Source organism: Trichechus manatus, unplaced genomic scaffold, assembly GCF_000243295.1.
Source record: "Trichechus manatus latirostris isolate Lorelei unplaced genomic scaffold, TriManLat1.0 scaffold00021, whole genome shotgun sequence".
Classification (NCBI taxonomy): domain Eukaryota; kingdom Metazoa; phylum Chordata; class Mammalia; order Sirenia; family Trichechidae; genus Trichechus; species Trichechus manatus.
Genome location: NW_004443957.1, coordinates 17113568 through 17185102, shown reverse-complemented (window position 1 = coordinate 17185102; position 71535 = coordinate 17113568). Strand labels below are relative to the sequence as shown.

Sequence of the window (71535 nt, the reverse complement as noted above, 5' to 3'; positions counted from 1 at the left end):
GAGGGAACTTTTTAGGGTGATGGAAATATCTTGATTGTGGAAGTAGTTACTTTTGTCAGAATTCATGTTTTTTAAAGGAGTGACTTACCTCAATAAACCGGAAAAGAAAATGAACAGAGTGCGGGGAACCCTCTCATTCTAGATGTTAAGTGGCACAATCTGAAGTGGGTGAATGTAATTATAGTAAAAAGTGTAAATGGAATTTAAACAACTGTCATTAAATGTTTTTGCCTCTTAAATTTTTCATTCTAACCACATAAATGTGTCTACTGATTGGGATCACCATTAAGAATTTTCAGTAATCCATATGTCGCTTTCAAACATATTCCTCCAGCATGGTAGGTAGCTCTTTGGCCAGGGTGGTCCATGTAATATATATATAACAGAAGTATCCAGAAAAAAAATGCTAAGAATTCTGAGCCCAAAAGACACATCTTCAGAAAGTCATATCATACAGTAAAAATAGAGATAGCAATGTGTAAGGCATGATTGTCTCTCCCTAGGCCTTCTTTTCAGATTCAGATTTCACTTATCTATATGAATATCCCTAGCACCACTTATTCATCATGTCTCAACCAGGATCATTTCTCCCTCTCCATAATTTTCTACTTCTCTTCCCCTCCAAAAACTGCTCTGCCTTCTTCTAGTTCTTATTTTAGAGGTAATGTAACCAACACTTACATAGTCTCTCAGACTGGAAACGTAGGTGTCATCTTTGATTCTTCTAATTCCTTCACTGCTCACATCCAGTACTTTGCTATCTTCTATCTACTTGAATTTCAGTACCTCTCTCATTTAAAAAAAAAAATTGCCGTCAAGTTGAGTCCAACTCATAGGAACCCTATAGGACAGAGTAGAGCTGCCCGTAGGGTTTCTTTACGGAAGCAGACTGCCACATCTTTCTCCTGTGGAGCAGGTGGGTTCAGACAGCTGACCTTTCAGTTAGCAGTCAAGCACTTAACCACTGCACCACCATTTTTTGTTTTGGGTCTTTTGAGTGTGTCTCTGCCATAGTACATATTCATTCTTTTGTGTTAGAATTGCCTGTATAAATATTGGCCTCCTGTTTTATAGTAAGTTCCCAAGAGCAGAAACCTTGTCTATATCCTTGACAGAACTGTGGAGTATATGCTCAATAAAATGGCCATTGAATCAAGCTCCTTATCTTTCTTTCTTTCCGTTTTTTCTTAACCTTTTGTTGTTGCATAATATATCACACTACCAAAGAGTACATAAACTGTATAATAAGAATTTAAAATATAGCATTAAAAAAATGTACCTACCACCTAGCTTGAGAAGTGGAACATCACCAATATCTTTGAAGTCCCCTGTGTGTGCCTATCCAGTCACATAGCCTTCCTGCCCATTCCCCAGAAAGTACCACTATCCCAGATTTTGTATTAATTGTTGTCTTTATAGGGTCACTATGAGTTAGAATCAACTCAACAGCAGTGGGTTTATAGGTTAACTACATATTTGTATCTCTGAACAATGGTGTTTAGTTTTGTCCATTTTTTTATGTTGTATAAATGGAATCATGGTGTATGTATTCTTCTGACTTCCTGTTTTCTTTTAACATTATGTTTTGGAGATAAACCTGTATTGCAGTGTGAAACTGTAGTTTACTGGTTTTCGGTACTGTATAGGATTGCACTGCATAAGTAAACAGTATTTTATTTTTCTATGTTACTGTCAATGGGCATTTGAGTTGCACAGCTGTGGGCTATTGCAAATAGTGCTGCTTTGTACATTCTTGCAAATATCTCCTGGAGAATGTATGCAAAAGTTTCTATAGAGTATATAACTAGGAGCAGAATTGCTGGGTTGGAGAGTATGTTTAGCTTTAACATGTAATGCCAACTGTTGTCCAGAGTGGTACCAGTGAAACTCCATAGTCTAGAGGAGAGCTTCCTTCTCTAGTCCTTATCAGTGCTTGGTGTTGTCTAAGGTTTTCGTTTTCACCAGTCTAGTGGGTATGACATGATATCTCCTGCTTTTAATTTTCGTTTCCCTGATTACTAAATGTAATTGCTCACCTTTTTCTGTGTTTGTTGGCCATTTATGTTTCCTCTTCTATAAAATGCCTGTTTTTGCCTTTAGCCCAGTTGTCTCAGCGTCATCTAATTAATGGTTATTTGTTTCTTCACTGATCTGCAATGCCAGCTTTGTTATAAATCAAATTTCCAGATAGGTACAAAAAATGGATGACTGTCTCTTCTATCCTTTTGATCTGTTTGTCCATCCTGGAGGCAGTACCATGCCATCTTTATAATAAGTCTTGGTATCTATAGGTCTTTTTTTTTCCCCTCCCTAAGCCTGGGACTTATCAGTGACACTCAGTAGTGCCATTTATTATTTTAAGAAAAAAAAAAAAGGCTTAGTGGAGGGATGGTTCTATTACTAGGGCATTTTTTTGTTTGTTTGTTTTAATTAGCAAATTTTAAAGTTCAGTTAGTTATCCATTTACCGCCCCCCACTGACAAAACCAAATTTTTTCTGTGACATTTACAATATTTTTAGCTTTTTGACATAGCCTATAAGCCTGTCATTATTTGAAAATACAGATCAAAGTAAAACAGATACATAAACACTATTTTTTGTTCTTTCCGTTTATCCCATCCTTTACGAATAGAGTCAAAAAGCCTCACAATTTAAAAAAAAAAAATTTTTTTTTATTTGTTTCTTTCTACATCTGATCTTCCTAGCACTTGAAAATCCCCTGTAACGGCACAGCTCTCATTATGAGGCCTGGTCATCCTTTAGCCACTGTAATGTTTCCCATTGTTCAGAATTCCTGATTGCTCTGCACTTTCTTGCTGAAGTACAGTAGTTTCCCTTTGTCTCACAGTACACTTGTTCTCATATTTGTCTCATATTTTCCTTTCAGCCGCTGCGTGTGAGTTTTTGGACATTGTAGAGCTGCTGCTGCAATCTGGCGCTGACCCCATGCTCCGTGACCAGGACGGCTGCCTGCCAGAAGAGGTGACAGGCTGCAAGGCGGTGTCTTTGATGCTGCAACAGCACACAGCCAGCAAGGCTTAGTCAAAAGACAAGAAAGCCACAGTCTATACAGCATAGGGCTTCAGTGATGAGAGAAAACTGCCAAAATAATACTCCTTTTGATATGCACTGGCTAATAAAATCAGGACATTCTGAGAAACTAGGATTTTGAAGCCTCAGCAATTCATTGTACTTGTATACATTCTGGGGAGTAGAGTTTTGGTGATGAACATATGTACTGTGCATAACACGATCCAATTCTGCTGAGCATGCTCTGAAATTTATCACTGCTCTGGGGGGAGGGGAAAGGAGAAGACAGGTCGTATTTCACAATATTAAACATGGCTGCGCTTTTAAAAAAAATATACAGAAGCAAAAGGTGACCGACAGCACTGCACTAGCAATTAGGGAAAGTTTCATGAAGTCCCAATGTGGTAGAGGTCAAATGTCCTTATGGTATTTTGTACAGCTGGTCTGAATAGGTAGCTAAAATGTCTGTTCTTTTGACAGACAGAATTGGGAGGATAGGAAAGAAGAGGGATGTTAGGGAAAAGAAAACAAGAGAAAAAATTTTATCACATAAGGGGATATAGAAGTCAGAAGAACAATCAGATTTACTGAAAACCTCAAAACCTTGGACATTTTAGAATATGATTGAGCAACTCACTTTAGGAATGAAACATGGATTCTGGAGAATTCACTGGTTAGGTCAGGATTCCTTAAACTCACCTCCACATAACAGGAGAGGGATTTCCCCAGGGCCCTTTTAATTGACTGTAATGTCCCTGTCATTTATGGCAGCAGTCTTTGTAAATGATCTTAGGCCTGAACTGGTAGGCGTATTTGGATCTAATGTGAAATTATCCATAATACCCCAATACTAAGGAGCTGCGGTGGTGCAGTGGTTAAGTGCTCAGCTACTAACAAAAAGGTCAGTGGTTCAAACCCACCAGTCGCTCCACAGGAGAAAAATGTAGCAATCTGAAACCCAATAGGGACCTTCTAACTCTGCCCTATAGGTTCCCTATGAGTTGGAATTGACTGAACGGCAACGGGTTTTTTACAGGCCCCAATACTTATGTGTTATTGTTAAAATTATTTCTGGATACCAGAGGAGCTTTTTTTATTAAAGGCATAGACAAATATACCACAGTTTTTATTTAAAAGATAGACAAGTATGCCCCTGTAGGACTGGCTTCCTGCATTTGCTTCTTTAAGCCTCAAGAACTCTATCTGGGGAATTCCTTGATATTTCTAACCCTATAAGGAATGTAGGTAATTGCCATAGGAAGAAAATGAATTAAGAAATGAGTTGAGATGCAAAAGTGACCATTTAAAAGATGATAATTTTTCTAACAGATGTCACTATTAAGATAACAAGTAACAAACTTGCTTAGTGCAGCCTTCAGCAATGGACAAGATCTTCATTAGCTGGAGCTGACCTGTCCTGATGGAACAAGCTTCTCCAGAGTAGAATTGAGGCCTATTAGTGCTGCCTGTTTTGTGATTTTTCTAACCTGAGTTTTTATTTTCTGAGGTAAACCAAAGCCATTCACCAAGACTATTCTTTTTTCTTTTTTTTAAGACTTTGTTTTTGAAATCATTTTTTTAAGTATCTGTGGAAGTGATGTGCGTGTTAGTAAGTACTAAAATGTTACTATAGTTCTACTAGAAATCTCTCTTTAGTGTGTGTTGTTTCACCACAATCTTAGTTACATTGCAACTACTATTTAGCTGACTCTCTCATGTTCCACATTGATTGGATGTGTTTAAGAAACATAATAGGCTAATTACACTAAAAGTGACCAAGATATCACATACAGTTTTTGACTGGAAATTACTTTGTGCATTTCTAAAAATAATAGCAAATCAAAAATGTTTGTTTTCATATTTACAGGGTAGTTATCTGAGCAAGAAGCTGTCAGTGAACTTTTTTCATCTCTCTTTTGCAATTTGACCTTGATATTTCTTAGACAAACTTTTAATTACCTGTTTTGCCACATCTAAACTATATAGATTTTTTTAAGCAAAGAATAGCTTTTTTAAATTAATTTTACTTGAAAGATTTTGAATTTACACTATGACTAAAAACAGTCATCACCTTAATTATCATTTTCAAGTACTTCTAAAATCCATTTCCAAAATTTCTATTCTTTTGCCATTCATACCTGAATTTTTTAAAACCTTGCTATCAAAAAACATGGATCATCTTCTTGTGCCTTAAGGGGAAGATTTTATCCAGAATGTCAGAGAAAACTAGACCTTGGTTTGCTTTCATTCCTCTTAAATTATTGAACTAATATGCTAGTGCATCACACTCAGCTAGATCATGAGTTCCGTTGCCAAGAGCTGCAGTAGATCCTACCAAGCAAAGAGCACCAATTTGCTTAAGCAGAAAGCCGGCTAACTTCCCCAGATCCTACCAAGCAAAGAGCACAAATTTGCTTAAGCAGAAAGCCAGCTAACTTCCCCAGATACATGGTGAACCATGTTCTCCTATAGCTCAGCAGGTTAAAACAGTACATACTTTAGTGTAAGTTTGGTTCTGCTATGCATAATTTTTTTTCCTGGACAGATTAGTAATGTTGCAAGTGAATTAGTATTAGAAAATTATCACAGAAAACCTTTTTCTCAAGGTTTATTTCTGGTCATAGTCAATCAGAATTTCAAAATACTTGTCACTTTTTTTTTTTTTTTTAAATGTTTCCTGGGACTGGAATTCAACTTACCTCACCCTTGGTTCAAACTCTCTCATTTGACATATGTAACGCATGTGAGCATTTGTGACTTGAGTCACCACCTGTTCTCTAAGTGGAAGCCAGTTGGTTAGCGTAGTCATAAAGTGACTAACTGACGACATTTGTCAGACTTATATGTAGTTATTTTTTTCTACTTTACTATTTGCATTTTCTAGACTGTTTACATAATGCTTTCCCCACTCTTACCTCATTCTCAAGTCCACATTTATTTTATTTTCTTGTCCAGATGGCCACTTCTGTAGATGTGTGCACACATAAAAACATACCTAGCCCTGTTTTCCCATCTCCTTAAAAAAAGAAAGAAAAAAAATTAGTTGCTTTTTCTTTTTTTCTTCCTTTTCTTTCCTGAAGATATTGTGATCAGAACAACGCTAGTGACTCTCTCTGTATTTAATATTTATTCACAATTGTTTACTTTGCCCTTCACCCACTAAACTAAGAGGATTTGATTGCCTTCACAGCGGTCTTGATATACACTAGTAAAAAGTGAGGAATGGAAAGAAAATCATGTAAACAAACGTTAAAGCAGAGGCAAAAGAAAACTATCTGAATCACTTATCTTCAGAACTCTTGCTTGAGTCTGTCTTCTAACTCAGTGTTAACTCTTGGGGAATTCCACATTACTTTGAAAAATTATGAACCTCTTCCCCAGGAACACAGTGTTGTGCATGGAATTTGAAGAGTTCACAGATGTCCTGAATCTCATCCATTAAGAACCTCTTTTTCTGGTTCCTTATCGCAGTATTTTAAGAGTGAGAAACCTTTTGTTGACTGACCCAATTTTTACAGTTTTAAGTGCTTCTGCCAGATGATATATGGGTATCCCCATGCATATTTGAAAGAATGAGAGAAGCACCTTTTTTAATTATTGGCCAAAATTTTAATGATATGCATAGATCGTTGTTTTATCACTAATCACCACATTGGGAAACTTCTAAAGAAACCAAGAAGTTGGGCCTCTGAACTATTTGATCTCTGGTTCTGTTGATGGGCAGAAATTAGCCCACATGTTCAACTCTGTGTGACTAATGATGCCTTATTATATGTCCTTAGCTTTTTTGACTTTTCAGAGTGCTTTCATAGACATTATTTATCATCCCTCCATAGTAAGTGCAAGTGTTATTAAGGCCACCTAAACAAGGAATCTGAGACACAAATATAAATTGCCCAAGGTCACAAACAGAGTTCATGGCAGAGCCACAACTAGGACCAAGTCTACTGAATCCCAGTGCTTTCTATTAGACAACAAAACTTCTTGAAGTTTCCAACCTCTTCCTCCATTCAATCCACAGATACTTGAGAGCTTGCTAAATGATAGGCACTGTTCTAGACCACTGTCAATCCCTTTTCCCATTACCATGGATAATTTATAATTAATTACATGTTGTTATCTCAAGATACTGCATGAGATATCTTGAAAAGTCTTACAGAAATTCATGAATTACCAATCAGAAACTAAATCTTTTAATATAACTGTGTCTTTAATAAAGATGAAAGAAGTCACCCAACTGGCCACATATTGTTATTGCTTATGCTTGTCAGGTAGGAGTGTAACAACCAAAGTATAATATCTAGAATCAAGTCTATTAAATCTTTTTTAAATGTTTCAGCATTTTCTAGCTAAAAGGTTGCTATAAACCAGTGAACCTCTCTATTAAATAGGTAGTTCTTAGCTTCTTGGCAGGTTTAACTACTTGGCTCTGGGTTATTACTGCATGTACAGTACAGCACCTCTGAGGATTAATGAACAAAGTATGTAACTGTGGCAGAGCTGAGCTCAGGTTGCAGAAAGTTTTAGTGCCGGGGCAAATATATGCTTCAGTTGACCACGGAGACTTTTAAGTGTTTCTTTTTTTAAGTTGAAACATGAAAGCTTCTACAAAATTTCAAGCCCCCGGTAAAATCTCCTTCATAAATAAATGTTTATCACAGGAGAAGTGGGTAACCAATCAGCCACAATTTAGTAATGAAAATATTCATTTTAAAAAATTGATGAGTAAATTTCAAATCCCAACTCCTAAGGTGATTTTGGTCAAACATTTTAATAATAGTTATAGTACTAAATTTTATCAATTGTGAAATACACATTTTTTTCACATTTTAACATCTCCAGAATTGAGTGTCTTTAACAAGTAATGCCATGTCATAGTTTAATTCGCAGCATTTTTTCTTAGTAATACATAAAATAATGTGTCTTACAAGCAGTAGTGTTTCATCTTCAATGAAGTAACAGTAATAACACCTTACTTTTGTACAGGTCTTTACACACACAGCATCTTAATTGAACCAAAATAATTATAAACATAGAATTGATATTTGTCTGTATCTTACAAATGAGGAAATTGAAGCTCAGAACCATTAGGAAAATTATCCAGGGTCATACAAATGAAACAGTAAAAGTGCTCATTTTTATATAGGTTGTATTACATATAAGGCACTTCAAGGTACATGATCTTATTTATTCAGAATCAGGGTGATTATCCAAGCCTTGTGATACCAAGTCCAAAAGCTTTCCCTGTACCATGTCACCAGCATAAACTAAAGCTAAAACAAAAGGACCACATCCAAAGGTGGATAATCAGATAGCCTCTTCATGGATTTTGTATGAACACATTGGTCTTTCTCCTTGTAACACAGAAAATCTTCAGTGCAGTCTTTCACGATCATGAGATTTGTAAAATTATTATCATTATTAGAGCTTTACCTTAAGTGTCTTTAATTATTTCAGTATCCATTCACAGTTCCTTCACCACAGAGATTTGAGGTCAAAGTATAGTGATTATCTGACTCGGGGGGTGGGGAGGAATGCTTCCTTATCATACTTACACTTAATATTTATTATGCGCCAAATATAAACTTTTAAAAGATATATTAATTGGCATTAGGCTAAGGATTGAGTAGAAAAAGTTATTCAACATTATCTTTACTAACTTATCCTTGAAATACTCTTGTCACGCTCCTCCCTGAAAAGTCGAACGTAGCACCGTGATTCTTGTGTGGATCAACATAGTTATTAGTAGTTTGTGGCTTTTTATTTCATAATTAATATTTTTACTTTTATACACAAATTCTCCAACATTTTCTTTCTTTTTTTATATCACTTTTTCTTGGCACAATTATAAAATAAATGCTGTTCTTTTACATTTTTTTACCCTCCTTTTGTGACGCAGGTACTGGAACTATCTTCTGAGGGGCATGTACTGTCCTCAGCAGTGCCAAGCCTCCTGGCCTTAAAAGCCACATGCTGACTTATACTCAGGACAGAATCTTCCGTGCTGAAATTCTTCCTACATGTGTTAGAAAGAGCGAATATGAGTGAGCACTAGAACACAGAGGTTAAGAACCAGATGGGAACCATATGAGGAGCTGCCCACGAGGCATGCATGTGCCTCATGCTGGAACTTGAAGCCTCAGGGTGGGTTTCTCTCTTAAGTGCGAAAATGACCATTTGAACCTAAAACTACTGAGTACAGTGGCTGAATATGTGGGACTGTGAGGCATTTAGGAATAGCAAGGTGACTTTCAATGGGCTACCCTAATCAGCAGCAGCAAATTCATCATCCACACTGCAGCTAGGATTTATTTTTCGTCTCACTTGTGTAGCAATCCTGGTTTCCATTATCACATTTAGAAGGTGAGTTCAGTCGATGGACGCTTTGTGTAATAAAAAGCTCTTTTAAAGTAAACGCGCACACGCACGTACACACACACACACACACACACACACACACACACACACACACAGGATAAAAAATGGCACTGCCAGTGCCTGTGGCTTTCACGGAGTACATTTGCAGAGCCCAAAGCTTAGTCCTGGATATGTTTATAGCACTTTAGCTCTGTTTGTGAGTTTGGAACCCTTCCAAAAAAAGAAGAGAAAGACATATATTATTGTTTATAATCTGCTTTATTCCTCCAAACCTTGACTGAACAGACTTGTGGATTGCTGTTTAAATCCCTTAGTGCCTTTAACTACCGATACAGAAAGTGGTTAATGTGAATTCTAAACAAAGCTTGGCATCCACTCCAGGAAATCACTTTAATTGAGAAGCATTAAATGTTAAAATGATTTCAGAAATAAATAAATAAAGCCTGCACACATATTGAGTGTAAACATCCCGGTCCACCAGTAATATAGTTTCTTGGTTATCATATTTCTCCAGCCTGGGTGAGCTTTAAGCCCTGCAGTTGACAGGTGTTTTAAAAATTCCTTTCGGTTCCCGAGGTCATTGTCTGCAGGCAGCCACCCATCAGCTGGCCAGGGAGCAGGCAACCGTCAAGGACTGCACTTTAGAGGACAGGAGGGAGCTGTCAACTTCATAGATGTTTGTTTGAATAATAAACTAGTCCCAGGTGACTAAAATATGAGATTTAACCCCAGAGTCCTTGCCTGGGCTTCCCATTGCTGTGCAAAAGCCATCTGTTGAAACCTATTTACAATTTTAATGGCCCTTTTCTAAACTGCTTATTTCCAACTCCAAATGCATGCCAAACCACTTTTTTTCATCTATAGTTTATCTTTCAGGAAGCACAATTCCCAGACTTTCCTAAATCCCCAAACCCCTCCCAACCTGGTCCAGGGTTGGCAAGCAAGAAAGAGAATGATAAAATCTTAAATTAAAAAAAAAAAAAAACAAAAAACCTCTCCCACAAGCTTGAGAGACAGCCCAGCCTCTAACAGCCTGCAAAAGTTCTGGCCAACTCAGGGGTCTGCTGAACAATCTTTAGTATGAATAAGTCACCTGGCCATCTTTTTCTCCTAGGAGCCCCATCCACGGTGCTATTGGTGACCATATCAACATTTTGAGACGGGAAGATGTGCATCCTGTCAGGGACAGCCTGTGACTTGTTCATTTAATTACAAAATAACATAACAGTTTATGTATAACACCTAAATTCAGTTTTTGTGTTTAGTAACAGCTGATAAGGTCAAAGGAAAAATCTCCAAAAGGAAAGGGTTCTAAAGGAAAATTCTGAAATCATACTGGACAAATGAGAGAGAAAAAATGAACGATAAGGTTATAAAGAGATGTTATATGCAAAAGCCCAGAGCCACTTTCTCAGAAAGGATGTGATATACTCTTCTAGGACAGGAGCTGATCATTTAAAAGATCTTTATTTGATAGTTTGGATGGTTTATTTTTATTGCTCCTTTTAGAAGTATGATAATAACATTTTCCCTCTTCCGAATGATTTGGACCTATTTTATAAACATTGATTTTTTTTTTCCCCTCTCAACTCATGGTACTTTTCCAGCAACGGTGGCTAAACAATCTTTACTTCCCTGCTCAGCCATGATCCAAATAAGCATCCAGACGGAATGTGATCGTTCACTGCGCTGGCACAAGGACTTAATGAAGAAAGGCTCCAGGAATTCTCAGTGGTAAACTTGGAATAGCATTCTCCTAAGGAGGTGGCAAAGAGATTAAACAATGTTCTTTTTAGACTCTAAAGGACAATTTTTAAAATTTGTCTCAAATAGCAGATCTCAGGAACTATCTTCTGGTGGATCACCATGCAAAGATCACCTCTCATGATTTTACTTCTAGTCTAGTAATCAGTTAAAAGGTACACACACTGACTTTCCTTTGTTCTCTTTTTTTTCTTTTCTGGTTTTAGCTGAGTAGAATCCTGGGACCAAGGAGTAAGAAGGGTAGCAAAGCAATGGAAACACTGACTGTTGAGCCTCCATTTGTTCTCTGAAGTTTGGATCTTATTTCGTTCTTTCTGGCCAATGATTTCTTTTTTTATTCTTCTTTAAGCGGCTGTCCTTTCGGAAAGTCTATGTCAGAAAGGGAAAAAAAAAAAAAGAAAAAAAAAACCAGCCAGATCCTGTCCTTTCTTTGTGAGCCGAGAACACATTTTATAATTCCAAAAAATTACTAGGTTAGCTTTGTGATAGAAGCTGTGTACATTTAAAGCATAAAGTGGAAACAATCCAATGAATTGTCAGCCTGATATACTCAAAACTATTGATAATGGATTGAAAGCAGAAACTCAAGATAGGCAGGCTGGGGATCAGGGGTTTGAGAATGGAAGACAAATTAGGCTACCTAAAGATGGCCCCATTATGACTACCTTAAGAATACTCGGATGAGTAACACATTTAGGCCCTTCCTAGCCATTTTGTGGGTCTCCCTAACAGCCACCCAAGGGACTAGACTAGCAAAGGAAGAAAAAAGTCCTTATGTAAGATCTCCTGTACCCCCTGCCAACACTCCCACTCCTATTTGATGCTCTCGTCTTCTCATCTCTTCCTCAGTATATAACACAGTAAGGTGTTTCGTCTTTCTCAGCCTTATACAGTACCACAGGAGTGACTTTGTGCAAGGACCATAAATCCCTGTCCTCAATAGCAGAGCTTTGAGTCTACACCAGAAGGCCTTTAAGCCCTCTGAGAATCTCAGTGGGCATCCTGCCTGGAAACAGTAATCTTCCTATTTAATGGTGGATTATGGGCACAAAGTAGGTATAGGACTTAGGTAGAGTCACAGCAACCTGGTGTCTAAGAACTCAGAGGCCCAGAGCCCAGCCTTCTGTATTGTGCCTAAGTAAGTTGTTGTGTGTGGTGATTTTGTTTGTTTGTTTCCGTAAGTTATCTCTGCCCAGGAAAAAAGGAGATAATAAAGAAGAAGCATGCCACATACAAAGTGAGATGGCGGAGAAGTTGGCACTGCCAACTTCTAAGAAGTCTCAGAATACTTTACCAGATACTCCAGCATAACTAATAGCTAAACATTGTGTGATGAATGAGTTTTCTCTGCCCATTCTCCTTAGCCAGACTATCTGCACTGTCCAATAGAACTTCCTGCAATGATGGAAATGTGTATCTGTGCTGTCCAAACATGGTAGCCAATAACCACATTGAGCACTTGAAATGTAGTTAATGTGACTGAGGAACTACACTTTTAGTTTCATTTTAATTAATTTAAATTTAAATAACCATGCATGGCTAGTAGCTACCATATTGGATAGTGCAGCTCGCTTTGGATCTTCTCTTGAATCAGATAAAAATAAGCACTAATGGAAGAAGTACTCTCTAGTTTTTCCAAGATGGGATACTAGCACTAAAGAAATGCCGAGGTTTGTTTGTTTGTTTTAAGTTTTTGTTTTAAATGAAAGAATCTCTTGCTCTTTCCATTCCAGCTAAACACCACGTCCTGCACGCTAAGAATGCCTCCTACAGAGAAAAAACCTGGATGGATATTTTCCCAGAAAAGCTTGTCCAGGAGCCCTGCTGACTCTGATGAGGTCTTTCTACCCCTCTGCCCACCTCCCACTCAAATACATACATTCTTCTCTAGGGAGAGAAGTTTTAAGTGTGAAGGACTTTAAATATGCAGCAGGACAAACAATAACTAAAAATTAGGTGGTCAGCAGGTTTTCTCTGTCCATTCCCTCAGTCTGGGAGCAGAGGACTGGGCCACAGAAAATTTCCGCTAGGAATACCAGAGAACTTCCTCTAATCAACCCTTTATTGAGTAGTTCTGGTTATTTCATGTTGTCCATTGTCCTGGCATTCAGAGCTGTGTTTTTGGTTTCCTTCTGGTGATGAAAGGATCCATTGTCAGCACAGCCTTTTATTCTCTTTATGTCAAGAGAAAAAAACTCTCAGAGAACCAAATTAAAAACAAGACACATCTGCTTCTAAAGAATTCCATATTTATTTTACATAGTTTTACCATACACATCTCATGCCAACACACAGAAGGCATATACAAACAAACTCACCAGCTTCTGTTTTCCAAAGTCACATGGCAATAAATAAGGATGAGTGGGTCTTTTTTTTTCTTTTTCTTTTTTTCCAGGAAACGAGACTTCATTTCTTTTTAACTGTACAACATTTACACTGTGAAGGGTGAGGGCAACAATCCAGAGCTTAGGGGTTCTGGGGCTTTGAGGTCTGAATGCAGGCTCATAGCAACTTTGCATCCGGGGTCCTGCAGCTCCGAACCTACTTGTTTGGCTGAACACGGTCCTCAAGTGGGAAAGTACAGCGTGATGCCTGCCTGTCGGTGGGCAGCAGAAGAGAGTGGGGGGGTGTCCTTCCTCTGTCCACCTGTGCTCTGCCTCTCTAAGCAAAGGAATGCTTGGCGCACCTCCCAAACCTGCAGCTGTCTCCTCACCAGAGCTAGCAGCATGAAACTGTGTGCTTTCAGTGTGGTCCTACCAAGCCGAGTGTGGATGAGATGACTTTGCTGAGCTCTCTTTTTGGCTCCAGTCACTGTGTTGGAGCAGTTGGAGCAACTATTGCAAAAAGGGCCAATTGGCCAATCCAAGAAAGAGAGAGCCAGTGATGTGCTTTTTATTTAGCTTTCAGCATGCCCAGAGCCCTTCAGCAGCAGGCAATAAAACAAAACTCATTTCCGCTTAATTGAATTGTTCTTCATCTCACGGTTTCCAATTTTTAAAGTGCAGTGTTTAAAAATGAGCCGCCTCAGTCCTACCAGACCCTGCTGGCTGAGGAGGTATGGTCATTATTTCCACGGTCATAACCAGGTTGTTGGTCAGGGTGTGTGGGAAAGGGGTGTGGAGTGTAGGTGCCAGAGCGTAGACTGTCTACAATATACGGCTTTTGCTGATCTGAAACCTCAAACCACCTCCTGCAAGGAGGCCAAAAAAACCCACTGCCGTCGAGTCGATTCCGACTCATAGCGAGCCCACAGGGTTTCCAAGATTGTAAATCTCTACAGAAGCAGAACTGCCACATCTTTCTCCCCAGGAGCCACTGCCAACCTTTCAGTTAGCAGTTGATCACATTAACCACTGTGCCACCAGACCTCCACCTACAAGGAGACAGTTATTTCAAAGGTAACCAGCTTGCACTTCACAGATGGTAAGGCCTTTTGTTCTACAGATTCCTTAGACTTCCTTGCAAAGTGAACTTAATTATGAAGCTCTAACAGTCCCCAATTACCTGATTAGACTTCATGTTTTCATGGGGGATGAGGGGATTTTAAGGACTACACTGCCCAATTCTTTTCTTATGCCTTAATTTCGCTCCCTTTCCCTGATGTTTCACTGTATTAATTTTCAGGAACAATGTTAAAGTGAGTAGTAGTTTTTCATTTTACACTATATTCATAACTCTCTGATGAGGCAAGAAAGAGAAAGCACAAAGACTGAAAGGAACTTGCCTAAGGTTGCCCAGCAAGTCCTGGAGAGGCCAGGAACCACGCTGCCCAACAATGTGGTTTATCCATTGGGCCAGCTGGGCCTTTAGACTCAGTATTTCCCTGATTTTATTAATTTTCAGCAAGTATAGATTCCTTCACAGCCCCCGTTTCCATTTTTGCTTATATCAGCTACCACTAGAAACTTGGGTTCTTTTTTATTAATTTGTTCCTGGATTCAGAAGCTTCCTATTCTAAAGTCTGTCAGGCAGGCACTGCAGATAATGGTTGCTAGTTAATTGCTCTCTTGGATGCAAAGAAAAGTCCAAATATTGTAAATGCTTCTAGAAGGTCTCCGTTTATTTTTTAAATTCATCCATGTCATGTTAAGGGGGAAACAGCTACCATGTAGCACCTTATGCCTCAGTAATGGGCTAGTGAGCAATAGAGTAGTGCCGTTAAGAGAATCTAAAAGTAATGTTCTGTTCTCCATCTCCAAACCACAGAGAGCCAAGAAGCGGTCTTGGCATGCAGTGGTCATTAGTGGCACTGGCCATCCATACGCTAACCCCACTTGCAGGGAGATACATTTAAAATCTGGGACCCATTGTGGCTGTGCTTCTAAATGGGGTACTAGTGTTTGCTTTGCTGCTTTTAGGGGAGGTGGCTCAGGGGAACTTAAAGCTCTCTTGGCTTTCTGACCAGTGCTCTTTCCGGAGCTTTCCAGCCAAAAGCAAAGAAGCTGCTACCAACATTAACATCAACTACACTGAATGAGGAAGGCCTCCCATTCTTCCACCATTGATTTGGGTGTAAGTCATGATTAGCTCTCATACCAAAAAAAAAAAAAAAAACAACTGGTCAACTTCATAAGCTGTGTTAATTGATTCTAAAAAGCAGTGCTACACAGAGGAGCTGCCCCTTTTAAAGAGCCTGCTCTCCTCATACTAACCAAAAATATGACCTGCTTCTATAATCCCATGAGATACTAAGCCAAATAATAAGCCTAGGTGGGACAGCTTTTCAACTGGTTCATTGCCCAGCATAGCCTTTCTCCCATGCGTTGGGAGCAACCTGCTAAGAATGATGTATTTAAGACGATGTCCTCCAAAAAGACAGTTGCATTTTCCTTTCCTCCAGATGGCTTGTTACCTTGCATTTGTGTCTCCCTCACCACCTCCAAGTGTTCACATTACTGGGGAATTTCCAATAGCACAGAATCGGATAGGCTTAACACACCGCTATTTGTAAACATGGAATCTCAAGAGTCTACATTTGCAGACTCCTCAAACAAAAATGACTACAGTTGCAGCACACCGAAAAATAAGAATACACTATAAAATTGATCAAAAAAAAAGATGGTCTGAAGGTTCATCCCAGGAATTTATTGACTGTCTTAAAGAAACTTAACTGAGTTTAGTCCTGGAAAGGAGTTTACAAAGGGTGCGGCAGCCAAAGGAGAACAGATACTTCTTCCTTTAGTCTGCCTACCATATGCCTAAATCTTTGCAGTTCTCAAAAGGTGATGAACCATTCACTGAAGAGAGTGTCCTTGGGGTCTTTGCCTCCATCATTTCATGTGAAAAAAGGGCAAAGCCTTCCCTTCCTTTCATACTCTGCTGATCTTGTTTAAGAGGATAGGAGGTTGGAAGAAGCAAACCACAGTTTCCTAAGGGGACCACGATAAATTCCACCTGGCTAAATTCCAGTGTGCCCGTGGAGACCTTCCTGACCGATAGCTGTGTGGTGCATAAATGCAAGCTGCGGCACCAATCACGTTGGTGTTTCCCATAGAGGTGCAGTCTCTTGCAGGGTGGCGCTGGCAAAGCAGGGGTTGGCCTTGCCCTTGCCTCAGGCTTCGTGATGTTAGTGATGTGCTATTATACACTGCAAGTTTCTGCACTGCCAGCGGCTGGAGAGCTCTGCCTTTCTGAGCACAGGACCAGAGTCCAGGGCATGGAACGAGTCCAGCCAGCAACCCTGAGAGATGCAGCCCAAGGACCACTAAGAACACTTTAGACAACTTTAGGGCTGCTCCCTAAGTTATTCCTCCCAGCCAAGGATGGGCCAAAAAGTATCTTTCATACCTGGAAGAGACCAAGACTACCCTTCAGTTGAGCCAGCTAGCACAGCAGAGAAAGCTTTCATTGGAGAGGAAGTGGGGAGGGAGACCTCGCTGCAGGTGAGGGTGGCCTTGCAATCTCATCTAAACCAGCTCCCTCAAAACAGACTCTCAAATATCATTTCACCCTAGAAGGATGGGGAACTCTGGCAGACTGGCATCTGCCAATATGGCTAAACAGACTCTGTGTTTGGAATCCAAATGTGTCTACAAATGTCTTCACTGATTGTCATTCTGTTCTCTCCGTATTTTAGCGTTCATCATTTTGTAACCCACAGCCTGTCTTGTGGAATAAATGGTATGAGCAAATTAAAAAGGCACATTGTGCACAGAGGGGACGCACCAGATGGTCACTGTAATGGTATCTAGGGCCACTTAGCCCAGCGTTGGAGTCATCTGCAATGAAAACCGCTTCTTGCCATCAGGGATTCAGTGACACGTATGGGATTTCTTAAACACCAGAACTGACAAATACTCTCTGGTTTGTACTCCAGGATAGGGAAGAAGTCACATTTTCAGTAAAAAAAAAAAAAAACGGGGGGGAGGGGGAGGCATGTTTTTAATATCAAATTGTGGCCATCAGAGTTTTCACTGACCTTTAATAACTGATTTTTTATTCTGAAAATTAGAGTTCAATGGGGTGGTTTAGAAACCACTTTTATACTCAAGGGACATTGTGCCACGTGGACCTCAGGAATCTGTTCTGGTGAGCAGTGGTTTGTGAGGCATTGTGTGAATGCACCCATCAGAGCAGAGTTCCCAGAGGCCAAGGTGGCTGTCCCAGTCACCTCGTGCCACCAAAGCTCCGAGCAGCCAAAGCCTCTAAGCGGGGCAGGAGGGGAGAGAGCCAACAAGCCAGCATTCCCTAGAGCTCTAGGCTACACATCCCTGTGCTGTGTTCTGAGAGGAGGCTGCTCTCCCACCACTTCCCCAAGAAAACAGCACCCTAGAATGGTCTCAGAGCCTTCTAGGAATCAGTAGAGGACTTCCATTGAAAATAATGGAAGTTCACATTGATGCACTTTCGATCCTTAGAAGTCAAGTTTCTTTTGATCCTTGAAGATATTCTCTCAAGCCAGAAGGACAGGTAGGTTGGGGAGGAGAGGTGTTTAAAAAGGAGGATGATCCATTTCATCGAGCCAAGAGGCTGGGCTGGTTGGAAAGTCGGGATAGCCTACACTGCTTCCTGTGGAGATGTCAGAAGTGGGTCCCCCAGCCATGGCTCTCAGCGTCTGGCTCACTCCCTGCCCTGCATGCGCAATGATGCCCAAGTTATTGTCCACTGTGTAATCCAGCCCATTGAGCAAAGGAGCATGGGATGGCAGGGACGATATGGAGGATGGAGACTGGGGGATTCCATAGGGGCTCCCATCCCTCAAGTCCTGATAGGATTGTCCTGTCCCGTCCATGGAGAAGCTCCCATTCATTAACTGTCCGCCTGTAATGTCCCCCACGTTGCCATAAATCCTATTGGTGCGGCCAAGTTCTGAGAGAATCTGATCCTCTGTGGACAAAAGAATGGAGATTTATTGTCAGCCGCCAGGACCCCAGTGGTCCCCTGCTCTTCACAACCTAGGAACACAAACACCAGGAGAGAAGCCCAAGGACATCAGCTGCCTCACTGCTAAGCATGGGTCAGACACCAACATGATGGGCCAACATTAGAGACTGACCCATGTCAAGGGGAAACAGAAGAGACACCTGTTGAGACTCTAAAATCCGAGGTCCCCGAAAGCGGGACAAATGTGTGGTGAGCTGGTTTGTCCTGTGTGGTGCAAGTACCTGAGATACTATGGCTATACCGAGGAGTATGACTGAGGTTTTGTGGGTCACATGTTATCCACATCACAACTGGACACTGTACTGAGAACATTTATTCTGAAAGCTTTAAAGCTTAGAAAAGCACTTGGTTTAGTTGGTGGAGAAACAAGCAGCCCATATCGTAAGTGCAGCTGAGGACCACTGTTAGACCTGTGGACAAAATCCTTCCGGTCTACCTGGAAAAGAGGTTCAAGATCAAAGGACTTGGTTTCTGTCTGTATCAAATAAGCTCTTCAATGGGGACAAAATACTGCTTGATTATAGCAAATGAACCTTCTTGTTTCTTGAAGAATTTTAGTAAGGGGAATCTAATAGAATCTTTGCCTCTTGAAAGAATTAATTTCTCCAACAGCGGTGAGCCATTTGTTGTTGTTGTGTGCCTTCAGTGGATTTTGACTTATAGCGACCCCATGTGACAAAGTAGAACTGCCCCATAGTGTCGTTTTCTAGGCTGTAATCTTTACAGGGGCAGATCACCAGGTCTTTCTCTTGCGGAGTGGCTGGTGGGTTCCAACCACCAACCTTTCGGTTAGCAGCGAAGGGCTTAACCATGGTGCCACCAGAGCCATTTAGTCCTCGATAGTAAGGGATTCTATAATTTCCCAGAGAGACCAATGATTCATCAACCAGGGGACCCACCTGCACCTAACAGAAATGAGCTACAAAAAAAGACATAACAATCCTGTATGTCTCAGACATAGATTTCAGCAGCTCAGATGAGATTATTAAGTGGCTTTCCCAAACCCTGCCAGGAGGCCTAGAAGGTGAACATAAGGCCATGGAGCTCTCCCCAGGTTCCCACAGAGAAGACCTCTAAGCTGAGCTACAAGCCTCTCAGAGCACTGTGCTCCTGGCAGGCAGAGTCTTCCACCATCTGCCCCACAGGTTTCTTCTATTGCCACTTGCTCTATGCATCAGTTCCTGTATACATCTTTCCCAGACTAGACCCCTGCACCCCATCCCTTCTGATGACCTGCCCCTAAGGCCTGCCCCCATGCACCTATGAAAATGAAAACAAGAAAAAGGGGGAGCTCATGCCCTTTAAAGGGAGTGGAAGATGAAGGCTCAGCTCCACTGTCAAATGGTCAGTATTTGGCCTTTTTCCTATGCCATCCCCTCTGACCAGGGTGCTGGACTCCATGTGGGGATAACTGTGCCTTCCATGTGTAAAGGTGTGCTAGCTTTCCCCAAGCACATCCACAGTCGATTGTCTTTACTGGGCCCCACAGCAACAGTGTGAGATGAGCAGGAAGGTAGTTAGTCCCCATTTACAGATGAGGAAACGGAGGCTCAAAAGAAATGAACTGATCTGATGGAGCCACAACCAGAAACCAGGTTTCTGACCCCCACCTCAACTACTCTTTCCTCCCACAGAGAAGACCTTCCACATTTGAGGATTCAATGTTCTCCGTTCTGGCTACTTGCAAACAACCGGAGAACCGACAACATGCAGTGATTTGCAATTTTGCTGATGCACAAATTTGAATATAGCGCATGCTGCAAAGCTTGTGTGCAGGGGAAAGGATGAGTGAGTGGTGGGGGAAGGGATTTCAGAAATGAGGCCAGTTTCCCATCACACGTGCCCTCACAGTATTGATTTCCCAGGAAAAGGGCCCATTGAGCGTGTCCTCCCCACTACCAGGGCAGGAGGAAGGGGTGACTCTAGAGGACAGGAGAGGGGCCAGGGGCACACGGCTGAGACACAGCTATCTGTTCACAGCTGCACGGGGGTCTGGTGAGAGAGTACCCGGTCAGCAGGAAAGGAGGGGAGGCCTTGGGGCCCACAGGACAGGACCTGGCCAGGTCCCGGGGAACCCAGCTTCCACATCTCAGCAGCAGGGCTTTCTCATTCTCTACTCCTTGTCCCATCTTAAAGGGCCACTAACCTTTTCCCCCACCCTTTACTACAAGTCCCGGGAAAATCCTGTGTTTGAAAGGGATTTGCCAAGGCCTCACAAGATCCCTCCTGGGTGCCAAGGATTACTGTTTGCCAGGGGACTGTCCTAAGGCCTCCGCCTTGCCCCTCCAGCCCTGCTCACCTCGGAAGCTCAGCTCACTGTCACTAACCCCACAGTCCTCTGCAGAGCTCTCCTTCTCCTGCTTGCTGCCTCCCCGGCTCCTCTTGACACTCTTGTAGAACTGCCCCCAGCGATGCCGCCCTGCATCCTTCTTCAGCCGTTTCTCCTTGGCCCTTCTGTTCTGAAACCAAACCTGCCACACAAGCACAAGGGACACATTCAGGGGCTATCCACCCAGGGTCCAGAGCCCTCTGGACCCTCAATTCAGATGTCTGACAGCGCGCTGAAGCCTCAGTAGAGAGCAGGACCAGAGAGTAATGTGCCCACTGCTCCCTCTGTCAGGGCCACAGAGCCCTGTCTCCAATTGTGCCAAATTCCCTGGGGTCATGGCCCTGAGCCCAGCTCCCCAAGGGACCAGGGTCACCACTGACGAGTTGGTGCCTCCTTCACACAGAAGGCACAGGGTCAGCTCAGGACATCTGCCACCCCGGCCCCAGGCCTGTCAGCAGTAGGGATGGGCCACAACCCCACATGGAAAAGGAGCCCTGGGCAGGGGGAGCTGGTGTCTCACCTGCACAACCCTCATGTCCAGCCCTGTCTCCGAAGACAGCTGCTCCCTCACGTGCCTGGCGGGCTTGGGGGAGTTCTTGTAAGCGTTCTTCAATGTCTCCAGCTGCTTCGCTGTGATGGTGGTCCTGGGCCGCTTAGCTCCAGCCTCTGAGTCATCTGTAATGAAAATCATGTCTTACTCGCTTTAGCGTATCCCTCCCTCCTTCCTTTCCTCAGGTATCTTGCCTGCTATGTGCCGGGCAGTGGGATGCATGGTGATTGTCAGAACGCAGTGGTGCCAAACCTCATGGAGCTAACTCCTACACCAGAAGGGCTTCCTAGCCTCTTTCTTCGCTTAGCTACCTGCCGCTCCCCAACCCCCTCCAGTCCAGCTGCTCAGAGACCATACATCAGACTAAATGTATGCAGTTCTGAATGTATGTGTTTCCCTCCCTCCTGTCAGACATCTCTGGGCAGAGCTCTAAATGTGTTATCAGCCTTGGCAAACTTAGGCCAAGGTGAACAAGCCAGCAAGCTGCCCCTGCCCCTCCCTATCAGGAGCCTCCGTTTCCCCAGGTCCGGCCCACAGCCACATTGCCTTTGTCACGGCTTCCCTCATCCTACAACCAGGGCCGAGCCTATGCATTCAAGGCTAAGCAATATTTATAAACAATACATCAGAACCCACTAGTGGATTTCTAAGTCAATTTAGTGGATTAAAACTAATAAATGAAGTAAGATGGATAGGATAGGATAGAATTAAAATAGAACAGAATAGGAATAGGGCAAGTATTGTTTCTTGAAACTTAGTTTGTTTTCCTGTATGAATATATGTACTGAGTCAAAACGTAAAGTGAGTTTCTTACTGTGGATCATAGTTTCTAAAAAAAATTCTTAAAACACTGGTCTAAAGAGTGTTCAGGGCAATCCACTGACTGATCTACGCAAAGTCTTCTATAATTTCTGAGCAGATGAGCCTAAGTTCCTGTTATTTTTCAAAGGCCATTTGTTCTCCATCAGAGTCAGGAATGAGATGGGCAATGGGTGTTCAGGCTTCCTCTCCTGCACTTATACCTACTTGCCCTCTCGCAGTGCTGGAGTCAGCAAAGAGCGAAGTCAACCACAGGGCCTCTGGGTCTCTCAGCGGCTCGCCTTTTTCGGTTCTCTGTGCTCCCTGCATTCCTATGCTCCTCCCTTTCTTTTCTCCTTTCTTTCCATTCAAGAAAACAACAATGACAACAGCTAATGTTTATTAAGCTCTTACTTTGTGCTGTGTATTGATCTAAGAGCTTTAACATGTATTCGATCCTCCTGACAATTCTAAAAGGTATTTCTTGGAGTCAGAAGACCTGGGTTCAAGACTGGCATTGCCACACTCCTGTTGAGTGGAGTGACTTGGGCAAATGGCTTCACCCTCTGAAAGCTGGGGGACGATACCGCCTGCCCTGCATGTGGCAGCATGTCCTAGATATTGAGAACAGGTGGCCCAGCCCACACCACTTCCTGCACACAGTACAATGCGGCTGATGCCCCCCCACCCCACCTCTCCTCCTTGGGTTATTTTTTTCTCAGAAGAAACAGCATCATCTCTGCATTCAGTCCCATCCTCAACCCCCTGTCACTCAGCTTCCTCCCTGGAGTCCCAAACCTGAAGAGGGGAGTCAGCAGAGACTACACTACTTAGATTCTAATTCCAAAGGACAGAGGAACCCTCCAAAAATACCTACTTTAAATTCTATTATAAGGAATTCATCCCTTCATCCTATATTTATAGATTTAACAGCATGATTATGTTTGATGCAACTTTGAATTATGCAAACATGAAATAGTGCAATTAAAAAATATGTTTATAGTCTTACTTTTTTCATAAAATTTGAAATAATGAGACCACCAAAAATTTTTAATTCATCAAGAATCACTTAATTTCAAGACTGGAGAAACCCCAAGAGTATGGCCCCCAGACACCCTTTTAGCTCAGTGATGAAGTCACTCTGCAGGTTCACCGTTTAGCCAAAGATTAGACAGGCCCATAGGACAAAACGAGACTAAAGGGGCACAACAGCCCAGGAGAAAGGACTAGAAGGCAGGAGGGGACAGGAAAGTTGGGAATAGGGAACCCAAGGTCGAAAAGGGAGAGTACTGACATGTCATGGGGTCGTTAACCAATGTCATAGAACAATATATGTACTAACTGTTTAACGAGAAGCTAGTTCTATAAACCTTCATCTAAAGTACAATTAAAAAAAAAAAAAAGCATCATTTAATTTCAAAGTAGGTTGACCTAGTAAATTAGAAACTGTTTTCCCAGTGCCCCTGGGATATACCGCCTCATCTTCTGTTGGTGTCACGTTGGTTCCACACTGCTGTATACGTGCACAGGGCTTTCTTTTTGTGATTATGGTGAGTATTATGCTGTTATTTTAACATCCGCTGTTACTATAATTTAAAAATCTTTTTGTATCCTATAACAATGTCATCCAAGTATTCATTAAGTATGGTGGCAGTGCTCGTGCTGAAAAATGTACCCAAAAATCAATAACCTTGGTACGGAAGTTAAATGTGATACAACACTCTGAAGAAGGCCAAGCAAGACCATGATATACCGGGCTGTTAATTTAGGAGAGAACATTCTGCAAGGTATTAGAGATAATGCTGAGAAAATAAAAAGTAGCATTAAGGCAAAGATACATTTTACTGGTTATGGATTTATGTGCTCCCAGAATACCCCCCCCCCTTTTACTTTAATTCCTATGGGAAAATTAGTCTACAGCTGTTAATTTTGAATTATGCAGGGTCCCCTAGAAGTTGTCCCTGGCATAAAATGCAATCTCATTATACTGAAAATGCAAATACCTTGGGAGACCTAACAAATTAACAAAAACATTCACACTAGGGTGCAAATCGCTGCTCTTGGTTCCATTGTTTAGCTCAAGGGAGAGTACTAACCAGTTAGCTTCTAATTCAGTCTCATGGCGGGCCACCCCACGTGTGTCAGGGTAGAACTATGCTCCATAGGGTTTTCAGTGGCTGATTTTTCAGAAGTAGATTACCAGGCCTTTCTTTTGAGGTGCCTCTGGGTGGACTCAAACTTCTAACCTTTTGGTTAGTAGCTGAGCCTGCTAACCATTTGCACCACCCAGGGACTCCCAAAGAGGAATAAAAGCAACTTTGACAGAGAGAGCCAAATGCTCCACTGCAGACGAAGTTCCTGTACTATACTACGATCACTCTGATCGCAGAGAAAGGAACAGCCCTTCCCTCATTGGCATACGGGGGGGAGAGAGGGAAGGGGGAACCTCAGCTACTTTAAAACCTAAAGCAGCCCAACCTCCTGGTTTGCATTTCTCTCCCATTTCACAAACATGCTATACTCTGACACACATGGGGTAGCCATGAGTCAGTCAACTCCACAGCAACTGCTTTTTGGTTTTTGTTATTTGTTTTATCCCATTTAGACCGAAGGAAACAGCCCAATGTGGCAGGAGATAGTATCCGCCCAATCTAGCTGTGAAGCCGAGGTTCAGCCAGTTATACAACTAGCCAGTGGGGTCCCCAAGTTAGTAAGTGCCCAGCAGGTATGCCCACCTAAGCCTCTGATGCCAAATCCTGTCTTGCCATTGCCCTACAGAGGTCTGCTATGGTACAAATACTCCTCGGTAAAAATATTAGCCCGACAGTGTAACTCCTGTCTCCCCAGCTCGGTTCTGACCAGCCTACATTTGTTTTCCCCTCCCCTGAACCCCCACAGCACCAGTGGGTGCAGGAACACTCAGGGTCTAACTGAGGGCTCTGAGCACGAGAGCCTGGGGCCACCGCCTGGGGAGAGAGGCCATACATTCTTACTATTCCTGGTGAAGGGCATCCAAGTTTCAAAGCCTTCTTGGTATCTGAGTCCATCTGTTTTGATGGTTTATCCCTGACAAGACACCCTAATCTTCTGTGACATCATTATTGACTCAAAAGCAACAGCCTGGTAGGAGTTTTAAGTAACCAGAGTAGGTTAATACATTAAGGCAAAGATCCTTGGGAGGTGGGCGTGGGGAGGCCCTGGATCCCTGGAGGAAGTAGACCAAAAGCCTCTGTTCATTCCTAAAAGCCAGAGCAGTGGGTGTGCTGGGAGAAGAGGTCCTCAAAGGGAGAGGAAGCCCCTGAAGGGGCACCCCTCCTGCCAAAGCCAAGCTCAGGGCTCCAGCTGGCCCACCTCCTCCGCCTCCTCATCACCACAAACCGCTTATTTCAAACTGCGTTTATTAAGCGAAAAACTAATTTGTAGTAATCAAGTCTATAAAACATACAAGGAGCTCTGGTGGTGCAGTGGTTAAGGCACTCGACTGCTAACCGAAAGGTCAGCAATTTGAACTCACTTGCCCCTATGCGGGAGAGGGATGTGGCAGTATGCTGTCTTAAAGATTACAGCCTCGGAAGCTCTATGGGGCAGTTCTACTCTGTCCTGTCGGGTCAGTATGAGTCCAAATCAACTCCATGGCAATGGGAAGTAATATATGCATGTGGGCCCAGGAAAGATCTGGAAGGATATACATGAAATTGCCACTGCTTTGATTTTTTCATAAGGCCTAGAGCTGCTTTCCACAGTAACACCCTGAGTTGATAAAATTCTAATTAAATGCAAACCAAAAAAAAACAAACCCATTGCTGTCCAGTCGGTTCCCACTCATAGCAACCCTCTAGGGCAGAGTAGAACTACCTCATAGGGTTTCCAAGGCTGTAATCTTTACAGAAACAGACTGCCACATCGTTTTTCTGCAGAGCTGGCTGGTGGGTTGGAACTGCTGACCTTTCGGTTAGCAGCTGAGCTCTTTAACCACTATGCCACCATTTAATTAAAAAAAAAAATTTGCCATCAAGTCAATTCCAACTCATAGTGACCCTATAGGACAGAGTAGAACTGCCCCATAGGGTTTCCAGGGAGCGGCTGGTGGATTCAAACTGCCGACCAGGGCCACTTAATCAAAAGAAAAGGACCTTGTTATTTCCTGAGTTCACAAATCTGTGATTCCCAGGTTGAGTTTAGCCACATCCCAAATTCAGAGGCAGGGTGGAGGGTACAAACACTCCCATCCCCCACCACCCCACCCCTGCCGCCCTGCAGGGCTTGGAACTCCTCAGGTGTGGGTGAGAAGCAAGAGGTGGGAGCAAATGGAGGAGGGGAGTCAGCTTGGCCCTTGCTGAGGGGAGTGTCACTAGGGGAGTGCAGGGGTGCAGAGCGCATCCCCTGACACTTTCAGAGGGGGTGACACCAAAATGAGCCTAGGGTCCACGTCAGAGGCAGTGCTGGGGGAGAGGAGAGGCCACCAAGGCAGTGGCATCACTAGGGCTGGTGTCACCCAGTGCGGTAACTTGTCATCACCACCACCACCACCCTCACCCACCATTCAGGGTGCGGGCAGCTGGGCCGAAGGGCCAACCATTGGGCAGAGAGAAGGGCTTGGCCAATGGGAGACAGGAGGAGCTGCTGGGGAGCCGGTGAGCAGGGCCAGGAGGGGCTGGCCGAGGGCAAGGCCCTGGGCCCTACAAGAGGGGGAGTGCTCAGCCCACCAGGGGGGATTTGCAGGCCGGCCCACCCATGGGGGGTGATGCCCACCCTAGTGACACCATTGACTTGAAAACCCCAAAAGCATAGCATTGGAGGGCAAGATCAGGCTGCCCAGGTTAGGGCAAGTTTTCCCAGATGTGGCTGCTAAATGTTGAGGCATGAGTTCAGCCTCAGCTGGAGCTGTGAGCGTCTGCTGCAGACCACAGAAATGACCTCTGAGGTGGTTGGGGTGACAATTGGCAGTGGGCAGTGGGTGAGGGAGTTATTTTACTGAGTTGGAGTCTCCCTGAATGTGAACAAACTGTCTCCCTCTTCTTTCTCCCAAGAGTGACTGAGCACCTGCTCTGTCGCTGTGGGCGTCAGGTGACACAACAAGTCAGCATCCCCAAGTTTCTATCCTCTAGAAGCTCACAGTCTGAGAGGAAACAAAACACAGTGAACTGAAATACAAGATGATCCATTCTAGGGTGACTTAGGCCAATGCTGGAGCTGGCGCTGACTCCAGCCTCTGAGGCACGGGATGCTGAGGTAAATGTGCACCCCAAGACACAAGACTGAGCACCGCAAGTGTCCACTATGGACAGAGCACTCTCCTAGCAGCCCCTCTGGACTCCCAGCCCCACCCTAGGCAAGGCGTCCATCAGGATGATGAAGACAAGGTCACTGCTGCTCCTGAGTCTACTCTCTAGTGTGGGAGACAGGCGCACGCTAACCATAATTTGATCAACGCTTCAAAAAAGCCAGTCAGGGCTAAAGGACTAGGGAATGTTCGAAATTAACTCTCCTGTAGAGATCTGGGACAACTTCTCGGAGGAGGCCGCGTTTGAGCAGGGCTTTGACGGACAGACAGGTGGGACTCAGAGAGGCGTACCAGAGGGTACCACAGACCCGGGACACCACAGACCGGGGCACAGCCGGAACCAAGGCAGGGGGTGTGGCCATGCAGGGCAGCACCGGTTACCATTCTGCTTGGCTGTTTCGTAGTCCTCCTTGCACACCAGCCTCCCATCCTCCATGAGGTAGAACTCGTCCCCCGTGGCCAGCTGCCGGTTACAGATGATGCAGGCGAAGCAGTGCAGGTGGTAGACAAAGTCCTGGGCTTTGCGGACCACCTGGGTGGGGGGAATGCCCTGCTGGCAGGCTGTGCATTTTGTGCCGAAGCGCCTGTCAGGAGAGCAGAGAAGGATTAGGGCACAGAGTGGTGCCTGGCTTCCCCCACTCACCCCAGCCCCTCTCCCACCCACCACTTGGTAGAGTCCTTGTGCATCAACCCCCAGCCTCCCAGAGCCTCCCATGGTCCTCCTTTACCTCCAGATAGTTACATTGCTTTGTGTTCCAGACTCCTCAACCACAAAATGAAGGGTCTGGATCAGAACTCAAGTCTCCAAGGCCTCTTCCAAGGCGGACATCCCAGGGCTCCAAAATACCCGAATTACAGCCCATCAATTAACCCAGGCAGCAGGAGGAGTTTCTAAGTCCCTCCACAAGCAGCTATTTCACCCTCAGCCCCCAGTTTCCTCGCCTTCACAGTGAGGCCAAGAGGACAGGCCTCACAGGACCTCTGTGTGTTCCCGCAGGCTGGTGTGTGTAAAGCATCCAGCAGAACACCTCTCACGGCTCCCCACTGAGGATGCGGCTTGCCGAGTCTACACTGGAGTGCCTGAGAAATGCGCTTCGTGCTCTGTCCGAGGGCTCCCCTCTCCTGCCCCCACCCCAAGACCTCCCCTCCCCTCCCCTCCATGTGGCCCACATGAAATCGCCCTGTGCCAGCCCTCATCCCCTTCCTGGGCACATCCCCCCAGATGTGTGGGCTGGGCTGGGCCCAGGAATCTGCATTCTCAAGCCCCTGTGACACACTGGGGCGGGGCATCTGCAGACCTCAGTGTGAAAAATGCGGCTTCAGACCTCTCCCTGGGCCACACCGAGGGAAGAGGAAGCCATCCACTGCCGCCCTGTGCTGAGGTTGGGACTGGAAAGGGAGGAGAAATAGACACATTTAAAATATAGTCCACTGGAGTCATTGAAGCCCCTGCTCCCCATTCTGGGCCTAGAGATCAGCAAAGACACACCAGTCGTCACAGAAGGCTACAAGGAAATCACTGGGCCAGTGTGGACGAGGGCAGGGACGGGGGTGCTTGGCTGCAGGTGAGCCTTCCCCGCTTCAGGAGGGAGCGGGAGGGGGTGGCAAAGAAGGGGCAGAGTTTAAAACAGCAATCAACCTAATTATTCATGACATTTCACACAGCAGAACTTTATCTTCTTCAGGATGAAAGACTTTGCCTAATGGATCTGGGGAAGGTTTGATTTTAATGGTCCTTTTAACTAATGCTTATAGGCAGCCTGATATCCCCTGAAAGGACAGTACATATTTCATCCACATTAATACCAAATAAATTAATTATGGTCATGGCTATCATGATGAATCCCAGATTAATGCAGAATGATGGGTCTCTTCTGCCGTAATGATACCTGCTGAGGGCCCTGCAGAGGTCTGGAGCAGGCGTGGCCAGCTGTGGCTTCCGAAGCAACCCCTCGTCACATGTCGCAGAGAAGTGGGGGGTCTCTAAGTCTAGGTAGCCAACCCCAAAAGGGCTAGGAGTGTGGTGCAGGGGATTGCTCTTCTGGGATGAGATACAAGAAGGTCGTTAGGTATGAAGGGCTGGCTGATACATTTGGCTTGGAGCAGCCCAGACTTCTGGATTCCTGGAATGCCTCCTAGTTTTGGGGGGCAAGTATGTGGGACGGGTTTCTATAGAACAGAATTCTCAGCCTGAGGCCCAGTATGGGCTGGGAGAGATCTATAAACCATCCCCACCCCCAGAATTGTTCAAAACCGGGCATCAGGAAGGGGACCTAGGCTTTCAGCAAATTTTCAGAGGAGTCCAGGACCCAGAAAAGTAGAGTTAAAAGTATTGGTGGAATAAATAAATCAGTGAATAAAGACCATGCTTTTAGAGGATGTGGACAGAGATGGCTAAACCTGAGGATGGAGAACAAAGTATACAGTCAACTCTGGAAGATTCCATACAGGTAAGAACCAACCTTCATGACTGCTGTCCAACCACATCCCGTATATGAAGAGGAAAGGCAGGCAGGCAACCAGCTTGTGTGCGTGTGTGTGTGTGTGTGTGTGTGTGTGTGTGTGTGTGTGTGTGTGTGTGTGTGTTTGGGTAACAAAGAGAAAGGAAGCCTGTGTATGTTACTAGAGTGGCTTTTCAAAACACCTGTACTTTTTATATCGAATCTAGGCCAATTCACAAAGCAGGTGTTAAAAATGAAACAATGCTTTCTTCATGCATTGCAAACCTTCCCAAATAAACCACCAAAAATCAAGAGACTTTGTCCAAACCCTCTGCTGCAGATGTTGTGCTGATGCTGGAGCAGAAGCAGCCCCAGAGAACTGCCCATGTTCCCCAACAGGAAGTCCTACATAAGAGGGAGGAGATGGGGGGCAAGGGGGGTTGAGGGGGGCTCCAGAAAAGAGCAAGGACCACTCAGCAGCCTCTCCCATGGAAGGGCCACATCTCTCTCACCACTAAAAAGCAGACAGTGGCTTTCAGTAACCAGAACCCAGTTGACACCAGAGCACCAGAGACATGAAAGATAACGGGAGTATAAATTTAATCTACATTCCGACAGTGATTCATGCGTGAGGGTGGCAAGTGCACAAGAAAAATGAAAAATAAATGGACTTTCCTACCAGCGTTTTTTAGCAATTGAAGCAATTTTCCTGATTGTGGGATTTATACCGATGGTAAGTGGAAGTTGTTCCTCATTACCTATCTCCCCCGGGACACAGCCAGCGGGGACTCTCACCAAGGGAGCCGGTCCACTCCCTCAGCCCACAGGGCTCCCCCCAGCATGGCCCAGCCCTGCAGGGTGCCCACCACCCCCACCCCACCCTATCAGAGCCAGTGGACCCCCAATAACACGCTGTCCTTTGGAGTGTGTATGTGTTGAAGACACTGTCTTGAGTTTCCAGATCTTCGACCATCCAGAGTCACAGAGGAGAAAGCTGCATGACTTGTCCTGTGACAGGCAATAATGAGACACACGGCCATGGTTAAAATTCCCTGGTCCAAAACAAGGTGAAATTGTGGATTGGGCTGCTACACAGAGAACCAGGTGTCTAGCTGACCCGACCAAAATTAGAAGGATGCTGAGAATGGGGAGGAAGGATTGAACACCAGCCAAGGGATTTTCTAGGCAATTAAAAAAAAACCAAATGCACTGCCATCAAGTCGATTCTGACTCATAGTGATGCTATAGGACAGCGCAGAACTGCCCCATATGGTTTCCAAGGCTGTAAATCTTTACCAGAGCAGACTGCCACATCTTTCTCCCACAGAGCAACTGGTGGGTTCAAACCATGGACCTTCCAGTTAGCAGCTGAGCGCTTTAACCATTGCAGAACCAGGCTCCCTTTCTAGGCAGTACCTATCGCTGAGCACCTACTGTGTGCAGGGCCTTGCTCACTCAGGGGCAAACCCCGCAGGTCTCACTCTCCAGAAAAACAAGGCCTCTGTTCTGTGCTGCCTGGCCAGCCCTCTGGGAAAGCAGCTGGAACTAACCCAAAATGACAAAGAAAATGCAAGGAAGGACTTGGAGCTGATGGCTTATGTTATTTTTCTCGTCTGATCAGCACCACTGGCGATTTTCTCTTATCCCTGCCCAGCACATAGTAGGCAAGCCAAAAGACACACTGAATACATGACTGACTGACCGACTGACTGAATGAATGAATGAACAAATAAATGAATGAACAAACTGCTCCTTAAAACTTGTGCCTGAAGCAGTCGGGGAGAGTTGGCACTCAGCATGACAACTGCAGCTCCTAGGAGAGAACTGGACCCGGCTGAGAGGAGGCCCTGGCTCACTGAAAACACACAACTCCCCATCCCCAGAGCTGTCTCAGTCACGTTGCTCACACAGATACTTCCTGAGTGCTTAGCCTGCAAGGTGAGTATAATACCTTTTAACAGGTGAGAAACCGAGGCTTAGAGAGGTGAGGGGCGAGCCTCAGATCACACAGGCAACAAGTGGGGACCAGAGTTTGAACTCAGGGCTTCTGACCACACAGCTGGCGCACAGGGCTGCAAAAGTCAGCCAACACCCCCTGAGAAGCTCGCCTTGGAGTGCCTACCCTGGAGCTTAGGTAGAGGGACGCTGACCCCTCAGTGTCCCCAGCTGTGTGGACTATGGGGCTCCTAACTCTGAGCCGCTAGGGGCTACCAGCCTGCGGTGCAAGGGCCGCCCTAGGAGTCCTCACCCCCAGAGCCACCTCCCTGACTGGTCCTGCTGCCCACCTTGTACCCCTTCTACAGCAGGGGGAGGTGTGAGGGGCCTGGCCTGTGTCCTTGGTCTCACCCTCTGCTCCAGTGGTCATCCTGAACACCCATCTGTCCACCCTTGCTGCTCTTGACTGGCCTGGCTAGACCACTGGACAGTGCAGGGACAAACGTGAGGGTGTCTGGACCCTGCGGAAAGAGGGCGACAGACAGGCCCAGCAGGAGGGGCCTGCAGGCACTCACCTTCTGGAACCAGAGGCACACAAACCCTGCACCACAGATGTTCTGGCCCATTCCTGATTCTACGTTCCATCCTGTGATCAAGCCCAGGTGCCATATTTGGGCACTGAAACATTACTAATAAAAACAGCTTCCATCTACCAAGCACTCACTGTGTGCCCTACACTGTCTGGCACTCTGCATACATTATGTCATTTACTACTCATCACCAGGCCCTCAGAGTGCAGTCCCCACTACCCCTCTTTGGAGCCACCTCCAGACTCCTCATTCCTTGAGGAGTTTAGCTCCAGGCTTACATTCACTCACTGCCCCTCCTGTCATAATTCTTGGTGACTTCAACATCCACACAGACCATCCTCCCTGCCCCTGCATGCTCAAGACTTTGGCCTCTTCCCCCAAAGATCATGGTCTCCACCCTTCTTCAGCCAGTCACTCCCATGGTCTACCCTTGGCCTCGTTGTCACCAGTAACTGCAACACTTCCAAGAATCACTTTCTATCATTCCATCAATAGATCACTGCCTCCTATCCTTCCAGCTCACTCCCTCCAGCACCCTGATGCCGATGATTCTGCAACCCTTCAAGAACCGACGGTCCACTGACTGTCCTTCTCACTGTCCCTCACTCCCTTCATGGCCTCGCCTCCCCCCTTATGCAGCAACACTTCCACAGTCTATCTTACTAGTCACCCCCTGCAGACGCCCTCAGCCCTCCACCTTCTCCGCCCCAGCACTGGGCAGCTGAAGAGGGCCAGGGAGGAACACACCATCTTGCTGACTGGACTCACTTTAAATTTGTGATCTGCACCTCAAGAGGGCCCGAAAAATCATAATTTACTTCCCTCATCCATCACTCAACCACCCTACTAGACACCTTCGCTCTCTAAAGTCCCCCATTCTCAGTCTCAGCTGGTGGCCTGCTTCCCAATTTCAGAGAAAAGAGAAGCTCTCAGAAAAGACCTTCCATCGCCTCCACCACCCTGTCTACCAGCTGCTGGATCACTGTGCCCCTGGCCCGCCTTCTGTAGATGAACTGTCCGCACTCCTGTTCAAGGCCAACACTCCACCTGGGCACTGCGTTCATCCCTTCTCCCCTAATCAAGAACGTTCCTCCAGCAAATTCCCCCTTTGTCTCCCACATCATTAATTTCCCTCACTACTAGATCATTCCTGTCAGCAGACAAGCATGGTATTATTTCTCCCATGTAAAAAAAAAAAAAAATCCTCTCTTGACCACACATCTCCCTCCCTATTTCTCTACTCCGTTTAGAGCAAAACTCCTCAGAAGAGGGATCTATGCTCAGGGTCTCTGATGCCTCTGTACTAGTAGATTCCCATGTTCTCTGGAATCCACTCCAGTCAGGGCACTGCCCCACCAATCATCCAAAACTACACTTGACAAGGTCACCCGTGACCTCGACGTTGCTAAATCCAGTGGTCAGTTTTCATTTTCCCTGACCTCTCTCCCTCCTCCTTAGAACACTTTGCTCCCATGGCCTCAGAACCAGCTCCCTGGTTCTGCTACCCCCAGTGGCAGCTCCCCTCCATCGCCTGGACCTCTTCTCTGTCTACCCCCTGGTGATTGCACTTGCATCTCCAGCCTAGATCTCTCCCTTGCACTCCAGACTGGCACATCCACTATCCACCCAACACCTCCACGAGCATGTTCAAAACCACACTCCTGACCTTGAATATGCTCCTCCTGTGGTCTGCCCCTTCTCAGAGGATGGCTGTTTCATTTTTCCAATTGCTCAGGCCAAAAACCTTGGTGTATGCTTGACTCCTCTCTCTCTCTCTGTCTCTCTCTCTCTAATGCCCCTATCTGATCTGTCAACAAATCATGTTGGCTTTACCCAGAATCATATCCAGAATCAGGCCACTTCTCATCCTCTCCACCGCAAGCACCCTCGTTCAAGCCACCATCATCTACAACCGCCTCCTCACAGGCCTCCTGGCTTTAGCTCTGACCCCTCACAGTCTATCCTCTACACGGTAGCCAAACCAATCCTGTTACACCTGAAGTCAGACCCTCTCACAACCCTGCTCAGAACCTTGCAGAGGCTCCCATCTCACTCAGAGTGAAAGCCAGAGTAGCTTTAATGAACTACAAGTCCCTACATAATTCATCCCCCATTACCTTTCTAATCTCATCTCCTACCACTCTCCCCCTTGCTCACTTTACCCCAGCCACACTGGCCTCCTTGGGGCCCTGGCACTGGTTCCTCTGCTTGGAACACTTTCTTCGGATACCTGCAAGACTCATCCCATCTGTCCTACAGGTCTCTGCTCAAATGTCGACTTCTCAGAGAGGCCTTTTGTGACCACCTCCACCCCCAGCACTTCCTTTCCCCTCTCCAGATGGATCATCTCCAATAAATGTATTGTGTATTTATTTGGGGAGTCCCTGGGTGGCACAAATGGTTAATGCACTTGGCTGCTAACTGAAAGGTTGGAGGTTTGAGTCCACCCAGTACCACCTGGGAAGAAAGCCCTGGTGATCTACTTCCAAAAAATCAACCATCAAAAACCCTACAGAGCACAGTTCTTCTCTGACACACATGGGGTCACTATGAGTCAGAAGTGACTGGACGGCAACTCAGGTTTGTTTTGTTTTGTTTTCACTCTCTCTCTAAAAGACCAGCTCTGTGATGGCAGGGACTTCATCTCTTTTGTTCACTAATGGATCCAGTGCCTAGAACAGTGCCTGGCCCATGATATATGTTCAATGAATATTTGTTGAATAAATAAAGAAACGGCTCATTCCTATAGTATGTATTAATGCATCCTTCTCCATTTTATAGATGAGGAAATTGAAGTTCAGAGAGGTTAGGTAGCCTCCCCAAGCCCTCACAGCTCTTAACAGTGGAGCTGGGATTCAAACCCAGTGCTCTTCCTCAATGATGCCTCTGGTATTCTTGACACAGATGTAATCCTTCCACTGAAGACAGTTCATGGGACCAGCCCATGCCTTCTGCCAGCCTCTTAGTGTGTGTGAGCTCCCACAGCATGGTGCTCTGTCGCAAGGAAACGAAATACTGCATAACTTGATTTTATGCTTTAATTGCTTGGTGGTGATTTACTGCAGGCCGTATATTTTTTTCCCAGCTGACACTTCCCTACATGTATTTCTTTTATCTATCAGCACACTTGACAGGTAAGTTGCTGATATTTACTGTTACTGTATGTACCAATATTTCCAACATATATCACCGCCCACTCTAAGGCCACAGCCATATCACGGATGCATCAAGTTCTGCCCAGATGGTCAGCCTTCTCCACACGTAGCCGGGGACCATTTTAGGAGGAGACCTGACACCGGAGAATATCTGAGCCTTGGGGGGTGGGGACACCACCCCCCACACAGCACAAGCTCACATGTAAACCTCCCAGCTCCATTCAAACTACCCCATAGTGCTCTGCTTTTTATTTGAGGGGGAGGGGGTTACAAAATGTTGAAGGAGCCCTGCTGGCGCAAACAATTAAGTGCCGGACTGCTTCCCGAAAGGTTGGCGGTTCAAACTCACCTAATACACAGGAGAAAGACCTAGCAATCTGCTTTCAAAAAGATTATATACAGCCAAGAAAACCCTATGGGGCAGTTCTACTCTGTCACATGGGGTTGTCATGAGTCAGAATCGACTCAATGGCACCTAACAACACAACAACATATACTGTTTTTATTTTTAAAGAGCATTCAATATTATTATTTTAAGATGAATGCTGCTGGAAAAGCTTTAGAACAGGGACCTAGTCCAACCACCTGACTTAACAGAGGTAGAAATGGGCCCAGAGAGGGGCAGTGACTTGCCCAAGATCACACAGCTCGGTCAGTGGCAGAAAAGGGTCTAGAGCCCGGATCTCCCTTTCCCTTGGCCACACATCCCTTCCTCCCCTGCTGGGGGCAGATTTGCTTCCCAAGAGATAATGGGGCTTATGGGAGCCACCCTCAGCTGCAAGAGTGCAGCCCGTCTCCCCCCACCCCTGTGTTTGTGTAAACATGCATCAAGGATGTAGGCTGCACCAGGCAAGTTCATGTGTGCTAGCTCATGTATAGAGCACAACAGCCCTTGTACAGAGGTGTGATTATTCCTTTTCCACAGGTAGGGACAGGCTTGGAGCAGTCAGCCAACTGGCCCAAGGTCACTCTCCTTCCTCCCCACTCACTTGCTCCAGGCACGTAATCTGACTTCCTTCGTCGTTGTTGTTCGCTGCAGTGGAGTCAGCCCTCCCTCATGGCAACCCCACAAACAATGGAATGAAATGCCGCTCAATCCTGCGCCATCCCCGTGATCGACCGCAGATTGGACTGTTGTGATCTGTAGGCTTTTCATTGGCTGATTTTTGGAAGCAGATTGCCATGCCTTTCTTCCTAGTCTGACTTAGTCTGGAAGTTCCACTGAAACCTGTTCAACATCATAGCAACATGTAAGCCTCCATTGACAAACAGGTGGTGAATCTGCCCTCCTTAAACCAAAAACCAAGCCCACCGCCATCAAGCCGACTCTGACTCATGGAGACCTTCCTTACTCCCAGTTAAGTCCTCTCTGCCAAGGTGTTAGCTCCGCTGGTATCAAATTTACCTGTGCAGGAGACTCACCTGGGATGTTTGTTTAAAAGCAGAAGGCCTATCCCTGACTGCTGACTCTTCCAACAAGCCTCCCACAGGGGGGCCCTGGTGTTGATGTTGCATGGACCACACAGTGGGAATTCCTGTGTTAGCCCTGCTGGGGCACCTGCAGGTTGATTCTCAGAGTCCCAAAGTCCCTCAAGCTCTAAGGCCTCATTCCTAAGGGTGGTGTGGTAGGCACTGTGATAGAGCCCCATCTAGTCCCCCCTCCTTCATCCCTCCGGCTAACCTGCTGAACTCACTCATAGCACTGGCCACAGAACCCAAGCCTAGTCAGTCTGTGGTTTCCCCCTCAAAGTGAGGCTTCTAGGGATACAGAAAGATCCCTGGGGACCAGAGTGACAACCAGAGACTGGCTCTGACTCCAACCCCAGAGTGACCTTGGCCAGGGCATCAGTTTGCACAGAGAATAAGCCCTTGAACACTGGGCTCAGAAGTTTCAGGAGGCATTGGGAGCCACGTGACCAAAGATGGGCCTGACAGGAAGGTGTGAACTGACTGAGGAGGGGAGGAAGTTAGAAAAGCTTCCCGTGGTGCAAAAGTGCAGTGACAGGGGCCTGACAGAGGACAGCGGCAGTGGGAATGGAAGGAGAGGGCATTTTGGAGGTGGGATCCTCATGACTTGGTGTCTGAATAGCCAGGGGTCGGGTGGGGTGGTGAAGGAGCAGAAGAAGCAGGAGGATCTCTGCTGCTGGCTGGTGTGTTTTGCCTGGGTTAGAACGGTGCCCACATCCTCCATGCCTCGTCACCCAGGCCCCACTTTGTTTTGGGGCCCCTGTTTCCACAGCTGACCAGCGGCCCTCAGACAGAGAGGCAAGCGGCCCTCAGAGAGGCCCTCTGAGTCCCAGGCTGATTTGCAATTATTGGTTCCAAATCAGATTCCCCCCAACCCAGAAAAGTCCTTGAAACGAGGGTTCCACAAATGTCGGAGGCCTTGCCCACGGCTGACTCTGGGAGGGCAGCCTGGGCAGCAGCTGAGCGGGAGTGCTCCGGGGCGGGCAGACAGATCATCTGAGAGCTCATCACCACTTGATGTATGGCCTCCGCTCCCGGGGGTGCTGCTCGGCTAAGTAATTGCTTCTGCCTTGATTACAGGCCTTCGCAAATGACTGTGGGCCTGGTCCCACCAGTGTGTTTGAGTCTTACCAATGTCCACACACACAGCCACTATCTGGACCATCTGATCGTTACCTTAAAAGGTTTAATTTGCTTAGAGAGGGAATTAGACTATAAACTGCTCAGAAATTATGGAAAGTCACACGTCAAAAAGACCCTCCCCCTGTGGTGCCGTAAGCCCATTTTGCTAGACCATTTTTGTGTGTGTGTGTGTGCGCGCGCGCGTGTGTGCGTACACATGCTAGAATAGCAGGTGTGCAGTTATCAGGAATAACAAGTGGTTCAGGAAGAATCTGATCCCAGATGGGACCCACAACCAGCCTCAGGACTGAAATGATCTCTTATTGGGGCAAGAGCTCAAGGAGGCCCTAGAGCCACACCACCAGGGGCTGGCCCCTCCTGCAGAGCTGGAGGAGTCCGATGAAGGCTGCAGTTGCTGGGACAAAGCTCAGGAGCAGAGCACACAAGCACAGCATCCTGTGAGGAAGCGCACGATGGCTCCCTGTCCCACCCCCACATAGGGAAGTGGGCAGTTGTTCCAAATCGCCTGATCTACCTCTACCACTTATACAGGGAAACGTGGCCTGCACACTGGCCTCATCTCCCACCCAGGACCCCATCTGCCCGGAGGCCTTTCACAGCCACACCACTCACGCCTCTGCCCCCAGGGCCCTCCTTCCCTCATCTTCCCTCCTCCCTGCATAGATACACCATCACGATCTTAACAGTAATAGCTACCAAAAATTAAGACTGCTACGCACTTTCCCAGCAGTCCCTGGGTGGTGATTCAAACAGTTAAGCACTCGACTACTAGCTGAAAGGTTGGCAGTTCGAACCCACCCAGAGGTGCCTCGGAAGAAAGACTTGATGATCTGCTTCCAAAAGGTCACAGCCTTGAAAACCCTATGGAGCACAGTTCTACTCTGCACACACGGGGTCGCCATAAGCCAGAATCAACTCAGCGGCAACCAACAACAACAAACACTTTCCTTGCTTCACCTTAATCTTTATAGTAACTCAGAAAAGTAGATTTTTCTAAATTCCCATTTTAGAGATAAGAAACCAAGTCTCAGAGAGGTCTAATGGCCCCAAGTTCACACTGAGCATGGACTCAAACCCTCCATGATGTCCACCACACAGAGAGGCTCCGCTGCCTCTCCCGTATTAACTGATGCCCTGACGCCCTCTCCCCACGGCCCAGATGAGCAGTGCAGGCCCTGGTCACCGAAGTGACTGGGCCAAGGTCACCTATGAAGACCTGTCCAGAGCCAGAGAAACCACCCTGCTGTTCAGCCAATTCAGAGCACACCAGAGCTGAAACACACTGTTCTGGACTGTGAGGATAAATCAGAGCCTCTTGGGCTCCTAAGGACGCTGCTTACCTGCCCTTGGCTGACAGCCACGCAGACTGCCTGGAGATTGACTGGCTGGGGGAGGGGACACCAGTGAGGGATGGAATAAAAGCCTGTCCCAGGGCCCAGCAGCCCTGCACCGCTTCCCAGCAAGGAAGCGGCCCTCCTGCCCTGGGACCTCCTGGCCGTGCCTATCTCTGCCCTGGGCAGGGTGAGGCCCTCAGGGACAGGAAGACACCCCAATGAAGCATGATGTCTCAGACAGGAAATCTCGGGTGACAGTCACCCTCAAAACCTCAGACTGTAACTCTACAGCCCCCACTGAAGGGAAATGTGAATACAAGCCTCAGGTGGCTGGGGGTGAAGCTTAAAAGCCCTCCACAATCCTGAAATGTCCTGGAAGGCTTGTGCCTTATCTTATGTTGCTTTCTCTTCGATTCTATGGGTATGTTTGTGTTAATATAATAATTGCTGGTTTGTTTCCCAAATCTTCAAGAAGATCAACATAGCATGTTGATCCTGCAGTTTATCCCCTGGCACTCTGCCCTATACCCTCCCTCCCTCTGTCAGGGTCCCCCACCTTTGAGGAGTTCTTGGTTAAGAGCTATGGCTGCTAACCAAAAGATTGGCAGTTCAAATCCAGCAGCCACTCCCTGGAAAATCTATGGGGCAGTTCTACCCTGTCCTATAGAGTCGCTATGAGTCAGAATCGACTCAATAGCAACAGGTTTACGGGTAGGTGGTACAAAAGGTTAACATGCTTGACTACTAACCAAAAGGTTGAAGGTTTGAGTCCACCTACAGGCACCTCAGAAGAAAGGCCTGGCATCCTACTTCTGAGAAATTAGCCATTGAAAACCCTATGGAGCACAGTTCTACTCTGACACATGGAATCACCGTGAGTCAGAGTCGACTTAATGGCAACTAAAAGTCATTAAAAGTCACCTTAAGGGAAGCTTTCAAAGCTGGTGACCTGGGGTGGCCTAAAGAAGCCAGCGCAGGCCCAGCCCTGAGTGGATTCTGACAGCCCGGCCCTCTAGGGCAGAGGGTCAGGTCATCACATGTCAGGGCCAGAAACCCAGAGATACAGCACACCACGCTGTGCTAGACATGGGTTTCCACGCCATCTTCTTCACATTTTACAACAGCTCTGTGGGTTAACATGAGCTCCTCTTAATAGCCAAGAGAAGGAGGTTCAGAAAGACTTCCTAACTTGTTCACTGACAAACAGCTAGTAAAAGATAAAACAGGAATTCAACTGAGCTCCATTCACCAAATCACTCCACTCATAAGATAACCCCCTTTTGCAAAATGCTCCTTGTGTACCAGGTCTCCACTAAAGCAGGCACTATTAGCACTCTCATTTTTCCTGAAGAGGAAACTAAAGCTCAGAGATGTTAAAGAACTTGCCTAAGGGGCACCCAGCTAGCCACTAACAGAGCCAACACTTGAACCCAGGTCCAGGAGCAGAGAGCCTTCCTGTCTTCCTGCTTCAGAGTAAGGGAGCTGTTCCTCCCACGACTGCATCAGTGGCGAAAGGACTCAGAAACCCTGCTCCCAGACTCCTGCTCATCCCATGCCTTAGTCCCTTTGCAAGGAGACACGGGACCAGTGACAGGCTGGATGCATGGTCTGGAAAGGACCTGCTTGGCAATGCAGACAGAAGATGTTGGCCCCTCAACTTGCAATTCAAAGTGCACTAAAGCTTTGGAACATCCTCTGCATGTGGCGTGGGCTCTCCATGCTTACAGCTCCCACTAGACTCAGAACACATCACAGCCTCTTTTATTGGGCCTCAGAGTTTTATTTCCTTTGAAGAAAGGGGAGCCAAGAACCCAAGAGACAAAACCAACAAACAGCAGCCAGAAATCAACCAGTGTTGCTGAGCAAGACAAACTCAACAGCCCCAAGAGAAAAATGCAACAACCACAGAGTACAACCTCCCGACAATACTTCTTTCTTCCTCTATGTACTTGCCAACACCGCCCTCTGCTGTTGATCACCAGTACTACCATGTCTCACCTGCTGGGGGACGACCTGACCTTCCACTTTGCCCTGAGGCTCCCTCCACTTCTGAGTATTACACATCTCCAGGGGCTCTCTTCACATTACATTGTCGACTTACAGAATGTCATATGAAAGATGCCCCCTGGAGTTGTGCAGAGCAGTGGGCCTGCCCCTTGTTATAAGCAAAGAGATTAAAATATAGATCCTGGAACTCAGAAACATATTACTCGCTCCAGAGATGAGAGAGATCAGTGAATCTTGCACCCTGCCTCTGACCAGGACTATGGGGCAGGTAGCAGAAAAGGGCAGGTTTTTTGCTTTTTCCAAGGAGCACTGAGAAGGGCCCCTCCCTGGCTCTGACTTGGCATCTTCCAAACCCCTCAGCTAAAAGCATCGTGAGGTCTGACAGATGAATTCAGGGTGAACTCAAGTGCACAGCATCTGCTTGTCCTGCTCACAAGGCCACCACAGGTGTGACGCCTGCAGCCAGTGTGAGAACAGGAAGACAGAGTTCTGGGTGTTCTCTCCCTCCCTCACTCCTTCCGTGAACAGTGTGTCCAGTGTGCCATCTGCAAGCAGGTGCCTGGTGATATTTAGTGAGCTGTAATGAGGGCCAGTCACAGCCTGACCCCTAAGAAGGCAGTGGCTCCTAGGACCCCCAGGTGTGGGAGGCCACTCAGTGACCCTGGGCAACTCACCCCTCCCTGCACCTCGCCTGGGACAGGGCCCGCAGCAGTGCCTTCCTGGATGACCAACAGCCACGTCCTGAAGAGCTGGGGTAGGGGGCTGCCTGTCACTGCAGTGTCCTTACCCCAGCTCACTCAAGACTCCAGAGCCACCCTCTCTCCATGTCTGATGGACTCTCCATTGGCAGTGAGGGAAGTTACTTCAGCTTTGAATTTCTCTCCACACAGCACCCTCAGGTTAATGGCCTGGATTCAGCACTCATGGGGTGGCCGCTGCCCCTCTTTACAAAGGGAATCAACCCTTAGAATGGACCATTTTGTGAAGTGGAAAAATCCCATGGGACGGGGGACAACTGTGGCTATATGATGGGCCTGTATGATCGGAGGCAGCCAGAGCCTCCCTGACTCACAGGTCCAGAAGGTCCAGAAGAAACTGCTCACCAGAAATTCACTGTGTAATTTACTCCTTGCTGCAACAAATCCAGGGACAGACCATGAGCACAGTTCGGACCAGGTGCTTATAGGTGACAGAGAAACAAACATAGAGGCCCTCTGTTCAAGCCAACCAGGAAGATGCAACAGGTGCAGGAGGAATGGGCTCAACAAAGCCGCTGGAGCTGAGTCACCGGGAGGGAGACGGGAGAGGGCGGTGATGCCTCTCCAGGGACTCCCATCCCACCCTACCCCCAGGCGATGGGCTCTGAGCAGCCTTGGAAGGATTGGGAAACCTTGAAAGGGTGGAGATGGAGGGAACAGCAACCCTGGAAGAGAAAATAGCCTGGACCAGGGTGGAGAGGTGGGAACATACAAAGCATACCTGGGGAAAGGGGCACCGTGTTTGGTGGGACACAGGACTTGTGAGTGCTATGATGTTGAGCAGGTTTCATTGGAGTTTCCAGACTAAGACAGACTAGGAAGAAAAGCCTGGTGATCTTCTGAAAACCAGCCAATGAAAACCCTATAGTTCACAACAGTCCCATTCCTTCATGGAAGTGGCAGCGGACCCAGCAGCGTTATTTCCGCTGTGATAAAGTCGCCACGAGCTGGGGGTCAACTCCACAGCAGCTAACAATAACAGAGGTGACCCAGGAAAGCAGTGAGGGAGGGCTGGAAGGAAGGCTGCGCACGGCGCGGAAGGTTCTGATGGTACTGCCACATCTGGGCTTACTCAGCAGGCAGGGGGCCGTGTTGAAGGAGTTGGCGGGAGGAGACATGACCTGAGCCGAGAGGTGGGAGGGCTCATCTGTCGGGGAGGTGTGTGTGCTAGTAAGGGGACAAGCAGCAGGGGAGCACTCAGGAGGTTACCTGAGCAAGGGCATGTATGAATCCAAAAGAGGACGGGGGCACAGGTTCGGTGAGATCGTGAAGGCAGGGGCCAGGTGCACCGAGTAATGGCCCTGCCCAAGTCGTATTATTTCTGGTCCTGGGTTTACGGCTCCCGGGCCTGCGGTGACCCCCTCCCAGCCCCCTCCTTGGGCCCCTCCTGGGTCTGTGGGATCCCTCTTTCCTTATGGCAACTTCTCCCAACCCAACCCAACACCTGAGCTGCTGCCGTCTCCCTCTCAGCCCCGCCCTTTCCCAAACCCAAAGTCAGCCAGTCAGGGTCCAAAAGCCAGAGGGGGGCCTGGGGCAATGCTGAGGTCCACAAGTGCTGCTCTGGTGACAGATCTCAGGTCCTAGGCCCTGACAGGCTTTGCCTGCGTCCCACGGGCTGCCCTGACCTGCCAGGCTGGACCAGCTGATCCCTATGGGCCCTGAGGACTGACACAGGGACACCTCAGCACTTGCGCTGTCCTCTGATGGGCAAGGAGATGTGGCCTCTTGCCTCACCTCTGGAGCACACAGAGGCTTTACAAAGGTGCAGTGGGGGAAGGGGGGAACTCTGACCATAGTGGCTAACCCAACCCCCAAGGTCAGGCCCTCTCATCCATCCTGCTTCCTCCTGCCCTCCTCATACACACAGATTCATGTTCTCATGTACACACAGGTATACCCACATGCACACACAGACACACAATGAAATTCACCCCATCCAGGGTCCCTCAGGAGCTGCCATGGGCTTGACCAGGGCACCATCAAGAGCAGAGGTCTGCCAGATTCTGCCAGTTCAAGTGGAGGCAAACTCGTTGCTCCTGAGAAAGGATGTGGGTGGAGGGGATGGAACTGTGTACTGTAAATGCTAGAATAAAAGAAAGGAGGTGAGAATCAGAGGTGAGGAAAGCAAAACGAAAATTAGGAGAAGGAGGAACAATATACAGAAAAAGCTTAGAGGAAAAACTCAAAGGCCAGTCCCTTGATTTGAATCATCAAGGAAGGTTTTGTTGGGTGTGCCCGTATGAGCTGTTCCTGACTTCATGTAGTGTACATGCAGACACACACGCACACGCACACACACACACACACACACGTGGAGTGCAATACATATGTGACCAAAGTGTGATGTGACAATAAGTGCAGCCTTCTGAACACAGCCAAGGAGGCAGCTCAGTAGTTACCAAGACAATCTTTGTAACATGATTTTCAACTCATTGGACCAAAGAAATTTGAGAATGCTCAGAAATTCAATTAATCATAAGTTTCACATATTCCTTTTAGGTAAATCTTTGAGAAGATTTGGGAGGAAATCGTGTTCTCTATCTGGGAATTGACGTTTCTACCTATTTCTCCTCCCTGTCCCCAGTATATACATCCTCAAACAACAAAACAAACCCATTGTCATCAAGTTGATTCCGGCTCATACTGACCCTATAGGACAGAGTAGAACTGCCCCATAGGGTTTCCAAGGCTGTAAATCTTTAGGGAAGCAGACTGCCACATCTTTCTTCCAAGGAGGAAGTGCAGCACCTCTCTGGGGCTCGGCCATTTTTTGCTAAAGGTTTTCAGGCCCCGGGAGCCTCCCCTTAGGTCCACCCCATTCCTAGCAGTCGCTGGGGCCACCCAGGGCTGCCTCCGTGCGGCTGACTGACAACCCCTGCCTCCTGGCTGGGCTTTGCTGTTGCCTGCTGGTCCACCTCGAGTAATAGATTCCAGGAGAGAAATATCAGACTAAATGCTGCAGAAAATAGATTCTGAAAATTCCCCTCACCCTGACCCAAAGCTCCAATAGGTTTTTTCTGATGGACCCAACCCCAGAATGAAAAATCCAGGACAGTCTTAATAGCTAACAGTCAGATGACAGGCACTATTTTAAGGACTTTACACACATTAACTCATTTAAAGCTAGTAACAACCCGATGGGTAGGAACTATTATTATTTTACAGATAAGCAAACTGAGGCACAGAGAAGCTAAGTAACTTGCCCAAAAGCACACAGTAAGTGGGTTTAAACCCAGGCAGGGTCTGGGCTCTTAACCATCACACAAAACTGCCTCTTGGTCCTGCTTAAGAGCCAGCCTTTGACTCCTACCAGGAGCAACTCCTCTAAGCCTGTCAGGCCCTTGACATGGCCTGGGGAAACACAGCCAGCAGACTCCTCTAGATGAAAGCATAGAACTGAAAGCATGCGCTCTGAAAGCCGGAATAACACAGCCAAGTGCCCTGAGGCACCAAGTCACCAAGATGAAGCAATTTCTTTTAGAATTTGCAAAGATCCTCTGTGAGCCCCCTGTGAATTCTGGCTCATGTCCTCCCTGGGCCCCAACTCTGCCCCTCGCAGAGCTCAAGTGAGGCTGAGACGCTGGCCCTCAACAGTGATGAGGAAGGTGATCAAAGGGGGCCCTCAATGAGGAGCATCCTCCCATCACCAGGATTCACCCCCCCAAGGATGAACCATTGCTCCCCCTTACTCCGATTCACTGCAAGCCTCCCCCAAGGGAGATGGGAGTCCTCCTTCCTGCATGAGGAGAAGCAGAGACAGACCAGGGTAAGGAGAGGAGACAGTGCCCAGAGGCTAACTTACTTGAAGAAGTCTTCCTTGCAGTAGACACTCCCGGCCCTGGAGAAGCACCTGTCAGCCAGCTGCATCTGGCAGTCTGCACACTTGAGGCAGGAGCTGTGCCAGTGCCTGTCCAGGACCTTCAGGATGAACTTGTCCAGGATATGCTGGTTGCAGCCAGCACACTGGGGAATCTCTGGGGGAAGAGGAGAGAAAGCAGGGTAAGCCTTCCACACAGCCCTGGTGACCAGACCAGGCCCTTTGTGGATGCTGTCCCATTCTGTCCGGGGTGAGAATGGACATGACCCAAACCCCTAGGACTGCTGTAGATAATGGTACAGGTTGTACACTGCACAAAGGTGTCTGGACAAGAGGGCAGATGGGGACTGAAATCAAACACTTGCTTTGCTGGCCAGGCTGTGTTCTCTGGCTTGGGGTGGCTTTGGTCCTGAGGGGTCACCTGTTTCTAATTTGTACCAGGGCACCACAAAGCTAGCAGCACTGGCCAACCGCATTTATGCCAGCTGCAATTTCACAGCCAAGAGACCAGGAAGGCCTAACAGCACTCCCCTGTTTGGATGGCATTTTTATCTGGGCAGAATCTGTGCTAAAAACAGCAGCCCCCAAAGTGAACTCTGCCTAGGCATGGACTGAGAAGCCATTGGCCTAAAAAGCAAATGATATATATGGGGGGAGTAGGGGAAGTGTGAGGTCTAGGCCTGAGGATGCTCCAGGGGCTCCAGGACAGAGAGAGAATCTCAGTATTTTGAGGAACTGTAACAGATAGCATGAACTGGCTCAATCAACATTCACTCCTAATGTGCATTCCTGTACAGTAGACTGGAAAGCCAGAAACTACTTTTCCAGACTCCCTTGCAGCTAGGGTTCAGAACATGAATTGGAGCCTGCCAATCACATGCACTTAGGAGAGGCCTAAATTCAGAACTGAGCTAAATACAGGGATAGCTGAAGGGCAGGCTCCCATTGTGCTGGTGTGGATCATGACAGAGGCTATAAGGTTCTACGGTTGGGATATCTTAATTTGGTATTTTTCCCAATCACAGCAAACACAATGAAATTCTGGGGCTGGAGTTGTTCCTCATAGCTCAGCCCAAAGTTGGCTCCACTGCATTGAAAACCACATAATATCTGGTAATTGATCACTTTCCACTTAAATATTGAAAGTGGATTCTGTAATTAGCAACTGAACCATAACCACTGCCCCACCTTGTTCCTGCAGTGAATGAATTCCTATCCAAGACCTGTTTCTCTGTCACCCTATCTTTACCAAGGAATTGCTTAGGGTTTTGAGAGTATTTTGAGTCACTGAATTTGTTTCAAAATCTACAAAATGGCCAGGAACAAATAGTGCCAGCATCTCCAGCCATTTTTCTCTGTACTTTTCCAAAAAACGGACAAGAACAAATATTAAGAACAAAAACATAGAAGTGTACATTGGGCATCTTGTAGTTTCTCCCCAATATAGCACATCATAAGACTGGCAGCCTTGGGGTTTCTTGCTTCATAAATAGCACATTTGATAATTATCTACACACCTGTTAATCCCATTAGAAGGTGGAATCCTCAAGAGGCAGAAACAGGGCTTCTTTCTCAGCTTTGTATCCTCACTGCCTTGCACAGTGCCTGAACATGAGGGTCACTTCACAGATGTTTACCACTGAATAAATAATTGATCAAATCCTCCCTTGCAAGCTCACCTTGAAACAGTTCTTCACTAGCTTCTCCTGGTCACTTGAAAATGCCAACAAAATTGTGAAACCAATCTCTCGTAAATCATATGTGTTTCTCCAATCGTATCATGTTTGTTGGTTGTAATATAATTTAAAAGTGTTAACACGATGAATTAGTCTCAAAGCTCTGGAAAAAAAATTTTTTAAACACGGCTAAACCTATCTAGAGAGAAGGCTTCCTCAGATACTAAGACATTTGTGCTTAAAATTTGTAGACAGGCTATTGGAACATTGACCAAACACATCACCAGCCCTGTCCACACAAGTGCCACCCTTGGACCGTGCCAGTTAAATCCCGACCCCAGCCTGTTTCCTTCATGCTTCAGCAGCCACCAACATTTGCTTGAAAGTCCGACCCATTTCATGCCCTGTCCTTTGACCCCGTTCACAGACCAAAGTGAAAACTACCAGGAGTCACACTCAGCTACATACAAGTAGGCCTGAACACTTGCTAGTTGTTTTAGTTCATATGGGATTATTTTTTCTATCTCAAAAGACTTCCTCCTTGAAAAATAAATTGTTCAACCAACAAATACCAAGGAGGTCCGATGTGCCCATCAAAGTTCTAAGCACATGATGGCTACAGGAATTTCCATAAGAGGGGATAGATAGGACATAGGACTAAGACCATGGATTCTGGAGCCACACTACCTGGGTTTGAATCCTGACTCTGCTTTTTAACCTTGGACAAATTATTTCACTTCTCTCTGCCTCAGTTTCCTCACCTGTAAAATGGGGATGATGATGACACTAGTGCCTCATAGGATTGTTGTGAAGATTAAAGGAATTAATACATGTAAAATTCTTAGGGCCTGATACACCGTAGGTGCCCAGTCAGGTTTGCTATTAGTATGTAGTTATTAGTCAAGGAGATAAGAATAACTGCAGTAAGGGATTGCTGGAAACCCTAGTGGCATAGTGGTTAAGAGCTACGGCTGCTAACCAAAAGACTGGCAGTTCGAATCCACCAGCCACTCCTTGGAAACCCTAAGGGGCAGTTCTACCTTGTCCGTTAGGGTCGCTGTGAGTTGGAATCTACTTCATGGCAACAGGTTTTTAAGGGATTGCTAGCCTGAGGGAAAGGAGAGCTAGCGCCCCTGGGCAGTCATGTGCTTTCTCTCATTGAGCCCTCACAGAAATCCCTGCACAGCAACTACCTGGCAGGCCCTGCCTCTCTGCCTCCACTCTAAGTACTCATTCAACCACACCCTACCCTTTCTCCAAGGACCATTAGGGACTGCCTCCCTGGAGTGGCCAGGGCAGGTTTCCATGAGGAGGTGGCCAATGGGTTGCCGGGAGAGATTTGGATAAGCAGAGGCAAGACTATGAGGAGGAGTAAGGGATGGATAACCGCGAGCTCCTGTGGTGTGACAAGGACAGCCTCATGGGAGGAGCCGGTGGACAGGGTAGGGGAAAAGTGAGGGATAACTTAGGTAAAGAGGGTCCTAAAAGGCCTGGAGAGTGCAAGTTTATCCTACATGCGTTTGCGAGCCATTGCGGTGGTTGAGCGGGAGAAAGGCTTGAGAGAGGAGGTGTTGAGGAAGATTGCTGGGCATCATTTTGCAGGGTAGGGAAGGGAAGACCTAACCAAGAAGCCTCCCCAGGACAGGGAAGTAGTTTAGGGACAAAGAGGTGCAAAGCCGGTAGGAACTTAGGAACAAGACCCCTTGCTGTTTGTACCAGTCGTTCTGGTGCAGCGCGGGCTGCCGGTATCAGCCCCGGACAGCGGCTTGGCGGCGGCTTGGCCTCCGCACTGCGGGCGTAAGCAGTCGCCAGCCAGGGTTCGGCCCCATGTCGCCCACTTGCTTCCCTCTGCCCCGACAGCCCGGGCAGAGGCTTCCTCTTTGTGTAGGCAAACACAGGGATTCTGACGAGCCAGATTACGGCTGGGAGCGAAGGCGCCTCTAGAGAGGCAAATTAACCCTTTGAGAGCACGGATAGAGCAAGGTCCTCGCTGGCCTTGAGCTGCTTCTGCGCGGGATCGAGCCGGCTCCCGGCACCTGCCTCGGCTCCTGAGCAAGAAGGGCCGCCGCTTCGGACATAACTTGTTGTTTGGTCTTCCCTGAGAGGAAGGATAAGGCTATATTTCTCCTCCCAGCCACAAAATGCATGGGGATGAGGGAAAGGATGTATGCCCATAAAATTTATTTCGAGCAAGGTATCTACCAGGAGCCTTAATATGATGAGTATTCAAGATAGAATACATTAGGGCTAATGTATGCAGGGAACGTGGGCCGGGGAGTTTTAGAGGCTTGTAAGCGGAGACAACATCACGTTAGGGAACAACACTAAAAGCAGATGAGACAGCCATTCCAGCCTCGAGCTTGGAAGAGCTGCTTCCCGCTGGGTCAGTCTCGGTGACCCAAACCCGGTGCTCTCACAAAGCAGCCTGGGGACCAACCGATCCTCGGGTCTGGCAAAAATGTAACGGACACACTAAGGGTGCGTTTTAAATTAAAAAAAATAAAAACCTTTTCCATTGTAGATTTTATGGTTTAAAAACATATTTTTTAAAAACAAAGATAAATGTAGAAACAGTTTAAAAGATCCACAGTATACTAATAATATTAATAGTAAAATCAGGCATCAAGGCCCTGTTTTTAACTGTTCCAGGTCCTCAGTGTATATTGCCTCAATAATACTCACAACTCAGCAAGGAAGGTGTTGTCCCCATTTAACAAATGAGGAAGCTGAGCTCAGACGGTTCAAGCAAAATGGTCAAGGTGAAACAATGGGAACCAGGATTTGAAGCAACAGCGGTGCTACTGCCTCCCTTATGAGGGACTAACCCAAAGGGACAACTGGAGGGACCAGAGATCTCACATCACCTGGCAGGACCTGTCATTTTACAGGGGAGAGGGGAGTTTGACAGAGGCCAAGGGACAGTCTCAAAGATGCTGTATTTACAATGATAAAAGAGTAGGTGAGCCCCTGGCCTTTTGGGCTCCCTGAGAGTTGGGTAAATGGTAATGTTTGAGGCACAAACTTAGACCCTCTGGGCAGAGTAAGGAGCCCTAGTGGTGCAGTGGTTAAGAGCTATGGCTGCTAACCAAAAGGCTGGCAGTTCGAATCCACCAGCTGCTCCTTGGAAACCCTATGGGGCATTTCTGCTCTGTCCTACAGGGTCGCTGTGAGTCGGAATGGCAGCAGGTTTGGTTTTCCGGTTTGGGCAGAGTAAGCAGGTGTTGCGTGCAGTGAACATCAAATGCCCAGGGGAGGGCTGGAAACAGGAAGCCCCTGTCCCTCTGATCTCCTCCAACTCAAAGCAAGATGCCAACTTGTAGATGGCATCTGTCAAACTCAGACCCATGCTTGCCATGAGATCCTACCCTTCAGGTTACGTGGCCCCATGGAACCATTTAGATTAGTGAGAAATGTAAACTTTCTAGAGATTTTCCAAACAGCAACAATATAAGCCTTTACTTTTTTTACCTACAGTAAAGCATTTTCTCTTTTCCAACTTGGAGAGCCTCAAGAGGACGGAGGTTGTATAGGTCTCTGACCAGAAATGAAGATGGAACCAAAATTTCCAAGGGGCAGGAGGATTCCCAAATCCCTAGTAAGCTCGACTTATTTTGTGAAGTATTTTGTATTACAAAATTCCACTTCAAAAATGGAATTTAAGCAGACTCTTGCAGTTACTGAAACAGAATTGGATCTATAAACTCAGCTCCCAATATGAGGAATCATTTCTTTTAGAATGAAAGTTTTTCTTTTATCTGCACATATGTATTCTGTGGTGATGCTCTTTGCTGGGGCTCTACAGAGGGGAAGCGCAGGTGTGAAAAGACAGCAACCTTCTCCTGGAACAGCACAGGAATCTGGAGATGCTGCACCGCTCGCTACAGTGCACCCCTCATCAGCAGTGCCTGTCCACCAGAGTCTTCCATGTCCTGCAGAGCGACAAGGCTTAAGGAACAGATCTAAGCCCACAGAGAGCACCTGCAGGCACATACAGAACACTCACTATCCACGCAGACATCCGCATGCACACTCACATACACAGTCACACACTCAATATACACACATACACACACAGATAGACACATATATTCAAACACATGCTTACATATACACAAAGACACACAGAAAATGCAGACACATACACACAGACACATAAAAAAAAACACAACAACAACAACAACAAAAATGAAGACACACCCTGAGATACTACACAAATATACATACCACTCATATATATACAGGCATACACATGTGTATTCACATACACCCAAAGACACAAAAGCCACATACACATACTCACATATATACAAACACACACATATACCACAGGCACTTACACACTCTCACACATACATAAAACATACTCTTACGCATCCTTATACGCAGGGTGAGGTATTGCCCTTCTGTAAAAAGCCAATTCTTCTGAAGTCAAGCTCTGGCTATGGAAAGGAAGCCATCACTGAATGAGAGAGCCGTCTACCCCTGGAGCTGTGCAGGGAGTGGGGAGGGAGTGAAACAGAAAGCTAGGGAGGGGAGTAGAAATATTTTAAAATACCTTTTTGGAGAGGATTTAAAAATATTGGGCTTTGTTTTTACCGAAAGTTTTCAATTCTGGTTAGATCTTTAGATCTGCCAAATTGTGTGCAACAAATCCTAGATCGCAGTAAAATAGACCTGGGTTCAGACTCTGATTCTACCATGTATGTAATCCTAGGCAAATTACTTAACCTATTTGGATCTCAGTTTTCTTATCTGTAAAATGGCACAACACCACCAGTCTTTCAGGGTTGCTATGTGATCACATCCAATAATGAGTGTAAAACACCTAGCCCATAATACCATTGTCCGTACTCAGTGGTTAGCTCCATTCTCATGATCAGTTTTCAACAAGATAAATTTAGATATTTAAAGGTAGTAAAATTATTTCATGCTATATTTTTTCCCACTCTACCTATTTTCCTTCCCACTCACTCCTCCAAAAAACACTAAAAACTCTCCTCTGTTCCCCTAGTTCTAAAGCATCCAGGAGAGGTGCACCCCTTTCTCATCAACATAATCCCAGAACGTGAACAGCAGATAATGCAGCATTACGAGAGTTTAGTCTTTTTGGAATAAAGATTCTTTCCTCCACAGAATGAGGGTAAATTTGCCAGACCTTGGTTCCTGCCCCACATGTGAATGGTGACAGCCGGGAGGCTGGGGCCATCACCTGCCTGCTCCCAATTCACTTTTCAGTAAGAGTGGATTGAGTTTAAGTGAACATTTGAGGCTTCCTGCATTTTTCTTGGAGACATCTAAATGCCCGAAGGAAAAGGGCTATTTCTTGATATCTCACTCTTTCCCTGTAGTCATAATCTACTTCTTCACCAAGGAAGCTTATAAAACTCACAACATGATGCCTAGCCCCCAAAGCACCTGAAGCACAGCAGTGAGGGAACACTGGGCTTATTTTTCCAAGCGGTCTATCAGAAAACAGATCCCATTTTTAAATTCCCCAAATTCTTCCATTAGTGAAGTTTTCGAAAGCTGAGAAGTGGAACAGATCGAAAGGTCTGATGTGGTCAGTGCAGACCAAATTGTCCACACCCCTTTGGTGATATATAATGAGGCTTGTGCATTTTTATTCCCCACTCACGTTTCTTCTTTTCCAAGAAATTGCTCTCTAGAAACCAGAGGCCACCATGAAACATTTCAGAGAGAGTTATTTGTTTGTTTGATCAATTTTAATTCTTAAAAAAAATGATGCTTTCTATCTCTTTGGTCACGTAAGATAAACAGAGAGGAAAAAAAAAGACCAAACAAAACAAACATTTCCGCCAAAGAGACTAAAACTAGAACCAACACACCTGGCAATGACTTCTAAAAAGTGCACCTTTCTGGGGTAATGAATCAGATTTTCAGATATTTCTACTGGAATCATAATGTTGATGAATGACTTTAATATTTTAAAAACTAAGTTATTTGTACTAATTGGAATATGTTCATTTATTTATGCCCTGAGATCAGATTACTGTCTTGTAAAACTGAACACAGGGGTGTCACCCTGGAGTTCTGTAAAGCATTGCTTTTTTAATGGTCTTTTGATGAGAAGAGTTGTCCTTAGTTTCACAACTGTTTGACTTGATAGCCTAATGCTGAAACAATTTCTCTTGCTACTTTCAGAAAAGGGAGGCTGGGTCTGTGGGAGCCCCTTTCAGGGCAACCCGTTTGCAGACCCCACAATACTCCACCTCGACTTGGCCACCCTCCTGGGATGCCCAGGAACACTCCAGCCCACTAAGGGCAGCTCCATCTGTAAAATGGGAACAACGATCCTGGTCTCTGAACACCTCAAGATTGCCAGCTCTCTGAACTTTGACAAACACTATCCCATTTGCAAGCCCTTTTATTCCTCTCAGCTACCCTGTGGACATTGTCTACATCTAAAAGCTTATGAAGATAAGGGGCTTCCTTCAGGGCAAACAACTGGGGCCCGAACCGGGGCTAGAATCTTCTTTCCCTCTGGGACAGATTTTGGGGCTGACTGAAGACCACTACGTCAACAGTGCTCACCAGTCACCTCTATCTGGGACTTTTCATCCCAAACCCTTTTGCTGGTGACTTCACTCCAGGAGTAAGTAGTTTTTTGAGCTCCATCTTAAATATTTGGCCAACGTAGGTTTCCTGACTACTGAATACTTTACTGACTTTACTAGCTACTAACCACTGACTACTAACGGACTACTAATGGAAAGGTGAAGACAAATGAGGACTTTAAGGAAACACATATACAGTTGAAATATTATTGTGAAAAGGTTTTTCTTGGAATTCTGCATTCCCTCCCCACATGTAAGAAGGAGAAAACAACAGTCAATAACAGACATCAATGCTCCGTTGCCTCAGATTTTCTAAGAGAAGAAGAAGACAGATTTCTAAAAGGCAAGCTTGGGAAATTCTCTCAGTGAGGTGCTCATTGATTTCTTCAGGGAATGACTAATTCTAAAGTGTATCCATATAATATCACAGGGCAAACCAAGTTATGGCACACGTGCCTAAAGTCATACCTAAATTCTGGAATATTCAAGTCTAATAATTATAACAGAGGTATAGTTAAATTAAAAGTTCCAAGACTGGAAATATATATATATAAACAATCTTCCAATCCAAAGTTGCTACATGACTGCTGACAATAAAACTCTGTTTTCTGGACACAACACCTCATTTAAATCACCTGCTAATTGTGACGGAAAGAGCTGAGGACTGATTCGTCCATGCCGTCCATACACTGAGGAAGCCCGCCAGCCAGAATCTGGGTTTACATGACAAATCATGACTAGATGTGCCTTTTTTTTTCTTCCTCACTCTTTGTTTGCCATTTCCCCATTAAAGGCAGTTTATTTTTATTGAATAATTAATAGTTTCCTTTTTAATATTTTTCCATTATTCTAAAACTGTATCTTGAAGAGACCATAACATAGTTTTCCAAAAATGTTTTACAAAAATCTTCTTAAGGGATCTTCATAACCTAGTAAGAATAATCTCATAAACAACACAGCTGAAGGGACAAAATTCTAACATTAATTCTTTACAATGTAACAAGAAAAATCACAGTGAACATCATGATATTTTGTGATGGCGACAGCAGCATTAACCATACAGAGCTGGATCAGCCACAAAAATACTGGAAAAATTCTAAGAAAAGGCTGGCATCACATTTAAAGTAAATCATATTCTCTATCATAATTATATCTACTTATATATTTAAAAAGTACATCAGTTTATACGGATTTTGTTATCGAATTTCTAGTTTTTTCTAGTTTACCTTAACAAATGACCAACAACTAGAAAAAAGTCAGTAAATCTCGTATCAGAAATGATCACACCCAAAACTGTCCTTTTCCTCCACTTCCCCACTGGAATCCTTCCCTCCATGGATCCTATTTGTTTTAGTTGGTGGTTTGAAGTCCCTTTGCAAATCTCCTTTGCCCTTTTTATGCTTAGACTGCTCAGAAATAGTGATCTCTTCAATAAAAGATCAAATTCAAAAGTATCTTAAGATAATTTTCATGTTACCATTTTCAGACTCTAATATCGATTACATTTTAATAGAAGGAGTCCTGTAGCAAACGAAACACACAGTGTAAATACGTATTTACAGGTACAGAATTGTCTTCTAGATTATATATTGACATAGAATTAACATTCTCCTGTAGGATCGTGAATATTCTCAGTAATTGCAAATAAAACAGAAAATTCCATAAACAAATCCATGACAGTCTATGGAAATGTTGTGGACACAGCTCTATTTCCACTCCATTTTCACATCTAATCATTGCTGAATTACCACAATGTGTTTTTCTGATGTCTCATTCTGTAGCAATATTCCATATGTTTGGCCATCTCTCCCTCATAAGATGAAACTTCCAATTAATTTGGCTGCAAGTTTTGTCTCTATTAAACTATTCCCAGAACCAATCCCTTAACCCCTTAACATTATAATTAAAACAAACTATACTTTAAAGGCATCTGGGGGTGAGGTACTGCAGTAAAACATCTGTGCTTAGTCCCAGACTGACGGGGGTCGGAAGAGGGGGGGGGGGGTAGAGCTGAGAAAAGAAATCCACCGAAATAACAAGGGGAGTTAGGACTTGCCTCCCAAGACAATTTTCCAGTCAGACACTAATAGAGTTAACCCAAAGTACATTTTTCAGCGAGAATCAATTTCAGTTTTGCCAATTAAACCCAACCTGTCCACCTACCCCCAATAGCAGTGCCTCAAAATGGTTGGTTTGTGTTCTATTTTGATCAGAGCTCCTATATAAACTTGAGGACTAAAAAAGGTAAAACGTCACAGTCACATCTATTATTAGTTGATTTCTTGTTACCACAAACAGTATTCGGAGGCCACCTCCAGGCGACTTCTGTCCTGAGCCCAGCACCTGCGCCTCCCCACCAGGACTCCAAGAAAGAGAGTGAGAGATGGATATCTCATGACCCTGCAGCCTGCTGGACACACAACCCTCAATAAAACACATGTGCTGTGAATTCATGCACAAATTCACATCCCGCCCTGCAAAAATTTTGCAAAGGAAGGAGAGAAGAAAAGGAAAGATAAGAAGAGACATTCAGACTTTCAGACAATAGAAAGACAGACAGGCCTTCAAGGCAGGATGGAATTTTACTAAGAGCAGTAGACTCTTATCACATCATGTTATGGGCATTAACACTCATTCCAGGAAGGGAGAAAAGACAGAAAATCATAACAAAAGTAAGTCCCTTGACCCAGCCATCTCCAAACCCAGCAGCGTGAGCAGCTAAGTATCTGGTGCTGCCACAGCAAACTGCTGCTTCAGTCTGTCTCCAATCTTGGGCTTCCCAAGTGAGTAATATTTTCCCTTTCATCCTCCCGTCAGCTAAACCTGTTCCAAGTCTCTGTGTGTTCCAAGGCTTCCCAGCTCTAATCCTGATAAATTTCCATAATTGAAAGAAATGACCCAAGGTCCCTCCATCCAATTCCACCTCCCTTCCCCCATCCACAGCCCTTCGATTTGGAAGAGGAAACTAGTTTCCCAGCCAGAGAAATCCACCAAAAATCCACCATTCCTGACCAAAACGAGAGGCTCAGAGGAGATTTTCTTAACATAATATAAAGAATGGTCGGCCACTGTTAATTGATTTTCCATCTCTGCACAACTGCTTCCAAGCACGACCCTCCCTTCCCTTGCTCTCCGTGTCCCCTCCCCAGTACTGGTGGTTCTCTGAGTTCTGTCTGCTAAGGCGGGTGCTAAGTAATCACTAATTGACTGCTCGTAGAGTGAAAGGGCACGAAAATCCGAGCAAATGGGAAGTCAGGACAATGGAAATATTTAGGACTTGAGGCTGTCTACACCTGGTCAGTGAGGTCATCAGGTCACTGTTGAAAATACAAGACGCCCCTGTGAGCCGTGTTTTGTCTGCTCAACGGAAAGAAATTGCTTCGCGGGCTTCCCGCCTCCCCCCGCCCCCCACCTCGCATCCAGGAGGACTCAATTTTTTAAAATCGACCCTGGTATTCAACGTAAGGTAGGCGGTCTCCGAGACGTCTTCAGGAGTCACTTGCTCTAATCCCCAGAGCATTCAGCCTACATTCTTCCCTCAGCCTGGCTTTGTTTTTGGCTTGTCAGAGGGAGGTTCACTAGCTTCAGCCGTCCTTCCTTTAACTTCCTGCCGCTCCTTTGCTAAGTAATTCCCCTCCTTCCTGGTTAGCCTCACCGTCCAGACCCCTTTAGACTTTCGCCCCGCCGACTAAAAGGAGTCAAAAAAAAAGTCCCATCCCGGATAAACCCAACCTCCGAGCGCCACGGAGTGAAGCCCTCGCTCTGTCCCAGGCCAGCCGCGGCTGCGCCCGTGTGGCGTTTGCAACACGGCAACCCGCTGCGCCGTCTCGCCTTCCCGGAGCAGTGTTTCCAACTCCCTCCCCAGATCGAATTTTATTTACATCATCGGCTGCTCAGGTAGAGACCTTGTCTCTCTTGAGCTTGCCACGTTTCGAGTGCTCGCCAAGGTCCACTAAGCGCCGAGGAGCAGCGCGCGGAGCCGAGACTCGAACGCTGGCAGGGCGCGCCGGGCACGTGGAGGGTGGCTGCCTCCCGGCTCTGTGCAGGAGGAGCACAAAATTGGGGCCCTGCTATCCGAGGGTTAAAAAGTCAAGAAAAGGCTCGGGCCACCGGCGTTGGCGATTCGTTTTGCCTTTCCAAAGGCTTGGCGAGAAATGGACATAGTGAGGGAGAGAAGATTCAGCCCCGCTTCCCCCCATTCTGCGCGCGGTCCGTTCTCCCGACCGCCCCTCCTCTCCCGGCAGACAGGCCCCGCCGCGGCTTCAAGGGGCAGGGGTCAGATCCTAGGCTTGGCCTCCGGGCCTCGTGGGAGGACAAGCCTGGAAAAGGAACTGCGCAGGGCGCAGAGTGGCTGGAGGGAAACGGCCAGAGCGCAGGAAAGCCGAATGCGGCGCGCGGTGGACCCAGAGGCTGCCTCTTCCTTTTCGCCTTCGCGGCCGGGACCTCTACCCTAGGCAGAGGGAGGCTGTGCGCGCAAAGCCGGCTTTCACCGAAGGGCGGCCCTCTCTGCACCTGCGAACCTTCAAAAACCTTTGGTACGCGTCGAGCGAGCGCCCAGGACCGAGCGCCGCCGGCAGGTGCGCAGCAAAGACTCCTTGAGTGAATTCCTCGCCAGTTCCCGGGCCACTCAGGCAGTTGACTGCCCACGGCGCGGGGGAACCCTGTGCAGGTCACAGTGAGGCCACACAGGTCGCGCTCCCAGACCCGAGGGCGCCGCTGCCTCCCAGCCCCGCCTGGCGCTGGTTTTCTGCGAGTCAAGATCGCGGCCAAGCGATGAACAAACTCGAGTTAGCGCCTGTTTCCTCTTCAGTCCCGACTTTCCGTCTTCTCCCGACCCTGGGAACCGCTCAGTGCAGATCTTCGCCCCTCACCCTCTTCACCTCCCCGCTTGGGTTAAATCATCAATTCCGCACCCTGGGCGCACTGGGACCGCGGCTTCCCAAGCCCCTCTCCGCCTTCACTGCCCTCTCCCCTCACGGCCAAAGAAAAGATGAGGCCGGAGCCCTCCTCGGCCTCTCAGGCGCTCTCCGCCATCCGCTGCCCCAAGCGAGGTGCTGCCGCGGTCACCCGGGTTTCCCCAAAGCCCCGTCTTAGTGGTGCGTAGTTGTGGCCCGAGGCAGGTGTGGGATCTTCGCTGTTAGGGAATCTGAACCCCAGCTCAGGAGGCACTAATCGGCTGTCCCCCGCCGGATAACCTTTAAAATTTGGCTCGCTCCTGAGAATATTTTTGTGACGCGAAGAGGAAGTTCTGCGGTGCCTGAGGCTGCTATCTGAATTTCTGTATCATAATCTGATAGACTTTCTCTATATTTTTCCGTGCCTCCCTCTCTATCCTTAAAGGCAGGAATGGAAGGAAGAGTGGACCTGCCCAGAGTTAACAGTACTCCTAACCCGGGAAATGGGTTTATTCCGCCCCTTAAGAAATGGCCTGGAAAGAGGACTATAAACAACTCCAGGGAGCAAGAATTCGTAATGCGAACTGCGAAGGGAGATTCACCCCACGTGCCCCGCAGGAGACCCAGGAAGGCAAGAAAGTGTCGTGGGACATCCTCGAGAAGTCGTCCATCCAAATACAAAATCAAATATCCTTTTCCCACAGCTTCGGGGTTCGCAAGGGCTGCAGGAAGCAGACATTTTTTAGGGGACCAGGAAGAGAGGAGACTCCCCGGCCTGCTTCCCCTTTACCGTCCCCAGCCAGTACGGGGCGTGGGTTGCCCTGCTCTTCTGCCAGCAACCTGGGGCCACCGGTGTCCACTGTCCTTTCCCCTGGTGCCCGAGAGACTACGTGGAAATGGGTCAAAAACAAGGGCAAGGGGCGGATAAAACGCCCCACCTGCCTACAGGCTGGAGAGAAGGGCCAGCAGGATCCAGATGAGTGTGTCTGCTGAGTTGGGGGAGCTGAGATTCAAAGGCAGCTCGGGAGGCGCTTGGGGATCCGTGATGTGAGAACTGGACTTTGGCGTTACAGCCCCGAGGGAGGCAGCGGACCGAGGTGGGTTGTGCTCAGGGATGAGAAAGCGACCCGCGACCCTAAAACGCGGGCCAAGTAGCCGGGATCCGTCAGTTTAGAATGAGGTCCCTATATGAACCTATCCGCCCTGCCCCGCAAAAAAGACACCGAATCCTTTAGACGCGGGTTGGAAGTGACCCCGACCGTGCCGCTTCCTTCCATGAGGAGTCCGGAGCGCTCTCGCCGCGCAGGGTAAGGAGCCTGTGCTTTGAGTGTCTTAGAAAACATTGACAAGAGGCGGGAGCAAGACTACGCCCGACGACCGATCGAGATTAACGGGGAGAGGTCTACTTCTCTATCCCAGGTCGTTCCCCGGGTCGCCCCTAGCCTACTCCTGCATGAGATCCCTCGGCTGGCGACTCCGGAGTTTGTCCAGAGGAGGAGTCCGAGCCGAACGCGTGCAGGAACCGGACGTCCGGGGGCTGCCTGAGCTGCGGAGGCAACCGGGCCGCAGGACCTCTGCGCTGTGGAGCAGGAGGAGGGCGCCCAGGAGCGAGCAGAGGCGGGGGGCGGGGGTAGAGTGGTAAGGGAAAGGGCAGAGTCGTGGGCAGAGACCCACCAAGAGAGAGAAATTGTTACAATGCTTGGAAACGTTTTCCTGAAGGGAATGCACCTCGGCCACCCCTAAATAAGCAAAAGAATATTCCGACTCCTGAAGAAACCAACTGAATTAAAATTCCTTCTTCTGAAACGCCCCTAGAGGCGAGGGCACCGGAAGGGCTGAATCTAGGGCATCCCTAGACCTGCGCCCCCAAGTGCTCTATTTGTGGTGGTTCCGGGAGATGAAGAAGCGAAAGGTGTATGGGCGGGGGGTAACCCAAAGCTTCTAGTTATCGGGTTGGAGGCACTTGGTTGGGTGAGCCTTCTGTTGTCTCCGTCCTCCAGGGTTTAAGAACCCAGGCCTTGGGATTCTCCTTCTTGCTCCCTGAGGCCCAAGGGTGTGTCCCCCCACCCCCTACCCCCACCGAATACTGAGGCCACTGGGCCCCGTGACCCAGGAAAAGGAATTATTGTGTATGTATGTGAAGGGACCACAGCCCATCCATTCTCAAGTCCTAGTACCAAGAGCTTAATAGCCCAAGGGATAGGGTACAATCCACACACATCCCAAAAGAAAAAAAGCTGGTTCTCAAAGTCTTCAGGGATGGGCCTCTCAGTTTTGGCTGGTGCCTCCTTCAACGGGAGGTCGCAGTGGTGTGGCAAGACAAAAGGAAGGACAGACCACCCCTTCCTGGTTTGGCACTGCTGTGCCACACAGGCCGCCCTGGGGTGAGAGTCCTTTCCTCTACCTCATTAAGTTTTCCACAGTTTGAACCCAGACTCTGGGCCATGGCAAACGGTAGCTCTGGAGGCAAGTTTTGGGCATTTTAGAAAAGCGAGTTCCTGACATGGGACATCAAAGTTGTCTCTAAGTAAGAGAAACAACAAGTGAGGGTCTGAGAGAAAGAGTGTTGCGAATCCCAAGAAAGGCTGTCAGAGACAGGCCACCACCGTTCCCGTCCTAACAGGCAGGCCACCTACCCACTACAGCTATTAGAGTACACATGTACCCGGTAATAAGGACAGCAGCGACACACACACATATACACTCCCCTCACTCAAGCAGAGCTGCAATCAGATTAAGGAGGTGGAGTACCTTTGCCAGGGTTTGTGTTTCTGCTTGTTCAGGAGCCTCTGGTGGGGTGGGGGCAGTAACGAGGGCAGCGAACCCCCAGCGCCTTCTACAGACACATCTGAGTCATCAGTAAACTCTCCAAGGAACGGCATAAACGTGGAACTGATTGCCAACAGTTGACACAAAAAAGAGACAAAGAATAACTGTAGGATGTAATTAAGAACAACCTAAATAGGCTTGAGTGAAGCTGTCCTCTCCTAGCTCCTTCCCAAAAACTTCCCAGGGAAACCCGCTGCACGCGCTCGCCTGCTGGCCCTTTGGGGTATCTCGGGGGCAGAAACCTTGCGGTGGAGAGCCAGGGCGCGGAAGGGCGCGCTCGTGCGCCTTGGTTCGTAGCTAGGCACCATCCGTGGGTAAACCTGGCCTCACTTAAAATAAACCCCGAGGATATAGCTATGGCCCCACTAAAGAAATCGTGGTCGGAAGCACAGACCCTTGGCAAGCGGAGTGAGGGAACCCTCAGTGTCTCCACCGTTTCCAGAGAAGTCCTGCAAACAGCGCGAGCCTGCAGAGCAGGACTCACGCGGCACCCATCGCGCGCGCGCGCGCGCGGCCCCCCAGGACACGCTTCGGCCTCTGCACAGATTCTCCACCACTAACTCTCCACTCGAGAGTGAGGGACAGAGACAAATGTCCTTCCGGAAAGTACCTGCGCGCGCACACTCATACAGAGACCTGAGGATAAACACTGCCAGAGTGCCCGCTGCCTTGCTAATTTAGGGCTCAAGAAGAGAGCCGGCGGGTAAGCAAAGCGCCCACGCACCCTAGACGCTCCCCTTCCAAATCTGAGCCACCCTAGGCTCCTGTCCTCTTGTGCGCAAAGACTGAACCCCGAGTTCGCAACTTCGTTCCGGCGCCTCTCCCTTCCCTGCATTCCTCCGCTAGCTGGAATGTGGCGAGCAGATTCCCTCACTTGAAGCAGTTGGTCTCCGGCGGCACAGGCGGCGGGCGCAGCGGCAGCAGTGGCCGGGGACGCACCAGGCGCGCACGCTGTGCGCGCCGACCGCGGGGACCCAGCGTGCGGCCCAGCCTTGGCGCCGCCAGCCCCAGGGGGCGGCGGACGCACTCTCCAACTTCCCGCCAGCTGGGGTGAAGTTGCACAAGCTGCGTGCAAGCTTTGACGGCGGTCCCGCGGCAAGGGTGATTTTGAAGGCCCACCCCTGCGCAAAGGCCTGGCCTGCAGCACACTCCCCTGGTGTTACCAAACAGACTCTCTCCATCGCGCCCAGAAAAGCCATGGGCTAGGGATGCAGGGTTCAGTCCCCTCGGCTCTCCTCGAGCACGGCCCGGGAAATTTCCACATTCGGCCCCAAAAGCCAGGAGACAAGCGCTTCAAACGCACCCTAGCCGGTGCCCCTGCCCCGTGACCGCCTCTGCGACCCGACCACCGGCCCCTCGCCCCGCCCGGCCCCTCCAGCTCCGGCTGCGCGCGGCGCCCGGCCCTCCCCGCACCGGCCGAGGCTGCTAGCTGCCTTGTTACGAAATTAAACCAGCGAGAAGGACGGGTGTCTTACGTTGCATTGGCACACCGAGCATCTCCGGGAGCCCCTTGACAGCCCCCTCCGTGGGGACAGCCGCGCTCTGCATCATCTCTGAGCGAGAGCCAGCGAGTTGCAGCCTACAGAGATGTCTTGTTCTCTCGCTCCAGCTGGATTCAGAAATTTGAAAATAATAATAAAAAACCCAACGAGGCCGCCGAAGTCACGGGCGAAGCTGGGCCCTCCGCCTCTCCGGGAGGACTCCACAGGCTGGCCGGCCCCCTCCCCCCGCCAGCCTTCAGTCTGTTTCAAATCCCTTTGATCTCGCTCTCCCGGGTTGGTGGTGCACATCCCGGGTTGAGGAGACGCTGTTGCTGCAGCTCTGGCTTTTTTCCCCTCCTCCCTCCCCCGCCCGCTCCCCTCCCCCTTCCCCTCCACCCTTCGCGTGCCGGCCGCCCGGGAGGCCGCGGTCACCGAGGCATTTTGATTCATTCACACTGCAGGAGCGGCCGTGACGTCGCTTTCCGCAGGGAGGCCCGCCCTTCAGCCGACCCCCCACCCCCAACCTGGCAGAGGGCGGCAGACCCCGGCCCGAGTCGGGGTCTGGTCTCCCCTAGAGAGACCCGGCCGCGCAGGAGGGCGGGGCCGCATGGGGCGGGGCGGGGCCTGGCGGGCAGCCCCCCGCGCCCCGCCCCGCGGGCGCGCGCCCGGGGTATAAATACTGCGGCCGGCTGGCCGCGGCAGCAGGTGGTGCGAGACGGCGGCGCCCGGAGCTGCCGGGTTTCCGCAGGTCTTCGGGGATTCCGGCCCCGGCGACGGCTCTCGTCCTCCTCGTCCCTGTGTTCGGACCAAGGGGCGGAGCGGGGCAGACGCCGCAGGCCCTCCCGGAGGCCAGGGCCGCATGGCTGTGTCTTCCCCTTGCGCGCTCTCGGTCCCCGGCTTCTGTTCGCCGGCCCGAGCGTGCTAAGTAACCGCATGACTCCATCCTTCCTCCTCCTTCCCTCCTCTGGCCAAGTCCTTTCCCGCCGGCGCTTCCCAGCCCCTGCTCTCTCTCCCCCGCGTTTGGCTGAGGCTGGGCCACGGACGACCGATACTCAGCCCGAAACGCGCGAGTCACGCAGCGGGCGGCAGCGGCGGGCGTGGAGGTGGCGGGGCGCGGGCCCCTCCCGCGCGCCCCCGCACGCTGCGGTCTGCAGCCCCGCGTCCGCAGCCCCGCGTCCGCACCCCCAGCCCAGCTCCGTCGGGACCAGGCGCCTCTCCGCGGCCCGGCCTCCGCTGCCTCTCTGCCTGCATCCGCCTAGCTTGGGCCTGCCCTCGGTCCCTGGAGACCGCTTCCCAGCCGACTTCAACGGCGGGCGCTTTCAACAATTCCCGACCGCATGCGTGCCGGGAGGCTACGCGCACACGGACCCCTAGGTGAACCAGCAAAGGAGCTTGTGAAGTTCATTGTATTTACAAGACACACATAAACACTAAAAACTAATCTTCTTTAAAGGCGAGTTCCCGGCGGGAATAAACGAGGCCCAGCGATGGGTTGAGGTCTCTGCAGAGGTCCTCTAACGCCCCGGAAGGCGCTTCCCCAGATACTCGACGCCGCCCGATTGCAGGCGCGGGAAGCCCATCCCGCCACCCCAGGATCGGCCTCCCTCGGGATCCCAGTCTCTGTGCCACCCGTATCCCGAATTTCGCTCCTCAAATGAGGGCAGGCGGGTCCTTTCAGCCTAGTGGGGTCCAGCACGGGTGGGAAGGGAGAGTGTTTGCCCTCCCCAGCCTTCTGGGGTGTTTCCTACTCTTTCTCCTGGCGTGTCCCTGAGAAAAAGGACCTAATTCACCCAAACAATGTCCCTGCCCACCTTCCAGGGTTACTGAGGGACGTACACGAGGGCGGGGGAGGATATCGTGGCTGTTTGCGCTCAGAATTTCTTCCAGTGATGTCACAGTGACTTCTATGTGTCTTGGTACCGGATCAGCATCATCTCTTCCCCTGTTTACCTGCAAGGTGGCTCCAGTGCGCGCGAAAGAGAAAATACGTGCAAGAAAAAAGCAAAGAACCCGGTGACATTTTCAGTGTTTACCAAAATGGTTTCTAGAAAAATATAACTAGTAAGCAAACACGAGGAAATGCCATCTCATTAGCAATCAAAGACGCGCAAAACAAAACAACATAGCACATTATGCCTTACATTACGTCTGTTAACGACCAACTCAAAAAAAATCGTAGAATTCAGCACTAGTGAAGGTGCTACGGAAGTGGTGTTCTCATAGATACTGCTGGTGAGCTTATAAATTATAAACTCTTACATCCGTTTGGAAAGCAATTTGGCAATATGTATCAAAAACCATAAAATTGTTCATACCTCTTACTGATGTAATTACATTTTGAGTGTCTATTCCACAGAAGTAACCTAAAATTTGGGAAAAGTTTCATACGTGAAGATGTTTATTACAGCCGTTACGTATTGGAGAAAAATAACCTAAATACCTAACAAAAGAAAAATGGTTTCCTGAAGTATATTAAATTTGCTTGCTAGTATGTCATAGTTATTGAAACTAACTATGAAATCTAACGGCATAGGAATGTTTGTGAAATACTAAATTTTTAAAAAGGAGGCTGCAATATTATACAATTACAAGTATGTAAATATGTTAGTCACAGATAAAAACTGTGATAATACCCATTATTGGCTAGGGTGTGGGGAAATGTGAGAACAATTTTTTGCTGGCGATGCAAAGAGGGACAATGTCTTCTGGGGGCATTTTGGCAATATGTTTTATAACCTTAAACTGTATTCCATTTGGCCCAATAAATTCATCTAGAAATTTATTCTGTGAAAATAATATTAATAAAGATGTATTTGCAAGGATGTTTATAATATTATTTAAAAAGAGAGTAACCTAAATGTACAACAGTAGGGGATTGTTAAATTATAGTAAATAAAATGGAATGTTATGAAATCATTAGAAATAATACAACAGAAGAATATTTAATAATGTAGAAAGGTGTTTGAGATTTATCAGCAAATGGAAAAAAAGGAGGATATGAAGCAGTATGAACTTAAGGATCACATTTTTTTTAAAAAAAAGAAGTATAGATAGAAAAAGAATCCAAAATGTAAAAGTGTGGTTATCTATACGGTATTTTTATTTTCTTCTTTTTAATTTTTATCTGTTTCCTCGATGAGCACATTATTTTATAAAGCACAAAAAAAAAACTAATAAAAATAGTTTTTTTTTAAACATTGAGAAAAATTGGAAGGAAATATATTGAAATGGTATTCAAAAGTATATTAGGGAGACGTATTGTGGAACATTTTTTCCTTTTTCTCTTTTCCAGATTTTCTGTAAAGTGGTTATATTTTTAGGTAATATTAGTAAAAGATAAAATATTTATATTTATATGCAGTGAAATGTGGAGCATATGTGACAATTACTTTTATAATTTAAAAATTATATTTTAAAAAATGCTCTCTGCAGCTTCTGCTCCCCTGGTTCATCCTTCCTGCCCAGGTCCTGCCCTCCTCCAATTGCATGTCATTAGCCTATCACTGGGGGACAGGGGCAGCATTACTGTAGTGGGGACTCTTCTGTGCCCAGGGCTGATTCAGGAGATGCTACTTTCATCTCCACCCAATGGCAGAAGAGTTCTGGGAAGACCTCTGACTTCTGTTCTTGAATGTGTGGGCAGCAGCTCCCCAGCACCCCTCTGCTTCCCCTCCCCACATACGCACAATGCAGCTCAGCCAATAAATGCCCTTTCCACATTTCAAGATTTTTCTGAAGGCATTTGCCACCTGGTATGAGCTGGGTCCCATTCCCGAAGTCCTCCACTGATATCCACACCTGCCAAGTCATTTCGCTTCCTTCCTAGGACCTCAGCTTTCTCATCTGTAAATGAGGAAGTCCTAGTAAAAAGTTTTTCTTGAACAGACTTTTTAGTGCCTACTGCTGCTGATAGTAACAACAGTGTAATAATATATGGCGGTAACAGTAATAACCACCAACATTTATTGTAAGTTTACAACTGTACCAGGTACCAAGGTACATACTTCTACCTGAATTATTTTATCTACTCCTTAAATCGATTTAATAATTGGTATTATTATACCTGGAGCCCTGGTGGTGCTGTGGTTAGGAGCTCAGCTACTAACCAAAAGGTCGGCAGTTCGAATCCACCAGCCGCTCCTTGGAAACCCTATGAGACAGTTTTACTCTGTTCTATAGGGTCACTATGAGTCAGAATCAACTCCACAGCAACGGGTTTCATTTTGGATTATTATACCTACTTTGTGGATGAAAAACCTAAGGCTAACAAGGGCTAAACAGTCTCTACCCCCAGAGAATGGGAAAATGGCTGAATCCCACAGAGGTTGGCTAATCTCTGCTGTGGAGTGGTCTAGAAGGACCCTCAGGGTGGGTCTCAGTTTGGATTTAAATCTCCAAGCTGACTTAGCAGGGCTTTTCTCACTGAAGACAGGGCTGGCAGGTGGCCTCCCAGAGCAATGGCCCTCAGAGCTGACCTCGGACCTCCCCCTTGGGCTAAGACCTGGTTGGAGGGTTGGCACCAGGGGATCTGCCTCTGGTGACGTTTGGCTTTCCCCAGGTCTAAGTTCTATCAGGGCAGTTGGTCAATAGCTGGTAGAAAGTATCTAGTACTTTCTAGACACTTAACACATTGCATTCCTGAGAACAAAACCCACCATGTCAGAAGACCCAATTCCGGGGGAAGAATCTCCAGATATTCAATTTAGGAAAATAATTACAGCTTACATTTCTCCAGGACTTTACGTTTTACAAACTTTTCCACATATGTTATCTCATTTGATCTTCATAATTACGTCTACGCTTGGGTATGATTATCAGGAAACAGAGAGGTTAAGTGAGTTGCCTAAGGTCACACAGCTAATAAGTTGCAGAGCCAACTGGAAATTAAATCCAGCCTTTTGACTCTCAATCTGGTGCTGTTTCCACTCTGCCACAGCAGGCCTGTGTCTTCTAACCTTTCCATTTTAACAGCTTCGCAGAGTGGGTGAATTTACCCTTAAATGCTAGGAATCCTGAACCCCAGCCTCTTTCTCCACTGGGGGACAAATCTCACTATCCCTGCTCCCCTGTCACCCCATCTCTAATCATCTCCTCCTTGTCCTCATTCCTCTCAAGCCCTCTTTCATCATTTGCATTTTGAAACTGTTTCCTTAATTATTTTCCTGCTGTTGAAACCTGCTCTCCCCGTCTCTCTGGCATCCTTTGATTTATCTCTGTCTGGATAACAGCTCTCCGATTCTCCTTGGGGAATTCAATTTTCATTCATTTTTCTGCTGCGCTAGATTGATATAGACCCTCTGCCCTGGTCCATATTACTCATCCCAGCAGAGAGAACCAGGAAGACCAACCCTCAACCCCGCCTCTAGAGAGCCACTGTCTTGTTCAGGGAGCCACAAGGAGTTCTCCAATAAAAGGACAGGGCCTTTGCTCTTCTCCATCTGTCCACCCAGTCCTTCCAGTCATTTGTCATGGGGCCCTTTCGTGAGCCCACCACTTTGTCGTTTGTCTCCTTCTCTTCCCAGAACTTTCCAGGGATCTCTCCCCCCACCCCCAGGATGCTGATCAGAAGGAGGTCACTGCTCATCTTAAACCTGCCCTGTGTCCTTGACACAGGAATGTAAGGGGCATGGAAAAGAGATGGTCCTGCAATTGGGCATCTGACTCTCAAGATCAGATTCTGACTCTGTACGTGGCTGAGAAACAGGACAAGGTCATTTATGTGCCAAAAAGGGCCATGAGATTCTTAGAAGAAGAAGGAAAGTAGCAATAGCTCATACTTAGATTGCCAGCACTGTCCTAAGTGCTCCATATGTACTAACTCATTTAATCCTCGCAAATCCTTTGATGCAGGTACTGTATTATTATTCCCATTGTACAGATGAGGAAGCTGAGGCACAGAGAGGTCAAGTAATGTGCACAAGGTTGCACAGGTAGTAACTGGTAGGTAGCAAGCAGTGGAGCCAGGATATGGCCACAGGTAGTCTGCCTCTATCTTTGCCAACATCACCAGCATCATCAAATAACTCTTATTTGGACGTCCCTGGGCATAGCCAAATGGTGGTCCACCCAGAGTACATTAAACAGCCAGGCCAAATCCTCTGGGATTCATCTGTGTAGCCCTCACACCCCATAGCTTGTGTGTGAGGGGCTGAGGAGCTGGAGAATGAACCATGGAATTCGGTCCTGTTCTAATTTCAGGGTTTATTCTCTTCTCTCCTACCAAAAGTCTCGCATACCTTTGATCATTCCTTAATTCACACATTCATTGAGCACCTATCGTATGTCAGCTCCATGCTAGGCCCTGGAAGGCAAATGACCTGGAGTGCCAAGTGCAGACAGTCCACAGCTTACTTTGCTCCCAAAACTCCCAGCATTCTTGTGAAATAGTGTCAGCAAAGTTCTCCAGGCGCATCTGTCTTGCTTATGCTGAGAGGGAGTCAGAGAACTGGGTTAGCAAACATCTGCGTTCTAGGGTCAAATCACCTGCGTTCGAATCCCAGTTTAGATACATCTTAATTGGGATAACCTTTGTCAAGCTTTTCTTTCTCTCTATCTAAGTGGCGATAACAATAGGACCCTCCTCACAGATGGTCACCTAAAGGACCTAGTAAGTTCTTTCCCTAGAAATGTTGAGTGGAATCATTATTGCGCCTCCTCTGTAGTATTTTGCCTTGTTTCCCTTTTTCTGATTGTATATTTATGGGAGAAAGCAGGGGACAAGAAACTGTCTTGGATGTTTTGACACAGACTAGAACTTGAGAGCTCTTCTTTCCTAAAGATGTAGTTTAGATAGAAGCCCGTGGTCATGGGATCGTTCTTTGCTTTTTCCCTTTGAGGGCAGAGGAGATCTGCGTCTTTAATTGGGCCACAAGCTGAAGTCAGTGTGCTAAAATTGCTCCTTGTTTCAAATGTTAGCTGTCTTGTGAAAAGCTCCACTCCGTCAAGGAAACCTTTGCTTGGCAGGAGGCTGAGAGGAGGTACAGCTAGGTGGCAGCTGGGAGAGGTTCCCCTGAAAAGATCCTTGTGGCTCAAACCCCAGTCCTGACACCTGGGACAAATTACTTAATCTTTCCAGCCTCATTTTTCCTCATCAGTAAAGTGGGGATAAAGCCCCCCACATTGCAGAGTGGTTGTTGTACCGTGCCCAGCACACAGAAGGCATGCAAATGTCATGGTGGTGGTTGTTAATGGTAATACAAGGTAGCAATAAGATGGATCTGCTCCTTCTACCTGCCAAACAGCCTCTCCAAGGTGTTACACTCAGATACTCTATTCTGTACCTTTTCTTTGGGAGCCATCTGCCCACATATGCCCCTTTTGTTTTTAATTTGTCTTAATCTCCAAGTTTGTTTGCACAAAAGAAAGTGCTTGGCTTCCAGGTGCTGCATGGCTGATGCTCTTCCTGCTTCCCTATTTTCCCTCTTCAACCCCCAGGACTCAGACGCATCTTGAATCCAAGAATGATCTTAGTAACTAACATTCTTACAGTGCTTTATACTTTGTTAAGAGTCCCTGGGTGGTGCAAATGGTTAACACACTAAGCTGTTAACCGAAAGGTTGGAGGTTCTAGTTCACCCAGAGGTGCCTCAGAAGAAAGGCCTGGTGATCTACTTCTGGGGGAAAAATCAGCCATTGAAAACCCTACAACTCACAGTTCTGCTCTGACACGGGGTTGCTATGAGTTGCAATCAGCTTCGATGGCAACTGGTTTTATAGCTTGTTAAGAGCTTCCCATACCTATTCTCATCTAAGCCTCATGAGGTAGGGAGACCATATTCTATTACAGCCACCTTTATGGATGAGGAAACTGGAGCTCAGAATGGTCAAGCTGTCTGTATGACTACACCCAAGACTCAGTCCCAGAGCTTCTAACTGGATGATCCATTTTCTCATCTTCTAAAGATGAGGCTACAATA

The 71535-nt window shown here is 47.2% G+C and overlaps 2 protein-coding genes across 2 annotated transcripts in view; one reads left to right on the top strand and one right to left on the bottom strand.

Annotated features, from left to right (window-relative positions):
• The window catches only part of ACBD6 (acyl-CoA binding domain containing 6), a 239069-nt gene extending 235903 nt beyond the window's left edge, over window positions 1–3166 (top strand). The window contains exon 8 of the mRNA XM_004372879.3: window positions 2888–3166. Within this exon, the coding sequence (XP_004372936.1) occupies window positions 2888–3042 (155 nt within the window). The 3' untranslated portion in view covers window positions 3043–3166. The remainder of the gene's footprint in view (window positions 1–2887) is intronic.
• Window positions 3167–17635: 14469 nt separating this feature from the next.
• On the bottom strand, window positions 17636–63920 carry LHX4 (LIM homeobox 4). Its single transcript, XM_004372878.1, has 6 exons — window positions 63614–63920; window positions 46149–46320; window positions 27898–28100; window positions 21405–21559; window positions 20855–21026; window positions 17636–18498 (listed from the first exon to the last, which is right to left on the bottom strand). Exons 1-6 carry the CDS (start codon window positions 63687–63689, stop codon window positions 18104–18106), a joined length of 1173 nt encoding a protein of 390 aa, XP_004372935.1. The 5' UTR covers window positions 63690–63920; the 3' UTR covers window positions 17636–18103.
• Between the last annotated feature and the right edge of the window lie 7615 nt (window positions 63921–71535).

Coding starts and splice junctions, on each gene's coding strand:
- LHX4 (XM_004372878.1), bottom strand. CDS start 63,689: ATGATGCAGAGCGCGGCTGTCCCCACGGAGGGGGCTGTCAAGGGGCTC. Junction 21,560..27,897: donor CGAAACAGCCAAGCAGAATG/GTAACCGGTGCT, acceptor TTTTCATTACAG/ATGACTCAGAGGCTGGAGCT. Junction 21,027..21,404: donor TGGACATGAGGGTTGTGCAG/GTGAGACACCAG, acceptor CTTGTGTGGCAG/GTTTGGTTTCAGAACAGAAG.